The 72,089-nt window shown below is 41.0% G+C and overlaps 1 protein-coding gene and 1 pseudogene across 2 annotated transcripts; both read left to right on the top strand.

The window, feature by feature from the left end:
* Window positions 1–30,980: 30,980 nt before the first annotated feature.
* Window positions 30,981–52,169, top strand: LOC118851047 (annotated as a pseudogene).
* HILPDA (hypoxia inducible lipid droplet associated) lies at window positions 51,802–59,763 on the top strand. 2 transcript variants are annotated; one of them, XM_036761026.1, is made up of 3 exons: window positions 51,802–51,887; window positions 52,457–52,566; window positions 58,461–59,763. In XM_036761026.1, the coding sequence occupies exon 3, from the start codon at window positions 58,530–58,532 to the stop codon at window positions 58,740–58,742; it is 213 nt and encodes a 70-aa protein (XP_036616921.1). In that variant the 5' UTR covers window positions 51,802–51,887; window positions 52,457–52,566; window positions 58,461–58,529; the 3' UTR covers window positions 58,743–59,763. The 2 variants fall into 2 exon arrangements, with proteins under 2 accessions (XP_036616921.1, XP_036616922.1); XM_036761027.1 differs by having other exon boundaries at window positions 51,802–51,891; window positions 52,462–52,566.
* The last annotated feature ends 12,326 nt before the right edge of the window (window positions 59,764–72,089 follow it).

The raw sequence follows: 72,089 nt of genomic DNA, 5'->3' as shown, positions 1-72,089 counted from the left end.
AATTCTCACCGTTCAATACGACTGTCATTTCCTCAGAATACCTTAGACGCTGTGAGATATATCAGATGAGATATACAATGGGAAGGCATTCTGAAAAGTGAAAATCTATGCAAATGCAAGGTATTCTTGCAGCAGTCATCACTCAAGTTTTCCTGTGATGGGTACTCTGAAACGTTTACTAGCAATTATTTAGTGGGAAAGAGTAAGAAATTAATTTGGTTGCAAAAACTGGTTGTTTCTTACTTGTGTTCAGTTGTGTAGTAATCATTTAATAATGACTACCCTTTTTTAAAAAAAATGTAAGCCCCAATGCATAAATATAACGACTAAGTTTGGCCCTAGAGAAGATTTGAGAAAATACACTTCCTTCCTTTCTTGGGTCTTGGAACAGAGGTAGGAGATTGTGCAATATCTACAGTCATTTAACTTTTGTCAGCCTTAGTTTCCACTTCTATAAAATGGGGATAATTATAGTATTTAACTCCCTGGGCTGCTCTATGAATCAATTGAGATAATGTTTATGAAGCGTTTTGCAAACTTTAAAATATTATATAAATGCTAGCTATTATCATTACATTATTTTAATGTTGCATATACAATCATACAGTGGATGCATTGGTTGGTTTTGTTTCTTTTTTTTCTCTTTCTTTTTTATCATTTGTTACAAGAGATGATTGTTTTCATGTGAGAGAGAGAGGAGAAATAGATTCAGAAATGAAGGTAATGTAAAAATTAGAGATTTTTATTAAAAAGTGGACCCCGCCACACACATACATAATTTGGATAATACAACACTGAAGTCTAGTTAGAATGAGTCAGATATGGATGGACTGGGGAGAAAATAAAAGAAATAAAAAGGGTTGGTTTGTTTGTTTTAAAGTGTTGGTGTCACTACTTCCAGTGGTAGAGTCAGGATGGCAGAGTAGAGAAGGACTCATCCAAATTCTCCCAATATTTCCCTCCAAACCACCTTAAAATAATGCCTCAAATAGAATTCTGGAGTGGCAGAGCCAACAAAAGGACAGAGTGAGACATCCTTCCAGTCCAAGATAACAGGAAGCCAGAAAGAGAGGGATCTGTGACACTGGGGATGAGGCTGACCTGGAGCCCGTGTGGATGCAACATCAGTCAAGGGACTAGGTGGTGGTGACAATAGCAGCAGCAATTTTGGGACCTCTCAATCCAGAGACAGTAAAGGGAAGGGCAACTTGTCAGAAAGATATTACCATGTGCTCACGCTGGACACAGGACCAGACACTGTTTAGCAACTCCACTGTTTCTACCCACCTCTGGGTCGTAGTTCAGGGATAGAGGGGAGCACTTTTGGTTGAGGATGTGGAAACCCTGAGGAGCAGTAAGACATCTGGCTCCAAGGGATCAATGACTCGTAAGAACGGTATTGATTACCATCCCAAGGGATCCGGGACCCGTCCTGGGTAGGGACCAGAGTGCAGAACAAGAGAATTATGACCACACCTCTCCCCAGATCATACCACCTTGGAAACACCAAAAACTTCCAAACCTCCAGAACTAAATCTGAAAACAGCAGGGCAAAAAAAAGTTTGAAGCTTGAGACAAAGCCCAACATTAACAGAAAATTCTGAATCAAGAATTAAGGTGGGAAAATGAGCAAAGAACAAAAAAAAAGAACCTGACCATAAAAAGCTACTGTGGTGAAAGGAAAGATCAAGACACAGACTTAGAAGAAGACAATGAAGTCAAAACAGCTACAAGCAAAGCCTCCTAGGGAAAAAAAAATGGGAGTGAAGAATGGGGAGAGGGAGAGAATTTGGAACTCAAATTTTTTCTTAAAAGTATTGTTACAATTTTTACATGTAATTAGGAAACAATAAAATAAAAATAGTTTTTCTAAGAAAAGAAATTGTTGGCAAAGACCTTAAGATGAATCTAATTTATTTAAAATTTTGATTTTAATTTTAAATTTGCTGGGGTCTTAAATTCCCTATTTACTACATGACTTTGGAATAATCCCTCCCTCTGCTGGTGTACAGCAGTAATGCAAAGGCTCTGTGATAGTGATACTCAGCACTCTCATCCCATTTGATTGGAAAGGGAAACATTTCAGCAGTAGAATGTTTTCAGCCACAAGAATCAGAACATCTCAAAGCTAGAAGGGACCTTAGAGATCACCTAGCCCTCCCTCCCCCCATTTTATTTTGTTATTTCTTAAAATAAATGCTTATTGATATCTTTTGTTTTCTTATCACCTACATTTCCCAATATATCCCTCCCCTTCCCAAAGAGCAATCCCCTATGTAAGAATCAAGTAAATCAATCAATCAATTCCCCCACCTATTTAAAGTAAATGTTCAGGTGCCATAAGAGGAGGATGAGGACAAAGCTCCATTGACCAAACAATCAAAGGTTTTAAATTAAACATGCTTAGAAAATTTTGAGGGACTCAGTTTAGACTGACTGAAGAAACTTGGTCATGCCCTAGGGCTCATCTATAAAGTATCAAGCTAAACTATTGGAACCAGAATTATTCAGAAGATTGAAGAGATCTTGGTATTTGATTAAAACTCCTAAGAAAAGGAACTTTTTCCACGGAAGGAAAGGTCTAGGGCTTTGCAGAGCTTGGAAGGGTCTGGAGGATTTCCCATCTTATCCAATCAGCCTTCCACAACCAGCAGAGTTTGGCAGCAGTGTCTGAATCAAGAGCCAAGGACTAGATGAAGATTCACAGCCTTACCAAGAACCCAGCAAAGAAGGACTTCTTGGGCACCCACAAAGGCGAGAAAAGGCAATTCAGAGCTCTAAATTACCCTTTTGCCATGTATGCTCTCTAAACTTTAGCCCACTTTTTGCTGGACTCTGTATGGACTTGTGGGAGATGTGTTACAGAGTTTTGGAAAGATGTTTGTAGCCACCGTTCTTACTATATCACCTTAATAAATACATTCTAAAAGCTGTTTGTGGTTGACTGATTAAATGATATCAAGTGACAATGGCAGTAAGCACATTCCTAAGGACTCATGAGCTATATAGCCCTACACATGCCCTCAAGGGTACCCTTAGAGCCCTAAGGAGCCATAGTAACCCTGTACTGAGGACCCTACTCGTCAAGGGGAATGGGACTTGGAATAAGCACCTTGGAGCCCGTGCTACACTAACGACAAAAAATTTTTAAAAAGGAAAATAAATAGTTCAGCTAGATAACGAAAATATCTAAAAAGTCTGACATTATATGCAATGTTTCACACTGAGAGTATTCAACCTTTGCAAAAAAAAAAAACCCAAATATTTGACAAAATAAATAAAAATAATTTTTTAAAAAATTTCTTTCCTATATGTTTTACATGATTGCACATATATAACCTTTATCAAATTGCTTACCATTTTAAGAAAAGGGAGGGGAGGGAGGAAGAAAAATTCAGAACTCAAAATCTTGTAAAAATGAATGCTAAAAATTGTCTTTACATAAAATAATATAAAAAAGATTTATAGATATCATCCAAAAAATCCTTTCCTGTACCTTTAATGAAGGACAATCTGCTCTAGAAGGAGGAAAGTTACCTTCTCTATCTCTCATTTTATGTGTTTTTTTTTAATCTCTCATTTTATGGAGGGAGAAAGAAGCTAGATAGAATAGCATTAGGCTTGTAGTGGCAAAGATCTGAATTTGAATCCTGTCTTAGACATTTCCTAGCTGTGGGATTTTTTTTCATGACCCAGCTCTTTCCTGGTGCTCTTCCTACCAGTCTGACCATTCATTCTCAGTCTCTGTTGGATCTTCCTCAGGTCAGGCCCAGTAACCATGGGTAGTCCTCAGAGATCTGTCTAGGGTCCTCTTCTCTTTCCTTCTATGCGATCTTGGTGATCTCATCAGCTCTCACCAATTCAATGAACATCTTCTCCATTAAGATGATTCTCAAATATATTTATCTCAGCACAAATATCTCTCTTGACTTCCAATTTCACATCACCAACTGCCTATTAGACATCTCAAACTGGATGTTCATTAGATATCATCAACTTAACATGTCTATAACAAAATTCATCTTTCTCCAAAAACCTTCCCCTCTCTCCCAACTTCTTTTTTTTTCCCTTTTTTTTTTGGTGGGGGGAAGGTAGGGCAGTTGGAGTTAAGTGACTTGCCCAAGGTCACACAGCTAATACATGTATCAAGGGTCTGAGGCCACATTTGAACTCAGGTCCTCCTGACTCCAGGGCCGGTGCTATACTCACTGCGCCACCTAGCTGCCCCCAACTTCCTTTTTACTGTTGTTTACTGTTTACTGGTTCACCCAGGTTTACAACCTTGCTGTAATACTCTCTTCCTCATTTACATTTATCTCACATGTCCAGTCTATTGCCAATTCTTGTACTTTCTACCTTCACAAAATCCCTCATGTATGCCTCCTCTTCATTTACACAGTCAGTTCAGGGCCCCTTATCACCTTACACTGGGCTTTTGCAACATAGCCTTCAAGTTGCTTCAAATCTCTCCCTAGTCCAGTCCATTCTCCACTCAACTGCCAAAGTAATCTTTCTTAAAAAAAAAAAGTCATTTATTTTTAGCATTCATTTAAAAAAAATTTTTGAGTTCTGAATTATCTCCCTCCCACCCCTCTTCCACCCATTGTGAAGGCAAGAAATGTGTTATCAATTATACATGTGAAATCCACCAAAACATATTTCCATATTAGTCATATTAAAAAAAAAAGTAAAAAAAAATTATGCTTCAATCTGCATTCAGACTCCATCAGTTCTTTCTCTGGAGGTAAACAGAATTTCTCGTCATTCAGAATTGTTTCCTATTGCTGAGGATAGTTAAATCATTCACAGTTGATCATTGTACAGTATTTCTGTTACTGTGTACAGTGTTCTCTTGGTTCTGCTTATTTTTACTTTTTGTCAGTTGACATAAGTCTTCCCAGGTTTTTCTGAAACCATCCTGCTCATTATTTCTTATAACACAGTAGTATTCCATCATAATCAGATACAACTTACTCAGCCATTCCCCAATTGATGGGCATCCCTTCAATTTCCATTTCTTTGTCACCACAAAGAGAGCTCCTGTAAATGTTTTTGTACATATACGTCCTTTTCCTTGGATCTTTTTGGGATATAAAGTAATTTTCTTAAAACACAAGTCTGACCATATCATCCCTCTCCACCCCAACTCAGTAAACTTCAGTGGCTCCCTATGATCTCCACAATCAAGTATCAAAATATTGTTTGGCTTTTGAAGGCCTTCACAATCTGGCCCCTATTTTTGCCTTTTTCAGTCTTCTTATACTTCACTACCTACACATACACACACACACACACACACACATCACACACCCTCCATCTCTTGATTCTGGGCCTTTGTACTGTCCCCCATTTGTTATCCTTCTGGCTTCCTTGGCTTTCTTCAGGACTCAGTTCCAGCTCCACTTTCTGCCATAGGCCTTTCCCTGTTCTCTCAATGCTAATGGTCTGAGATTCCTTTAAATCTTGCATGTACATGCCTGTTGTCTCCGGAACCTTAGAGATCATTTAGCTTACCTCCTCATTTTTAATATGATGTAACTTAGGCCTGGAAAAATGTAATGATTTGCCCAGAGTCACACAGTAAATAGGAGAGCTATAATTTAGTGACTAATATAATAATCATAGATTCATGGAGTCTTGGAATTATAACAGCCCTTAGAGTTCAATTAGCCCAATCTTGCACATCATTTAGGAATTCCCTCTACAACATTCCTGACAAATTCAGCTAGACCTCCAGAAAGAGAGAACTAACAACCTCACAAATTAGACTATTCCATTTTTAGATAGTTCTAAATAATATGAATTTCCTATAATCAGTGAAAATTTGCCTCCCTGTGCAACTTATACTGGGAGTCATATAAAATAAATTTAACTCATCTTCCGTATCAGTTTTCTGTAGCTAAGAACCAAAGTTCAGGGTTTACATACCCCAGGTTTAAGAGTGGGGGCTTCTCATAAATTATACTCTTTTTGGCTCATGCTCCCACTCAGGGTTTCTTCTAAGAGCATCAGAATTTGCTTCCTGTCTATGTTTTCATAAAAAAGATTAAAGGTCCTCAGCTTCCATGCAAGCATGCGAGCTAACAATGACATCAAATTACAGGACATGCTTTATTTCACTTGACAAAAAAAAAGACACCCCCCCCGCCCAAAAAAAAAAGCACGCAAAGACTTGCATCTGAGCCCATAAAAAGTGAAAACAACTCTCCTTCCATCTCCAATGGGCCTCCACCTTTCTCAGTGATATGTTTAGTTCTCCAGATTTATTATTACAATAGGATTTACTCCCCTCCCCCATACCGCCACCACTACCACAGCCGCTATCACTAAGCAAGAGAAAAACTTAGAGTTAGGAAAGTGTTGATGCCTCTCCCTCTAGTGAGTTCCACCTTGATAGGCACCTGTACAGTCCCCTCTAGACCTACAGGACTACCTTGAGGTTGAGGTCTTTTATTTTGAAGGGGAATAACAGCTCACTAGATAATTCATTGTTACAATGGAATAAAGAAACCAAGTAGTTACACCCAAGCAACAATTTATTTGGCAATTCATGAAGTTGGAGAAATAAATCGAGTCCAAGGCTCTTGGTAGCCTTTGGTTTCTACATTGGTTTCTACACAGTTAATAAACAATTTGGAGGGAATTAAAAACAGGACTGTAGGGACTGAGACCTCTGGTTTCTTATTAGTGCAGAGGATCAGATGGCACAGAGGTGAGAAAGAGAGGGGTAGTTTTGTGACTCACTTTAAGCTGAGTAACAGTTGGTGGGGGGGAAGTAATCTTGCTCCAAAATCAGGGGACTTCCAAGAAGTTGAAACTTAACTTCACAAAATGGTGGACAAGGAAATGGAATTGCTAATGCTATTTTAATGTAATACCATCCCCATCTCTTGGATTTGCTTAGTCTACATCATTCACATTGCCAGTAAAGGACAAGCTATGATGTTCTTCATCTCATGGTTTCTGTCACATGTTGCTTCTCAGTTCTAGTTTCTGCTTGATCTGGTAGCTTAATGTTGTTACATAATAACTCCTCCATTGTACCCAAAAAGCTCTGGCATGGAACTCCTCCATCACTCCACCTCTACAATCCGAATTGAACTTGAAGTTCCTGATTTCCTCATCTCATCCTCACTGCCCCTTGCCTCCACCTTCTACCATTTCATGGCCTCCTTTATTGTGGAGAGGAGCCTCAGGGTTTTGCAAACTTCTGTCTCAGGAACTAGATCTCTGTGTGTCTGACCAGCTTCTCTCTGCTTCTCTCAGTTTAGTCTCTCGTCATATATTTAGCTCCCCTCCTCCAACAATATTTCTTTGATATTTTTTGTTTTTATATTTATTTCTAAGTATATCATTTTTCTCCCTGATCTAGGGAGCCATCCATTATAACAAAGATTTAAAAATTAAGGGACAAAAATCAAATCATTTTAGCAAAACAAACCAACACATCAACTGTGTCTGAAAGTATGATACTCTACATTTATTGTCTCCTACCTCTTCAAATAAATAGAAGGAAGAGCATTTTCTCAGCTCTTCTTCTGGGACAAGTATTATTCCAGAATTCAGTTTTCTTTTTTTTATTTACATTTTTGTAATCATTATATATATTGTTTTTCTAGTCTTACTTAACTTCATCCTGCATCACTTCTTATAAGCTTTGCCATTTTTCTCTGAATTCATATTCCTCATTCCTTAGGGGAGCAGTAATGTTTCATTACATTCACATAACGTATTCACATAACCATTCCCCAATTGATAGACTTCAACTTTCTTTCTACTTCTTTGCTACCACAAGTGCTACTGTGAATGTTTTGGTATACAAGGGATCTTTATGTCTTTGATCTCTGGGATATGTGCCCAACAGTGGGTTTTCTGGGTTAAAGACTATGGATGTTATCGTCACTTTTCTGGCATAATTCCATACTGTTTTCCAGAATGAATGGTTAGACCAATTCGCAGCTCTACCAACAATGTATTAGTGTTCCTGTCTTCCCTCAGCCCCTTAAACATTAACAATTGCCAACTTTTGTCATCTTTGCCAATTTGCTGAGTATGAAATGAAACTTCAGAATTCTTATTTGTATTTATTTATCTTGTTGGTGATCCTTTTAAAGGACAGGTCTAGTGGAATAATTCACCTGCATGATAAGTCATGCACATTCTCCAAACTCCACTCAAATTGACCACCTGACTGACCTATACCAGTCCCTAGAAAGTGGCTAACTACTTCTTCCTTCAAGATTTCAGGGGTAACTCTGGGAGATGTGTGAGTTTTCTAGTACTATTGCTCAAAAGCTCCCAATATCATGTAATCAAACATCATCTCTTTCATATTAATAAATCATTTAACATCAGTTAGCTTTTACAAAGGGATATTTACTGAGAAGATACAGCAAGGGCACAAGTTAAAACACATCTCCCCAAACCACAAGTCCTTTTCTTCCTTTGAAGAGTCTCCAGCAAGTTCCCTTCTGGGTGAGGCATAGCTGATGAACGGATAAATGGTGCCTTCATCGGAGAAGGTATTTCAGCCACTGAATTGAGCTGCTCCTCAGGTCTGGTTCCTTAAGGGACTTGGCTACTGCTACCACTAGCTCAAGTTGCTGAAGAGACCTTTGATAACTCTTCAGATCTTTAGAAGTCCACAGGGTTGTAACCTGGTCCTTTTGGTCTCCAATAATTACTCACCTAAGTTTGGGAAACAAAGCCAAAGATGTTCCATGTGTTCATGAGCATATTGAGGCTGGGTGGGAAAATAAGGAAACCACAGCAAGCTGCTGCCAGTGCCAACCCTTCTCCCTCCACCCAGAAACCCCTAGCCTAGCATTTCTTCTTTCTCAATCAGAAGTCGCCAGTTAAGACAATGAGTGATCATCCTCTCAAGCCTTTTGTATACACATTCAGGTTGTTGTTTTTTTAAATTACATAAGTTTTCCTTTATTACCATTCATTAATGAATTCTAATGCCTGTCATTTATGCAGTGTTTTAAAGTTGACAAATTACTTTATAATATAAACATTGTTTCATCTTTACAACAACCTAGTAATATAGGAACAACAGGTGTTATTCTCATTTTACTGATATGGAAATGAGCTTAGAGAGGTTATATGACTTGTCCATGGTCAAGGTGGAATTTAAAGCCAGATCTCTTAGTTCCAAGACTAGTGGTCTTTCCATTTTAGTACATTGCCTCTCAATTCTGGCCCAGCAGCCAATAAAATGCTTTTTGTCACCACACTGTAATACACCAGGGCCCCCCGACCCCACCCCTGAGCAAGCCAGAGCGCTTCAATTGTACATATTTCAAAGCGGGCTCACGAAGTCTCCACACAGTTTGACACCAGGCAGATCACACTGTGCAGACTAAGGACTGGGACCTCATTTCATACAAAATGAGTTGATTGGATTAGATGATTTCTAAGGTCCTTTTCAGTTCCAAATCCCGTGATCTTGTTGTTCAGTTGTTCATTTGTGTCCTACTCTTCATGACCTTATGAATCACTATCTCCTGAAGTCTGTCCAAGTTCATGCTTGTTGCTTCCGTGATGCTATCTCTCCATCTCATCCTCTGTTGTCCCCTCCTCCTTTTGTCTTCAATCTTTCCAAGCATCAGCCTTTTCCAATGAGTCCTGTCTTTTCATTATGTGGCCAAAGTATTTAAGCTTCAGTATTTGTCCTTCCAATGAAAAATCAGTTAATTCTTCAAGTATTGACTGATTTGATCTCCTTGCTGTCCCAATATGAGAAATGCGGTTTTGGGGATCACAGGACTTCCTGGGCAGGGACAAATTCCTGAGGAAGAACCATGTGATGGTCCCTTAAGCTATGGGGATCACAGGACCTCCCTAGGTAGGGTCAGACCCTGAGGAAGAACCATGTGATAACCCCTAAGGAAGGCTGTGCAGACCACAGGACTCCCAGAGGAAGACCAAGTGGTAGCCCCACTTCTAACTGTGGGGATCACAGGACCTCCCTAGGCAGGGTCAGACCCTGAGGAAGGCTCAAGCGATGGCCCCTTAAGAAGGCTGTGCAGATCACAGGGTTCCTGAGGAGGACCCAAGTGGTAGCCCCCTTAACACCACTGTGGGGATCACAGGACTCCCCAAGGCAGGAAGTAAGCCTGAGACATTCTTCCACAGCTCATTGCTTTCCTGGTAGTATAACCTTAGGAAGATCCATATGATTTGTCCATTCTCACCCAAGGAACCCAAAGGACCCAAGTGGGCAGAGGAGGACATTTATTACACTCCTCAAGAGAGCTGGTGCAGTACTCACTAGGAATACTCACACCCATACAGAAGCAGGAGTGAGGGTAACCGGCTCCTCCACCCCTGTTAGAGTTATGATTAGTTTATATTCTTTACTTCTTTACATATTTTTCTTAAGTTATACAGTTTACATAGGATAGTAAGGATACAGAAGCAAAAGTGAAGTTAATTCTATCTTCCTTGTCTGAGTTAGGATTAATCTACATTCTTTATTTCCCTACCTTTCCTCTTTAACATATGTAAATCGGTAGGCCTGGACCCTTGACCAAGACCAGACCCTTGAACTGACATGATAAGCTTGAATCGATTCAACCGGTTTGGCCTCTCTAGTTTCCCTGACACCAGGATGACCATTGTCTTGACAAGTAAGCGTTAACTGAGCTATATGGATAGCTTCTGTGGGAGCAAAACGAGATACTATACTATCTTTTCTTACACCAAGGAACTCTCAAAAGTCTTCTCCAGTACCACAATTTGAAACTGTTGATTCTGTGGCACTCAGCTTTCCTTATGGTCCACTACTCCCTATATCTAGAGATAGTCTTCCTTCTTTTTGGTCCATAGAATTCCTACTCAACCTTTGTCATGTAAGTCAAATGCCATCTCTTCTAGGAAGTCTTTCTTCATTCCCCCTGAATACCCTCCGCCACCCCAGTCAGTAAGCTTCTTGAGGGCAGGGTCCATATCTTATCTTAACCTTTCATCTCCCAGAATTTAGCTCCCACGGTGCCCTATAAACAATAGGCATTTACTCTTTATGCACCTCAGTTTCTGCATAAAAATGAGAACTCTGAATTTGATGACCGACACGATTTTCCCCAGCCCCAAATCCATGAACCCATGATTCAGTGTCCTAGACACTGCCTTTCTAACGCTTCCTATCCACCCCTGGACACATAAACAAGTCTTTTCTTTTCCACATTAAACATCCTGGACTTCTCCAGCCAATCCCCATATGGCATAATCTTTCATCCTCAAGCCGCCACATTTGCCCTCTTCTAGCCACACTTCAGCATGTCAATGCCCCTCCTAAGCTATGGCATTCATAACTCACTGAACTATGCACATCGTACATAGTCTGAAGAGCACAACATAGAGTAGGACCATCACCTCCCTTATTCTAGATTCCACTCCTATGAATAGAGCTTAAAATAGGTTTTTTTTTTTTGACAGCCACATCAAACTGTTGAGTCTTATTGAAATTGATGCCCACTGAGACTCCTTACAACCTACCTCTTCCACAAGAACTGCTGGGTCACTCTCTCCTCAGTCCTAGGCTTGATCTTGTAAGCCTAAGGGTAGGATTTTACATTTTTCCTTAATAGGTTTCCTCTTGTTAGTTTCAGCCCTTGGTTCCAGTTGTCAAAATCTTTTTGAATTCTAATTGTGTCATACAACACCTTAGCTTTCCCAGATTTATTCTATTTTCAAATTTGGCACCTATGCCTTTTATGTTTTCATTCAAGTCATGGGCAGAAATATTGATGAAAACAGTACCAAGTTCTGAAATGATGAAATGCCACTAAAAATTCACCTTTAGTTGGATGTTGATCTATTAATGAACATTCTTTTGGTCTCATATTTTAATCCATCCTGCTATATTATATCCAGCTCACATTTTTCCATTTCGTCTACAAGAAACTTTGTCAAATGCCTTTTTGAAATCTATATAAACTGTCTGTGGAATTCCCCTAACTTACCACTCCAAAAAAGGAAATGGGTTTAGTTTGGCATGACTTGTTCATGAACTCATCCAGGCTTCTACTAAATTGAGGGAGAACTATGAGAAGCCAGGCTATGATTTGTTGCTGGGGAAAAGGTTGGGACAAAGTTCAATAGTTTTTTAGCCTTTTCTAACCAGAAAAGTGGTGGCTTTTTTGCAAAGGTCTGAGGGGTCATGTTGAGAAGAAGTTAAAATAGCTTCTTTACCACAACAGAACCTAGTCCCTTAGGAAGTAACACCCTGGGCATATTTACCTCAATCAGGAGATATGAAAGGACCTACAGAGTTTTTTTTTTAAATCATCTTCTTCCATAAATTAGGTGATAGCTGAACTGAGAGAAGGCAATAATAATAACTATAGCTCATATTTACGTAACACTAGTTCATTTGAAATTTTAAAAAGAATGAAGAAAAAGGTTAGAGAGAGTTCAAAGAGCAAAACTGATCTCAGCTTAGGTCCCTGAACCTTCTGGCTCAGTTCAGCTGAAGAAAAGAGTCACTGTTCTAGGGCTGTATCCCAAAGAGATCATATAAATGGGAAAAGGACCCGCATGTACAAAAATATGTATAACAACTCTTTTGTAATGGTAAAGAACTGGAAATTAAAGTGATGCCCATCAATCGGGGAATGGCTGAACAAGTTGTGGTATATGAATGTAATAGAATACTATTGTACTAAAAGAAATGATGAGCAGGCAGACTTCAGAAAAACCTGGAAAGACTTATATGAACTGATACTGAGTGAGGGGAGCAGAACCATTAGAACATTGTATACAGTAACAGCCACATTGTGCGATGACTAACTTTGATAGACTTGACTCTTCTCAGCAATGCAAGGTTCTAAGACAACTCCAAAAGGCTCATGATGGAAAATGCTATCCACATCCAGAGAAAGAATTATGGAGTCTGAATGCAGATTGAAGCATACTATTTGCTCTATTTTGTTTTGTTTCTTCTTTCTTGTGGTTCGTTCCATTGGTTATAATTCTTCTTTGCAACATGACTATTTATTACGAACTGAGTGTCATCTGACTCATTAGTAAAAGTAACACATATATAGAGGCTAATGACATAATGTGAAAATATGTTTAATGTGAATGTATATGCAGAGCCCATATCAGACTGCATGCCATCTTGGGGAGGGGGGAAGGGAGGGAGAGGGATAAAACTTAAAACTCAAAAGCCGGTAGAACTGAATGTTTAAACTAAAAATAAATTAATTAATTAAAAAAGAAAAGAAATGAGTTATTGACTAAGAAGGCTGGCTAAGGAGAGCTGTAGCCAGGGGTGTGTTGGAGCCAGCCCAGGCTTAAGAGTTGATTGTTACATTCTCAGTGTGAGCATTTAAACCTCAGAAATTGACAAATGCTATAAATGTTTTTATTGATTATCTAGCCTTAAGAAAGTGGTGGAGAACATGTGAATAATGTATATTAAACTTAGAAATATATACTGCATTTTTGGATGGCTCCATGGTTTTGTTAAATATTTACCTCAGATTGTAGTCCCCATTATAGATGTGAAACTTACATAGCATAGCATCTACCATAGATGGAGGATAGAATGGAAGGTAGTTTTAAAGATAGTACCTCATCTAAGGACTATAAATGAGGCATAATAGCCTCATTTTGAATTGAAAGAGAAGGCTATGAAAATTGAAATGGTCTTTCATAGAGGAAAAGCTTATTAACCACAGAACTCCCCAGAAGCTGGTTGAGATGAAGGGCGAGGACATTGAAAGAAGACATTGGTATGCTTTTGGTGTTGGAGGTATGGGTTGCCCCTCCATATACATACCCTAGTCACATATGTTCCCTCTATGTACAACTCCTCAGTCAGTGCCTTGGCTATGTATAAAGGCAATGAGGTGGCACAGTGGATAGAGGACCAGGCCTGGAGTCAGAGAGATCTAAGTTCAAATCCAGCCTCAGATACTTACTAGCTGTGCGACCTTGGGCAAGTCATTTAACCCTAGTTAAACACCTCAGTTTCCTTATCTGTAAAATGAGCTGGGGAAGGAAATGGCAAACCACTCCAGTATCTTTGCCAAGGAAACCCCAGATGGAGTCATGAAGAGTCAGACGTGACTGAAACAACTGAACGATAGCATGTGTGTGTGTGTGTGTGTGTGTGTGTACCACATAGTCTGATTCAGGTCTATTCTTCTCATGGAGTATGTATGTGTGTCTGTGTGTGTCTGTGTGTGTACCACATAGTCTGATTCAGGTCTATTCTTCTTATGGAGTGTGTGTGTGTGTGTGTGTGTGTGTGTGTGTGTGTGTGTAAGAGTGAACTTAAGATTTGGGAGTGTAATATTTTGTTGTTACTGTCATTACAAACTATTTAAACAAATTAAACTAGTAGCTACAAGCTATTTATTACGAACTGAGTGTCATCTGACTCATTAGTAAAAGTAACACATATATAGAGGCTAATGACATATGGTTTCAGGAAGATTCTAGGCCATAAAGTTTGTGGAATCCAAAATAGCTAAGCGGGTATCTATGGGTGAAGGAGATCCTGGGTCCTCTGTAAGTACTATACCTCCTTTTTAAGTGCTCTCTATTTCCATTCTTGAATTTTGCCAGAGATGAACAGAAAGCTCATCATTCTGTAGTTTCCAGAATCTACACTGTCCCTGCCTTTTGAAAATTAGAAAATTTGTCTATATTCATCTGGCCCATCTTCCATTCTCCATGATTCTTCAAAGATTTTTAGTAGTTCTCTTATTATTTAAGTTTATTCAGTACCCTAGGATGTAATTCATCTAGAAATATGGACATCTTAAACAGTTTCTTTTCTTCATTCAGCTTTCTAAGAGATTGAATTGTTCACAAAACACATCAAGAATTTATCAGATGATGTATTACCAACAAAACCCAGCAGGAAGAGATAGAGAAATTCCATTTAAAATCATTTCAGACATTATAAAATATTCGGGAGTCCACCTGCCAAGACAAACCCAGGGACTCTAAGAACACAGTTATAAAACACTTTTCACATAAATAAAGACAGATCTAAACAATTGGAGCAAAATTCATTGCTCATGGGTAGGCCGAGCCAATATAATAAAATGATAATTCTATCTAAATTAATTTACTTATTCAGTGCCGCACCAATCAAACTACCAAAGAATTATTTTATAGAGCTAAAAAAATTTTCATCTGGAAGAACAAAAGGTCAACAATATCAAGGGAATAAATAAAAATGTAAAGGAAGGGGGCTTAGTATTACCAGATTTCAAACTATATTTCTTTTTGGGGGTTGTTCTTTTTTTTGGGGGGGTAGAGGCAATTAGGGTTAAATGACTTGTCCAGGGTAACACTTGAACTATATTTCGAAGTGGTAATCATAAAAACAAGCTGGTACTTGCTAAGAAATAAAATGGTGGATCTTTGGAATAAATTAGGGACATAATACACAGTTGTAAATAACTGTAGTAATCCAGTAAAATTCAAAGATCCAAGCTTTGGAGGTAAGAACTCACTATTTGACAAAAAATTGCTGGGAAAATAAGAGCAGTTTGAAAGAAATAGACCAACATGTCACATTGTATACCAAGATAATGTCAAAATAGGCACATGATTTAGACATAAAGGGTGACATCATAAGCAAAGTCAGGGAGCATGGACAATTTGACTTGTCAGATCTATGGATAAGGGAAGAGTTGACCAAACAAGAGATAAAGAGGATCATGGGAAGTAAAGTGGATAATTTTGATTATGTGAAATTAAAAGGTTTTGCACTACAAAGCCACTGCAGTCAAAATAAGAAGGAAAGGAGGAGACTGGGGAAAACAAATTTTTTACAGCAAGCTTTTCTGATAAAGGCTTCATTTCTCATATAGGAAACTGAGCCAAATTTTTAAAAGAGCCATTCCCCAATTGAAAAATGGTCAGAGGGAGCAGCTAGGTGGCGCAGTGAGTAGAGCACCAGCCCTGGAGTCAAGAGGACCTGAGTTCAAATTCGACCTCAGACAAACTTGACATGGTTACTAGCTGTGTGACTTTGGGTAAGTCACTTAACCCCAATTGCCCTGCCTTCCCACCAAAAAAAAATTGGTCAAAAGACATGAACAGGAAGTTTTCAGAAGAAGAAACCAAAACTATCTATAGTCATATGAAAAAAATGTTCTAAATCACTATTGATTAGAGAAATGAACATTAAAACAACTCTGAGGTACTACCTCATACCTATCAGATTGGCAAATATGATGGAAATATCAAATGTTGGAGGAGATGTGGAAAAATTGGGACACTAATGTGCTATCGGTGTAATTATGAACCAGTCTAATCATTCTGGAGAGCAATTTGGAACTATGCCCAAAGGGCTATAAAATTGTTTCTACTCTTTGATCCAGCAATACTAGGTTAATACGAGGTCTGTACCCTAAAGAGATCAAAGAAAAAGGACCTAGATGAACAAAAAATATTTATAGCAGCTCTTTTTGTGGTGGCAAAGAATTGGAAATTGAGGGAATATTGATTGTGATGGAGTACCGTTGTGCTATAAGAAATGACGAGCAGAATGCTTTCAGAAGAACCTGGAAAGATTTACATGAACTGATACAGAATGAAGAGAGAACATTATACATTGTAAGAGCAATCTTGTTCAATGAACAACTGTGAATGACGTAGCTGTTCTCAGCAATACAATGATCCAAGGTAATTCCAAAGGACTTATGATGAAAAATGCTATCCACCTCCAGAGAAAGACATCATATTGCTTACCTTCTTAGTGCAGGAAAGGGCGGGGGGGGGGGCGGTGCTGAGGGAAGGAGAGAATTTAGAACACAAAATTTTTTAAAATGAATGTCAATAGGAAATTTTAGAAAAAATTATTTGTCAGATGCCCATCAACTGGGGAATGATTTAGCAAATGTATGTAAATAGAGGAGTATGAATTTTTACATGACTTAATAATAGCTAACATTTATACAGCACTTAACTATGTATCAGGCTATGCTGAGCACTTTACAATCATTATCTCAATTGATCCTCACAACAGCCCTGAGAGTAAGGACTATTATTATCCCCATTTTACATAAGAGGAAACTAAGGCAAATGGGGCTAAATGACTTGCCCAGTGTCTCATGGCTAGTAAATGTCTGAGGCAGGCTTTGAACTCAGGTCTTCCTGACTCCAGGTACTGTGCTCTTTCCACTTCACCACCTAGCTGCAGGGGATACCAATTCAACTCCAGTTTAGTATAGTACCTGGCATGTAGTAGATACTTAATAAATGCTTGTTTACTTCCTTCCTCAACTAAAGTCCAACTCCAGTACCTCATCAGAAGTGATGAGTTTGTGTTCCATTGGGTTGCAAGTGAACATGAGCTCTGATAGGTTCTACCAAGATGAGTATGGACCTGCTGGTGGCTTGTGTGGCTGTTGGCGGAGAACCGCCCTCACCAAAGATTGACTGGCACATCAGCAAGTGATGATGTGGCCATAGCAACTCATGAACACTTTCTTCTAAGGCGTAGTAGGAGGAATATCCTAACTCCTTTCACCCTTTCCCCAAACAGGTTGGGCTGGTTTTTACCTAAAAGGTATTGAAACCACCCTTGAGATCTGATTGACTTAAGGGACCAATGTTGTGGTTGTTGAGTCATGCCTTACTCTTTTTTTTTTTTTTTACCATATTTGGAGTTTTCTTAGCCAAGATACTGGAGTGGTTTGTCATTTCTTTCTCCAACTCATTTTATAGATGAGGCAACTGAGGCTAATGGGGTTATGTGACTTGCCCAGGGTCACACAGCTAATAAGTGTCTAAAGCCAGATTTGAACTCAAGAAGATGAGCCTTCTTCCAGGCCCAGTACTCTATCCCCTGTACCACCTAGCTGCCCAAAGGGACCAAAGGCTCATACTTTTGATATCACTCCCTGGTCATGGTGGTATAAAACATCCACAAGGAGCTCCAGGTGAAATTGATATTTGACTGATAGGTCACAGTGGACAACTCTTCTACTCTGCTGAATCAACTGGAGGTGTCCTCAATGCCTCAATGTCCTTACTGAATATCCTTCTGCTATGGCTAAGTAAATCTCATTTGGCCAACTGTCTAATGACTTATGAGCATCTCATTTTGTGCCACTATTTAACAAAAACTACCAAGAGTTTGGCTGGAGGCAGGCTCACCCCTAAAATAAAGTTTCATGGGACTGAGATCCTCATCAGTGGGGAAGGAATACTCATGCCAATGAAATGAAAAAACCCTGAATTATCAAAGTAAGTTTCTTTCTTACTTAGGCCTCATTTGTCTTGAATTTTAATTTCCTCATTAACTGCATTTCTTCTAAGGTTTCAAGTTTGGAAAATATTCTCCAGATAGAGAAGAAACAAAACACAAGTTTGTTAGTTTATTTGTTTTCTTATTATCTGTTAACATTACACCATCTCCCTCAATGTGTAGTCTTATCCTATTGATGGAGTACAGGAGCCCCGATGAATTCTCCTTGAAATGAAGCATTGGCCTGAGGCCATGAGCCTTTCATTTTCATCAGGCCCAAATCTCTAGGTTACTCTTAACCTAGCCTAGCCCTCCAATTGTCCAGCTACTTCTCACCCATGATCCTATCAAAATACCTATACCAAAGTCTGTTACCCTAGCCCTCTATTGTCTGTCATCTCCAGGTTGCCTTTAGTTACTTCCCACCCTTAGTCCCATTCTCTAGGTTCCTAGAGTCTGATCTCAATCCAGTCCCATCAAGCTCCTCCTTATATTCGTCCTCAAGACCCTTCCTAAACCCCTCCTCCCATCACCCCAGGACCACCCTAGATCCCTCCCACAATATTTCTGTATATAAGTTTCATCTTGCCTCCATGAAGGGGCTCAGATTCAATCTACCTCAGACTGAATCTGGCCCGCTTCGAATCTGTAATAAACTTTGTTTTTCTTTGGCTGTGAGAAGTCTTGAGTCGAATTCATTGGAGCAGGACCTGGCACGTTGGTATTTTGGGGTCTCGAGCACCCCTAAAAACATATGGTTCCCTAACCTCAACACTATCCTGTTATTCTTCTATTTTTTTTCCTGAAAATGACTTTTTCAAAGCCCCTTTTCATTGTTCTTAGCATTTTTGTAAGCCATAACCAATAGGGTACTGATGTGTGCATGTGCATATTATATGTGTGTATGTATGATATATAAATATGTGTGTATGGTGTATATGTGTATTTATGTTTGTTATATGCTACCGTAAACTCTCCAGAAAAAACAGCATACACTGAACACATTTTGAAGTTTAACATTTTCTCCATCACTTTCTTGAGTCTAGATAATCAACAAAACAACAAAATCTGACCCTGTTTTGTAGCATTTGCCAATTTTTGAGGTGTAAATGCCCACACTGAAAAGGTAACAATCAGTCCTCTGAAGCCAGTAAGAGCTGGCTCAGCACATCCCTGGCCTCAGCTCAGCCTGGGCTTCGGGCTTCCTGACTGTCTTACAGTTTTGTGCTGCTTGTTTAAGAGTTCCCCCTTTCATCTTTTGTGCATCTTTTTAAAGCTAGAGTTTTTCAGGGAAGTCCCTTTGCAGCTACATTTAATTCTTTAGACATCCCCCATAAAGATATTGCTTCCCCCTCCACTCTGCATCTGTTGCCCTGCCTGGTTTCAACTCCACGGAACAGATGCCTCTGTGCTGGGTACCCCTGCCAACTGCTCCTCCACTTTTTCTGCTTCCTTTTGTGCGTTGTCTTCCCCCTCCATTAGATTGTAAGCTCCTTGAGGGTAAGGACTGTCTTTCTTTTTATTAAATATTTCCCCAGCGTTTAGCACAGTGCCTAATACATAGTAGGCACTTAATAAATATTTATTGGATTGGATTAGATTAGATTTCTTGGTAGCTGTCACTGGAGATAGTAGGAAAGGGATTGGGCCTCATAATAATAATAATAAAGAACTAACATTTATATCAGCACCTACTTTGTTCTAGGCACTGTGCCAAGCACTTTATAAATATTAGCTCATTTTATCCTTACAGGAACTCTGGGAGGTAGGTGCTATTATTATCCCCATTTTACAGATTAGGAAACTGAGGCAAACAGAGGTTATGCCCAGGGTCACACAGATAGTGTTAAAGGTCAGATTTAAACTCAGGTCTTCCTGACTCCCACCCCAGAGCTCTATCTACTAAGCCACCTAGCTTCCCCTAGTATGAGAATGCCAAAATCATTCTCTTGGACCCAATACAGACAGACTACTCTAGAGCTTGTGTTCACTGACAGACATTGTGTCCAGGAACCTGGCCAACTTATACCAGCTTCCCCTAACTCCATCCTGCTACCTATAGAGACATGCATAGATCAATGCAGTCCCCTACAAGGTATTCCCACTCTCTTAAGAACAAGAAAAAAAAACTATCTCCTTCGTACCATGGCTGAAATCGAAAAGAGATATGCACAAGGACAGGGTGACCATGGGGTGTTTGCAAAAGCTGAATGCCTCACGTGTGCTTCACTATAACAACACCCAGTAACTACCAGTCTGCCATGCGTCCCCACTGAAGCAAGGAAGAATCAGATCAGAATCATCAGCACTGGGTCATCCAGAGAGCTAGGCCAGTAACCAATCTACAGACCTGGCTGTAGCTGGACCAAGTGGGAGGAGGCCTCTTGTCTGCCAAGCCTGTGTCCCAGCGTCCCTAGGGCAGTTCTGCTGTGAAGCTATAAACAGTTAGCTGCAAGGCCTCCAAGCTGCTGACACACCACCCTTTCTCCCTCAAGGGGATTGTTTTTCCATGATATTGTCAGAATTTTTTTTTTTGGCAAGGCTTCCTTAACTTGCTGAGCTGTCTTCCCTGGTAGAGGCTCTGGGACATGAAATCATACCTATTATTTCTCTAGTAGAATGTAAGCTTATGGATGGCAAGGCCTATTTTTCCTTTTGTCTCTGTATCCCCAGTACTTAATACAGTGACTAGCACACACAGTTTGTCTGTACTTAATAAATGGTTATTGGTACAGTTTGTTCTTTTCTTTTCCAATGGGGAAATGGAAAAAGAAGAGGGAGAGAAAAGATGTATTTGTTAATTTAAAATAAAATAAAACTTTCAAAAATAATAATAAATGTTTACTGGTACATTTTTGTTCTCTTTAAATTTTTCCAATGAGGAGGTAGAGAGAGAGTAAAGATGTGTTTCTTAATTTAAAATAAAATAAACTTTAAAATAATAAACACATTGGATTGTTCTTAAATGTTTCTGAACTTTATTGAAATTTGATTTCCTAAAGTCAGGAGTATAAATATGCCTGTAAATAGCATTACTTGCTTTAAGTCTAAGTGAATTCTGAAATGGCATGGTCATTTCCCTGAAAAAGTTCTGGATCCCTTCCTCTTAACCAACCTTCTTTTGATCACTCAGTGTTAAATCCCAAGTAGCAACCCCCCTTATTGCTTCTTCTAATACTAAATTTATTTATTTATGTATTTATTTATTTATTGAGATTAATAAAAACATAGATTTTATCAGGTGCCCATCAACTGGGGAATGACTTAGCAAATGAATGTCCATAGAGAAGCATGTGAAGACTTATATGAATTGATATAAGGTGAAGTAAGTAGACCCAGGAAAACAATCTACACAATGACCACAACAATGTAAATAGAGAGAGCAACAACGCAACAACTGAAATTAAATGCTGATTTGGAACTATGTCCCAAGAGTTATTAAACTACATATCCCCTTTGACCCAGAGATCATACTGCATCTATACCACAAAGACAACAAAGAGGGAAAAGAAGCTATAAATATTTAGGACCTAAAATAAAATAAAAGGACCTAAAATATTTATAGCAGTTCTTGCTGTGGTAGCAAAGAACTAGAAATTGAGGGGGTACCCATTAATTGGGGAATGGCTGGTATATAAATGGAATACTATTGTGGAATAGTGGAATCATGAAATATTATTGTGCCATCAGAAATGAAGAGAGTTTAAGAAATACTTGGAAAACTCGTATGAACTGATGCAGAATAAATTAGACAGAATCAGAACCATTGTAATAACAGCAATATTGTAAAGACAACTTTGAAAAATTCAAAATTCACCATCAACACGATGACTAACCATGATTCCAGGGGATTCATGATGAAACATTCTGCCTATTTCCTGACAGAGAGGAAAGATACTAAGAGTCAGGTATAGAGAGCTAGAGAGATATCGATATGTGTGTATATACACATATATACATACATTTACATATATACATACAATTTTGTTATTGCTTAGTCGTTTCAGTTGTATCCAACTCTTCATGACCCCATTTGGGGTTTTCTTGGCAGAGATACTGGAGTGGTTTGTCATTTCCTTCTCCAGCTCATTTTACAGATGAGGAAACTGAAATGAATAAGGTTAAATGACTTGCCCAAGTTCACATGGCTTAGTTTCTGAGGTCAGATATGAACTCAGGAAGATGATCCTTCCCGATTCCAGGCTTGGTGCTCTATCCACGGCGCCACCTAGCTGCCCCCTTTTTACATACATATATTTCCTTTTTTTCCAGAGGTAGGGAGAAGAAAGGGGCAGGAAGAGAAAATTAATGTTTATTCATTGAAAAAAATAAAATCATATCTTAAAAAGAAATTGAGTGATGAATTAAAACAACTCTGAGTTTCCACTTCATACAAATCAAATAGGTAAAAACAAATGTTGAAGGGCTACAGAAAAACAAGACACATTGGTATCCCATTGACAGACCTAGGAATTAGTACAGATAATCTGGAAAGCAACTTAGAACTATGTCCTTAAACTATGCATATCCTTTGACCCTATACACCAGTAGATGTATGCTCAAAGGAATCAAACAAGAAGAAAAGATTCATTTGTACGAAAAGGCTTATAGCAGCTCTTTTTATAGTGACAAAGAACTGGAAACTAAAGTGATGCCAGTCACTTGAGGAGTGACTGAACACATTGTAGTATCTGAATATAACAGAATACTCTTTTGCTACAAGAAATAAAGAAGATAGTTTCAGGAGAAGCCTGGGAAGACTGGTAAGAACAGATACAAAGTAAAGTGAGCAGAACCAGGAGAACAATTTATACTATAAAACCATTGAGTAATGGGTATCTGGTGCATGTGCAGACCCCATAAACTTGTTAATGCAACATCGCTTCACCCCACCCAGGTTTACCCCCTACGACCCTGAAGGAAAGTTTGCTTCTGGGAGAGAGAACCAGTGTGTAATGTTACAATTGTAAAGACAAAAACTTAGAAAGACCTGGGAACTCTGATCATTGTTATTACCAACCACCATTCCGAAGGCCTGAGGATAAAGTATACTGCTTGCCTCCTGACAGAAATATGATGGACTCAGTGTGCACAATGATACACATATCTTTAGAGGTTATCGAGGTGGGAAACTGTTTGTTTGTTTATTTATTAAAAATATATATAGTTCTTTCCAGGTTATTATGAAGTCCGTATCTTCCCCATTTCTTACAGCACAATAGTATTCCATTACATTCATATACCACAACTTGTTCAGCCATTCCCCAGCTGATGGGCATGCCCTTGATTTCCAATTCTTTGCCACCACAAAAAGAGCAGCTATAAATATTTTTGTACATACAGGTCCCTTTCCCACTTGTGTGATCTCTTTGGGATATAGCCCTAGAAGTGGTATTGCTGGGTCAAAGGGTATGCATATTTTTATAGCCCTTTGGGCATAGTTCCAAATTGCTCTGCAAAATGGCTGGATCTGTTTACAACTCCACCAACAATATGTTAATATTCTAATTTTCTCACATCCTCTCCAGCACTTATCATTTTCCTGTTTTGTCATGTTAGCTAATCTGACAGGAGATATGTGGTATCTAAGAGTTGTTTTGATTTGCATTTCTCTAATCGGTAGTGATTTAGAGCACTTTTTCATATGCCTATAGATACCTTTAATTTCTTCCTCTGAAAACTGCCTGTTCATAGCCTTTGACCATTTCTCAATTGGGGAATGACTTTTATTCCTATAAATTTGGCTCAGTTCCTTGTATATTTTAGATATGAGGCCTTTATCAGAGACATTGGCTGTAAAGATTTTCTCCCAGTTTTCTGCTTCCCTCCTAATCTTTGTTGCATTAGCTCTGTTTATACAAAAACTTTTCAGTTTAGCATAGATAATTGCAATTATTAAAGTCCTCCACTTGCTTTTATGTTGTTATCATCTCCCTTATGTTGGACATTATGTCCTTATTTTAAAAAAAAAAAATTTGGTCTAGATCTGAGAGTTCATTGGCATAGGGAATTTTTGATAAGGAGACTTCCTCTTCCCTTGTAGATTGGTAACTACTCTGTAATAGTCTTCTAGAGTTGTCTGGGGTACTAAGAGGTTAAGTGACTGGTCTCCAGTAACACAACTGACCGTAAGTCCAGCCCTCTATCCACTATGCCAAGTTGCCTCTTCCACCCAGCTCTGGCTCCAAGGACAGCTTTCTGTTCACTAAATCAGGCTAATTCTCCCTGACTATGCCTTTAGTAATTCAGCTCATGATCACATTAGGAATTTTTGGCTGCCATGTCATGTAGTCTACCCATCCGGGATTGCCCCAAATGAATTATTGAATTATTCTCTCTTCATTCTCTCTCCGTCCTCTCTGTCTCTCTCTCTGTCTCTCTCTCTGTCTCTCTCTCTGTCTCTCTCTGTCTCTGTCTCTCTCTGTCTCTGTCTCTCTCTCTCTCTCTCTCTCTCTCTCTCTCTCTCTCTCTCTCTCTCTCTCTCTCTCTCTCCTTCCCTCTCTCTCACACACACACACACACACACACACACACACGAGAGAAAAACTTCTATCCTTCCTTCCAGTCTCCTGTATGGCAAGTAGTTCTTCCTTAATAAATTTCCCATGAGACAATGAGGGGCAGCCCAAGAGGTAGGGCTTGGCTAGGTGAGCTTGAACCTGGAATCTTGGCTCGTTGCCTCAAACCCCAAACCCAGATTTTATTTTCTCATGTTTTATAGCTCTTGGCCACTAGATGTCTAACCAGACAAGCAAATGAAAACAAGCAAGAATAATGAGCCTGTCCCTCTGGGTAGGTAAAGGGAGGAGGAGAAGGAGGAAACCACCTTCTATTTTTATAATGTTAAATAAAAGATCATGTACAATAGATCAGTGTTAAATGAGGCAAACATACAGAGCCCAAACCAAAAACAAGACAGTAAATTATCTAACCAACCTCCTTCATTTATGTGCTCAGATTTCTATGTTTTAACCTTAGTCTCCCTTTCAGCGTGGGGCACCGACAGGAGAGATCAGATATCTCCTGGTCAACTAGCCACTTGGGATGCAGCTCTCCTTTATTTCTAGTGCCTTGAGGGTTCTTTGCTGTATGCATCCCTTAAAAAAAAATTTCTTTGTCATGGTATCTCTGTTTTCCCACCTAATGGAGGTAGCTAGGTAGGGCAGGGAATAGAGCCCAGCTGAACCCAGTTGAGAAGACCAGAGTTCAAATGTGGCCTCAGACACTTAAGAGCTGTGTGACCCTAGGCAAGTCATTTAATCCCTGTCTGCCTCAGTTTCTTCATCTATAAAATGGGGATAATAATAGCACCTACTTCCAGGGGTTATTGTGAGGATAAAATGAAATAATATGTGTAAAGTGCAAACCTTTAAAGTGTTCTATGAATGCTAGCTATTGTCATCAGTCCTCTTCTCTTTCAGTTATAGTTAAAGGGCTGCAGCCCTTGCCTGCAGTGTCACACACACACACACACACACACACACACACACATTCTTCTCTCCCCTCTCTCTGCCCACTACCCCCCACACTCTTGGGAGAAAGCTGGTTTTAACCTCTCCCCTTCCTTGACCTTTAACAAATAGAACCAACGCCATTGGCCCATTTTTACAGTTATACATCCAAATACAAATAAATTATTTACCACCACACCTGAGACATCTTTGACAGTTTCCCTTCCACTTTTCATACACAGGCCTTCCAACCAACCTCCCTAATCTCTACCAGAACCAACTGTAGAAGTAAGTTGTGGCCCTTCTGGGATTTGAGACAAGCAGATAAGGCCTCCTACCCCCAAAATTCCCTGAACCGTTTCTCAGTGCCCTAAAGTCAGTCATTTTAGACGCATTCCTTTGTTTTGGAAGGTCTTACAGTCTTCCAAGCAAAGCCCTGACTAGGAAATCTTTTTGTTTTTCTCCTTTCCTCCCCAGTCCTACCCCTGAGAAGGGATTCATTGTCAGCTGGCAAAGGGTAAGAGCTCTTACTAATAAAGTGAGGGTGGAATTCAACCCCAGGTAGCATGGCTGGGGCCTGTATGTGTGTCTCATAAATGAAGGAAATGATCAGATAGGCAAAATGGAAAAGAAAAGTGAATGGGGGAGTGGCAAGAGGTGGGGGGGGGTGGGGAAGAGAAGCAGAAGGGGATAGAGGTAAGCTTCCTCCAGTCCCACCATTTGGTATATTCCTATTTTAATTAATTATTCTTGCTAAACAAGCTCTAAGCTCCATTGTTTCTATGCTGCTAAAGGATAATAAGCAACCTATAAAAGTGCTGGACTGGGTTAAAATGAAAGAATGAAAAGTTTTTTAAGAGCTTACCAAGTGCAAAGCACTATGCTAAACTCTGAGGATACAAACAGAAAAATAATACCATCCCTGCCCTCAAGAAGCTCACAGTCTAAAGAAGGAGACAACATATGAATGGTTTCAGCTGCAAGCCAAATGGGGAGACACTTAGAGTGCAGCAGATGATGATGCCTCTTCGGTCATGTATTTCCATTGATAAAATCACATCAGTAGAAACTGATCAATGCCAAAGACTTCGGTGGCAAGAACTTTCTTTTCTGAGTTTTCAGTAGCTCTGACTGTTGCATCTACAGGACCAGTTAGTTGCCAGGCTACATCTCCTCAGGGTGGCTTCCCTGGATGACAGTAAAAGTTGTTAGGGCTCTGCTTTCAAGGTCCCTTACTAAAATACAAATATCCCTGGGAAGCGATTAGTTGTCAGCTGGCTGAGGGTAAGAGCTCTTACTAATTTAATGAGAGAGAGGAGGGTGTTTGAACCCCAGGTAGCATGCCTGGGGCCTGCATGTGTGGCTCATAAATGAAGGAAATGATCAGATCGGCAAAATGGAAAAGAAAGGACAATGACAAATGTCAGAGAGACTTCAGGAATATAGGCACATCGATGCACCGATGCTGGAGATGGAAATTGGTCCAGCCATTCTGAAAGCAGAACTGGGATAACCAGGTATACTGTGATGTCAACATTGTAAAAATAAGCAATTTTGGAAGACCTAACTCTGATGAATGCAACAATCAACCATAATTTGAAAGGACAGATGATGAAGAACGTTATGCACCTCCTAATAGAGCTGATGAATTACTATACAGATTGAGACACAAATTTTTGGACATGACCAATGCGGGAATTTGTTTGCTTGTTTGTTTTTCTTTTTTTTTAAGTGGAGAAGGGGAGGCAGGAGGAAGAAAAAATGCTTGATAATTGCAAAAAATAAAATCTGATTAAAAGAAAATGGGAGGGCAGAGCTTGGTATTATGATGTTATGTAGCAAACTCTAGGCAGTCTCTTGGTATTACCCTAACCTCTGAGAATAGAAGGTGGGGAGAGAGAGAGAGAGAGAGAGAGAGAGAGAGAGAGAGAGAGAGAGAGAGAGAGAGAGAGAGAGGAGGAGGAGGAGGAGGAGGAGAAGAAGAAGAAGAAGAAGAAGAAGAAGAAGAAGAAGAAGAAGAAGAAGAAAGAAGAAGAAGAAGAAGAAGAAGAAGGAAGAAGAAGGAGAAAGTAAGAGGAGGAAGGAGGAGGAGGAGGAGGAGGAGGAGGAGGAGGAGGAGGAGAAGGAGAAGGAGAAGGAGAAGGAGAAGGAGACGGAGAAGGAGAAGAAGAAGGAGAAGAAGAAGAAGAAGATGAAGGAGAAGATGAAGAAGAAGAAGAAGAAGAAGAAGAAGAAGAAGAAGAAGAAGAAGAAGAAGAAGAAGAAGAAGAAGAAGAAGAAGAAGAAGAAGAAGAAGAAGAAGAGAGAGACAGAGAGAGAGCTGGGGAACGATATGGTTCAGGCTTCATCTTAGTATAATTATTTTGGGGTGAAAGAAATATACGATGAAAAGGGAGATGGAGATCTAACAGGGGGTTGGTGGGACTAGAGACTGTATCATGTATCCAGAGTCAGATGTATCCAGATATGTATCCAGATAACAGATAGACAACCTGGAATGTTTTCTGGTTCCCTCAGCTGCTAGTTCCACCTCCTCCAAGGTTACATTGTTAGCTATTGTGAAAGTATCTCCTATATCCAACAGCAGTGATGCTTGATTTGTTGATTGCTGAGAAGACTAGGGGAACTGTCAGTCACTTTTACTCATCTTGTTTGAAGTCTGGGCTGCTCTTCCGTTTGGGCATGCCTTTCTCTCCAGCCATGCCCTTGGCACCTCTTTTAAATCAAGCCCAGAAGATGGTAATATTCTGCCTTGATGCCAGCCCATTTGAGCATAGCAGTCTCAGGCACTGCTGAAGCAATTGTCTGGAAGAATCAGTGAAAGTATCCCCTTTGCGTTAGGAAGTTCAATAGCACTGAAATTAAACTCTGGCAAAAATATTGTAATTTGAAATCTTTCTCTCCCTCTTCCTCGAGTTCTCCCTAATCGCCTCCTCTCCAGTGCATCTGAACTTGGGGCAGCTAGGTGGCACAATGAATAGAACACTGGGTCTGGAGTCAGGAAGACTCATCTTCATGAGTTCAAATCCAGCCTCAGACACTTGCTAGCTGTGTGACCCTGGGCAAGTCACTTATCCTTGGTGGCCTCAGTTTCCTCCTACTGAGCTGGAAAGGGAAATGGCAAACCACTCCAGTATCTTTACCAAGAACACCCCAAATGAGGTAACAAGGAGTCAGACACACAAGATGGTAAGCAAAATTAAAAAAAACCAACAAGGATAAACCTCCTGTCCCAGGAGAAAGCTTCAGGTTCATTCCTTTTGGAAGAGAAGAATGAAAAGAGAGAAAGGAAACACAGAGTAATAGGTTCTAGTCTGTGGTCCTCATGCAGCTGCCCCATGTCTAGTGCTTCATATGATCAAACTAAATGGTCTGGGACTCTGGCGTCCTAGCTTCCAGTCCTCACGTAATCTGTCCTCCACACCTTCCGCTCTCTGGCTCCTCCACATCCCTCATTCCCAAGCTCTCTTTTCTTGCTTCCTTCTCAACTTTTCCTCCCCACAATCATTCAGCATGGGAGGGCTAGTTTGTCAGTCAGGGTCCCTGGAGTTGAAACTTGAAACAGGGAATTATGGAAGACTTCCATCTCAAATTAGCAGATGTCCATCTCCATTGTCCTGTTATACCTTCATATGTACATCTTGTCTCCCCCCTGAACTGTAAGCTCCTTGAGGGCAGGACTGTTTTTCTTTTGTCTTTGTATCTCCAGCTCTTAGCATGATGCATGGTACATGATGGATGGTTCAAATTCCTTTTTGATTGACTAATGGATAGTACCCACAAAATGTGAAAAGACTTAGAGGAAAGACTCCAATTGCCACTATAGAGCATTTCTGGGAGAAATTCGACAAAGAATTCGACATGGTGCAAAAATCCCTTCACTCAGTCCAGAAGCTTTTCAGTTACTCCATCACTGTTTTTCCACTGCCATGCTCAGGTTTGTCCAGTTCCCAGCATAACTGAGAACTTCTCAATAATCTCTGCTGCCTATGGGTGTTCAGGCCACCTTCCAAAAAAATAGTCAATAATTTCTCTGCCTATAAACTGTTCAGGCCACCCTCCAAAAGATGTAGTCAATAATATCTCTGCAAATAAACTTGCTTCTCTCTACATTCTTATAATTCTCTCCAGTCTTTTTTTGCCTTCTTTTCTCAGAGTAAGCCCCCCTTTTCAAGGCCTTTATCCATAATAATTAATGTGGTATCAATGAGGCAATAAGCACTCAGGACACTGCCAGAGCACAGGTGTTTCTTTAGCAAACTCCCCAGCATCCTAGATCTCTTTGAAACACTTTGGATTAACCTTACTAGGGAGTGTAGTTTGGAGCAGGGTGCTATATATGTGCTGGCCACAAGGTGGTGAGCAAAGCTCAAGCTGTGTTAGCTCACTCCAGTGGGTATGCACAAATCACACTTTGTTGTTCTAGCCTTGAGGGGGCCACTAGATGCTACCTGAGGGTGTACTAGTTTCCAGGCTTTCCCTAGAGCCCTGAATTCTATGTTAAAGTCTAGGGGGATTGATTAATTCTTTAAAAGTCATTTATAACTCTTTTGGCTCATATGCCTCCAGCCACTTTCAGTTCCAATCTTGCTTCTTTTCTCAATGTAGTCCCAAAGAACTCACTTAGCATGTGGGCTAAATGCATTTTGGAAAGTGAACTAGGAAGCAAATTATAAAAAAAATTTCTTTTTCACCTCAAAGAAAAAGAAAGTAAACCCTAATTTTTTTTAACAACCAAGCATTTGAGCACAGCCCCTTCTGTTTAATTTTGAATTTCCAATTCTCCTACCCTCTGTCCTACTCTCTGCTTCCTCACTTTCTCCCCCTCATTTTCACCATGGGGACAGACATTTATAACTGAAAATTATCAAACATTCTCAGTATCAGAGTTCAAGGGCGGAGGGGTTGGTGAGGAGAAACTACTTCAGCGCCATGCTCCAGTCCTTTCTTCTTTCATCATCACCAGCAATTCCTGAATCTGGCTTGTGTGGAGTCTGCATTCAACTCTTGATTCGATATCATGTCTTCTTTCTTCTCTAGGCTTCTTCCTCACTCTCCCAGAATTTCCCTACGATGTTTCCAGAAACCTCTTCACCTTGGAAGCTCACTTCACCCTTGGACTTTACACAGTGGAAGTACCCTCTCCTCCTCCCTCTGATTGGTTGTTCTTCCTAGAATCATTATTTTAAAGGGAACACTCAGGCCAACCAGTTTTCAAACTGAATGCAGAATTCCAGAGAATAGCAAAGAGAGATAAGAAAGTTTTCTTAAATGAGCAATGCAAAAGAGCAGAAGAAAAAAATAGAATGGGAAGACAAGACATTTTCTTCAATAAAATTAGAGATATCAAGGGAACATTTCATATAAAAAAATGAGCATGATAAAATATAAAAAATAGCAGGGACTTAAAAGAAGCAGAAGAGATTAAAAAAAGGTGACAAGAAAACACAAAAGAACTATACCAGAAAGATCTTAACATCACCAACAACTATAATGGTGTGGTTACTGATCTAGAGCCAGACATTCTGGAGAATGAAGTCAAGTGGGCCAGGAAACATTGCTAACAATAAAGTTAGTGAAGGTGACAGAATTCCAGTTGAGCTATTTAAAATCCTAAAAGATGATACAGTTAAAGTGCTGAAGTCAATATGCCAGAAAGTTTGGAAAACACAGCAGTGACCACTGGTTTGAAAAAGATCAATTTATGTCTCAATCCTAAAAAAAAGGCAGTGCCAAAGATTGTTCAAATTACCAAACACCTGCACTCAGTTTACATACCAGCAAAGTTATGCTTAAAATTCTGTAAGCTAAGCTTCAGTGATATGTGAACTGAGAATTACCAGAAGAGCAAGCTGGTTTTCAAAGAGGCAGAAGAACTAGAGACCAAATTGCCAACATTTGCTGTATAATGGAGAAAGCAAGAGAGTTCCAGAAAAATATCTTCTGCTTTATTAACTATACTAAAACCTGTGACTCTGTGTGGATCACAACAAAATGTGGCAAGTCTTCAAAGAGATGGGAGTACCAGATCATCTTACTTGTCTCCTGAGGAACCTGTATGCAAGTTAAGAAGCAACAGTTAGAACCAAACATGGAACAACTGATTGGTTCAAGATTGGGAAAGAAATACAACAAGGTTGTTTATTGTCACCTTATTTATTTAAATTATATGCAGAGTACATCATACAAAATCTCAGGCATATGCATCAGATATGCAGACGATACCACATGGATAGCAGAAAACAAAAAAGGAATTAAGAAGCCTCTTGATGAGGGCAAAAGAAGCAAGTGTAAAAACTGGTTTGAAGCTTCACATCAAAAAAACTAAGATCTAAAAAACTGGTCTCATCACTTCCTGTCAAATAGATGAGAAGAAATGGAAGCAGAATCAGATTTTATATTCTTGGGCTCAAAGATCACTGCAGATGGTGACTGCACCCATAAAATTAAAAGATACTCACTCCTTAGAAGGAAAGCTATGGCAATTTGGACAGCATACTAAAAAGTTGAGGCACCTTACCAACAAAGGTCCATGTAGTCAAAGCTATGTTTTTTTCATTAGTAATATGTGGCTGAAAGAGTTGGACTATAAGAAAAGTTGTGCTTCACAGAACTGACATTTTTGAATTGTGGTGGGGGTCCCTTTTGAGAGTCCCTTAGATAGCAAAGAGATCAAATCAGTCAATACTTAAAAAAATTAACTCTTACTATTCATTGGAAGGAGAAATACAGAAGCTTAAATGCTTCAACCACATAAGGAGAAGACGGGACTCAATGGAAAAGACCCTGATATTGGGAAAGGTTGAAAGCAAAAGGAAAAGGAGACAGCAGAAGATAAGATGGATAGATAGTGTCACAGAAACAATGAGCATGAACTTGGATAGACTTTGAGAGATAGTGGAGGATAGAAGGGCCTGATGTGCTGTGGTCCATGGGGTGACAAAAAGTCAGACTTGACTGAGTAACTGAACAACAACAACAACAACAACCAGGCTTCAGTGCCCTCCCCTTTATCATGCCTCCCCTTTTAGCTTCCTTTTATATGCTGTTTTCTTCCATTAGAATGTAAGTTTCTTGAGGTCAGGGATTTTTTGTCTTTCTGCTTGTATTTGTATTCCCAGTACTGAGCACAGTGCCTGGCACATAAGGTTAATAAATGCTTACTATATGTTTGTTGAAGCTAGGCAAATCCACTACTCCCTACTTCCATGCTCTGTAAATTAATTCCCACTGAGCCATTATAATATGGTCAAATGCTTTCTATTAGGAGATGCTTCTATTAGAAGACACACTGCTTTCCAGCAAGCAAGCTGTGCCCTGAACTTGGCATAACAACAATCCTTTGCACTTACCTTCTGGAACTGATGGTCCCTGAGTTCGGGCAAGCACCAATAGGCCCAGACATGAAGCCCTGCTATGAATGGACTTTTTGTCACTAGACATCCTTGCCTCACTGTTGCTGTTGTGCCTCACTATTATTGCTACACTACACTCACTATTTGACTCTTTGTCTAGCCACAAGTATATAAATTAAGCTTCTGCCACACTAAAGCAGGTCCCCCCACTAGGGGCAGGGCCCTGGCACATGTGCCTAATCTGCCTTCTTGCTTTCAAGCTGTTTCTCTCACTTTGAAATTATACCTCTGTTTGATTTCTGACTCTCCCATCTCTAGCCTGCTCTGTTTGGCTCCAGCTATCCACAGGTTGGAGGCCAATTCAGTCCAGTTGACACCCCACATTTCCTCCTCATGTGTTATAGACATTCCTAGAAGCATGAAAGAAAGAAAGCCCCAAAGCACTTTGCATAAAGGCAAAGATAAAGAGAAGAGAGAGGGAAAGAAATGGAAGAAAAGAAAAGAAATTATGTAATATCAAGCATGAGGATTTTAGAAACGTGAAAGCTAGATTTGAACTTCTGTCACTTGGCTAACAGACCAATGCCAGACTATATACAGACTTTGAATGGCCACCAGACCTCCAGAAACCATGCTTTGAGGGACAACCCATTCAACTTTCAAATTCCTTCTCAAGGGACTGGGTTAGTGAGTACAGCAAGTACACTGCTTAGTGAGTGCAGAAGTACAGATTCACATGGTTCATCATATTTGGCCTCAGACATGCTTCACATTCCAACATGACTGTATTCTTGCCATCAGTCCCTCCACATTGTGCATACTACCACCACCATCTCTTCCTCTGGGAACCTGATCAAATCAACATGGCCATTGCCACTGGAAAGGGTATGCAAATCAACTTTCCTAATGCTCTACTCATCATCCCTATGACTTCCCAAAACAAAATATCCCTCTCTGGCCATCACTCCTTTATGTTTTTTGTTTTGTTTCCAATTAACAAAAATTTATTTTCTCTCTCTTCTATTTCTCTCTCCCACACCCCATGTACTGAAGAAAAAGAAAAAACAAGACTATTTTTAAAAGTATGCATAGTTGAGCAAAACAAATTCCCACATTGGCCGTGTCCAAAAATGTGTCTCATTCTGTGTGTTGAGTTCATGACCTCTCTGTCAGGAAGTAGGTAGCATTCTTCATCATCAGTCCTCTGAAATCATGGTTAATTATTGTGTTGATCAAACTTACTAAGTCTTTCGAAATTGTTTGTCTTTAAAATATTGTTGTTCTCGTATAAATTGTTATCCTGTCTCTACTCATTTCACTCTGCATCTGTTCATACAAGTCTTCCCAGGTTTCTCTGAAACCATACCCTTTCATAGTTTCTTATAGCACAATAATATTCCATTGATTTACCTATCATAATCTGTTCAGTCATTCCTCAATTGACAGGCACACCCTTAGTTTCCAGTTCTTTGCCACTACCAAAAGAATGGTTATAAATATTTTTGTATATATATGGACCATTTTTCCCTTCTTTGATCTCCTTGAGGTACAGGTCTAATAGTGTTATCACTGAGGACTTTCCTATATTGTAAGCACCTTGAGGGCAAGGACTCTCTGGATTTTGTATTTGTATTCCCCAGGATTTAGTTAGTATAGTACTTGACACATATGTGTCAGTTAACAAATACTCTTTTATCCATTCATTCATTCATTCATTCATTCACTCACTCATTCATTCATTCATTATATGGCCCTTTAAAAGTCCCTCCAGAGAGCATATTAGTACCATATCTTTCCTAGGGCTATTCCTACTCTACACTTCCCTCTCTCTTTGGTGCCTAAGATCCAGAAAAGTGTGAGAGGAAAACCCAGTACAAGCTGAAGTAGACAACTCCTTCGGACAGAAGATATAGCTTCTTTGGACATTCTTTCCATCTTCTGGTACTTAGGTAAGTCTGACTTAGAAACCTGGAAATGCTTTATCCTTTGCTGCCTTTTCCAGTTTTATCTGCTTCTTCTCTTGGCTGCCAAAAGGAGGAGATGTCAGTATATCCCTTGTATCCTACAACCACTTCCAGACCCCACCCCCAAAAATCACTCAGGTGCAGTCCTTTGGCCATAATTTTCCTGCAAAGCTCATCTGCATCACCCATGCAGATACTCCTTGCTATTATCTAGTGGCCACCTGATCACTTTCCCTCCTTTCTCAAAGAATATACAAACTAGAAAATAGTCTTTTCTAACCTGTCTATTCCTTTCATCCTTGGTGACTTCACTATTTATATCAATGTTTCTTCAAATACCATCTTCTCCCAGTTCATCAGCTTCCTCAGCTCCTATCATTTGCATCTACATTGCCTCAGCCAGCTACAGTGATGATCAGACTTTAGACCTCAGTCACCTGAAGCTCTTCCACCTCCACGTTCTTGAACTTTGAAATTCCCCTCTCTGACCACAGTTTCCCTCTTTTCATCTGCCCCTCTACCTCATCCCTCTGAAATCTGCTCTTTCATCTCACTGTGACTTCCAGTTCCTTCATCTTTTCTATTTTCCCAATTATCATCCTGGCCTAACTCTCCTCTCTTCACAATCTTGACCCTATATTTAACCAACTGAACAATGTACTGGATCCTGTGTTTCCTTGTCCTCCTTGTAGTCACACTCTGTTAAATTTCATCCCTGGATCATCTCTATCATCTGCCTTCTCCATTACTATTCTCCAGATTGCTGAACACTGCAGGAGGAAGTCACAAAATTCTGCCACTAAGGGTCCACTAAAATTCATGTTATTCTATGATCAACTAAGCCCTGAGTGTTGCGTAGCAGTTCTTTTGTTATTCTCTGACTGTCTCTCCATCATGCTATTTCAGAGCTTCTCCTCTCTTCTACAAATACAGATAACTATGAATTTGAGTATGAAAAGTAATACATTCAACGATTACTAAGTGATTGCCCCATGCAAAGCACTGTCCTAGGTGTTGAGGGTACAAAGATGAAAACAGCAATCTCTAAACTCAAAGAACTTACAATCAGGGAACTGAGGAGGGGAGCAGAACCGACATATACACAGACAAGTATATTACAAGATAGAATACGGCAAAGGAAAGATTCTAACAAAGTGTTCTAGAAATAGGCAAGGAAAGGAGACATCACTTCCAACTGAAGACACAAGAAGAGATTTTCAAAAGAAGGTAGAATGGAGCAAAGGCTTTGAGGTGAGAAAGCATATTTTTGGAGGGATTGGAATAATCCAATTTCGCTGTAACATAGAGTCTTTTTTTCCCTTTCATTACTTATTTTTTATAAAAATGGGCATTTTGTTGATAGACTATCAGAAAAATAATATGACACCATAGTTCATTCTTTTCTTTTTTAAGGTTTAATTTTATTTTTTATTTAAGCAATATCTTTTATCTACTTCCCTCCTTCCCCTACACATATTTTTTTAAAAAAATCATAAAACTTTTGCAACAAATATGCATAGGCAAGAAAAACTAATTCCTACATTGGCCATGTGCAAAAAACATATGTCTCATGATGCCCCCTACTGAGTCAATCACTCCTCTGTCAGGAGGTGGGTAGCATGCTGTTATCAGTATCCCGAAATTATAGTAGGTCATTGCAACGATCAGCGTTCTTACATCTTTGAATGTTGTTTGTCTTTACAACATTGTTGTTATTTTATAAATTGTTCTCCTGTTCCTGCTCAATTCACTCTGCATCTGTTCACATAATCTTCACAGGTTTCTCTGAAACCATCCCTTTCATCATTTCTTATGACACAATAATATTCCATTGCATTCATATACCATAATCTGCTCAGCAGTCCCCCCAATTGATGGGCATACCCTTAGTTTCCAGCTCTTTGCCACCACAAACAGGGCTGCTACAAATTTCAGAGGGGATTCTGGAATAGATGTCAGGAATGCACCTACCCCTGCCCTGAGTCTCACTGGAAAAAGCTTGCAATTTCTTTTGAACAGGGCTAAATCAGTACCGAGTCAGAAGTCAGCCCTAAAAGGGAATGTGTTTTGAAAGAGCCATTGTGGTAGTATTTTCTGGGTTCTTAATAGTTTCATAAATCATGCCATAGAGATGGGGACTGGACCTCTGATTTCAGATCACAGAAGTCCTAAGTGAGTAAACTTTCTCTACAAATCCAAGTTGAAACCCTCTTTGCACCTTCTGGTCTTAGAGCACTACAATTAAGTGACTTAGAGTCACACAGCCACCGTGTGTCAAAATTCATCTGAGGTCAACTGTCCCCTGAACCATTCATTGCCCTAGCAGATTCCGTCCAGGATGCAACATCTCTGCACCCAGAGGCAGAGTGGAAAACTGAGAGCCTGGAAATGTCTAGCATTCCCCTTCCCTTCCCCTAGGGTTAATTCAATTCTCTGGTGGGGTGGGGCTGGGCAGGGTGAGAATTGAATTTGGTAACCTGGACCTTTCACCTACTTCCTCTTATTCTAAGGCTGAGACTCCAGAATACATATACATTAGGTGGGCTTATTAAGACATGCAAATACTTTAACATAATTAGACTAATGTACAATTTGACAGAAGCACATAGTGAGACACAGACACATAAATATACATAGGTATATCATCTCTGGTCCCAAGGAGGTCAGATTGGTTCTGAGCCTCCAGTTTCCAGGGGTCTGGAGGACTAAAGGGTCCAGAGGTCTAGTTTAGTCCACAGCCTCTGCTACCTTCCTAGTCTTTTTCCCAAGGTAGCCCCAACCCAGAACAATTTCAACCAGAACAGAAAAGGTGTGGCTGAAACCAGACTACCCTCTGAAAGGCAGGGAGGCCAAAAGCTCTCCCCAGTTCCACAGATTGGACTTTATGATCCAGGCACTCTTACTACAAAAAGAAAGACAGATGGACACCCAATTACTTGCTAATGTATGACCAGGCAAGAGAGCAGCTTCTTTCCAGAGTGAACTGGGGTTTGTCACCCAGACAATCAATAAACCATTCCATTATCTTTGCCAACGAAACCCCAAATGGGTTGGACTCGACTAAAAAAAATGATTCAACAATGTCGATAAACATTTCTTAAGTGCCTACTATGTGTCAGGCACTATTCTAACTGCTGTGGACACAAAGAGAGGCAGTACCCTCTCTCTCAGGGAACTCAGAATCTAATAAGGGAGACAACACACAAATGACCATGGGCAAACAAGTTATCTATAAGATAAATGGGGAACAATCAACAAAGGAAAACACTTGAATTAGGGGGTTTGAGAAAGGCTTCCAGAAGAAGGGGGGATTTTAGCTGAGACTTGAAGCAAGTCAGGAAGGACAGGAGGCAGAGACGATGAGGAAAGAAATCCTGGTATGGAGGGAGAGCCAGTGAAAATGCCTCAAGTCTGGAGATGGAGTGTTTTATTAAAGGACTAGCAAGGAGAATAGTGTTAATCAAATAACAAGTATAATGGGATGTAAGGTGCTGGAAAACCAGCTGTGGAACTCAGCATTCCACAGGTTCCCCCATTGGATTCATACAGAAGAAAGGAGGCCAAAGGTGAAAACTTGGACACAACCCCAGGAACCCTCAGGCTGCACGATCTGCACGTTCCTCCAAGGTTTCCGGGACTACAGACTGACTCTGAGTCAGCAGCAACCCACGTCAGTCAGAACACACATGTACCAATCCTGGGCTTTACTCTGTCCAGCCCCTGGAACACTGAGAGTGAGAATAAAATGTACAAAAACTAAAGTCAGTCCCGGACCCAATTAGGTGGGAAGGGTGCCAGAGTATAGCCACACCTTCAAGGGAAAAGAGAAGGGGAAGAAGGGTTTGGGTTGGGTGTATTTGGAGAATCTTCCCCTCAGACAATGAAATCAACTTAATACTGACTACCCTGGGAGCTGGGGGAGAGGAAAAAACACCAGATGTGCAAGTCTGAATTGATTTCAAATCATCCAACTTCCTCTGGGCCCCACACTGGAATCTCTGCCTGTGTGTTGGGGGAGTGGGAAGGGAAAGGGAGGATGTGTCTGAGAGTCAGGGAGAGCTCTGATTGCTTTGCAGGATTGTGCCAGATCACCCATCCCCCAGACCAAGTCAAAGCCCATTTTGGGAAGTAGATGAAGCTGGTCCCCAGCAAGCCCCCAGCCCCTTAGCAGGCTTCCAGCTAGGAAGATTGCCACTTTTGAAATCAGAAGAGCTGGGTTCAACCAATCAACCAATAAATCAATTAACAAGCATTTATTAAGTGTGTGTGTGTGTGTGTGTGTGTGTGTGAACAACAGCAAAAACTTCAATGGTCTCTGCCTTACTGGAGATTAATTATGTGCACAGGAGTGAGATAACATGCACATATATAATAATACTAGCTAGCATTTATATGGCACTTTAGGGTTTGCAAAGCACTTTACATATATTATTAGACTTGATCTTTGAAATACCTTTGTGGGGTGGGTGCTATGATTAGCCCCATTTTACAGGTAAGGAAACTGAGGCTGAGATGGGGTAAGTGACTTGCCCAGGGTAGGATCCAAAGCCAGGTCTTTCTTACTCCAAATCTGGAGCTCTATCCACCATACAATATGTTTACATATATATGCATATTTATGTGTGTGTGCACTTATGTATAAACATATATGCAGTTCTGTGCTACTGCATTAAGTGCTGGGATGCAAAGTTGCTGGCTGCCCTCAAGGGCAGCAAACACAAACACACAAAACAAATACCACATGGTGGAGGGAGGCACCAACAACTAGTGGAAGGACCAAGAAAGACCTGGCAGAAAGGGGCACTTGAGCCACCTCAAGTTTGTTTGCTTGACTTGAAGGAACCAGAGATTCCAAGAGATAGAGGTGAGGAGGAAGGACTTTCCAACATGGGGATAGCTGAGGAAAAAACATGGTGGTGGGAGAAGGAATGTGGTGGCCATCTGAGAAATAACAAAGTCTGTTTGGATGGACTATAGAGTATGTGGAAAGCAGCAATGTGTAAGCAGGCTGAGAAGGTAGGTTGGAACCAGGTGTTAAAAACTTTATATGTCAGAGAGAGAAGTTTATATTCTATCCTGGAAGTGATGAAAAGCCATTGGAGTTGAGTAGAGGGGTCCTCAGACTTACATATTAGGAAAACCATTTGGAGGTTGGCCATGTGAAGGATGGATGGGAATCCTGGTTCTTCCACTTCCTGCCTAGGTGACCTTGGGCCACTCACTCACTTTATGTCTCAGGGTCTCAATTCTCTTAACTATAAAAGAAGGCGGTTGAACTAGATCACCTCTCAAGTCTGTTCTAGCTGTAAAGTTTTGATCCTGCTTCCCTCCTCTGAAGCACCTTCCTGGACATACCAGGTATGTTTGTGTGTATGTGTGTGGGAAGAGGGAGGATTTCATGATGCTCTCTTCCTGTCCCATGTCCACCTGGGACATCCTCAAACAGCAACCTACATGTTCCAGATATTCCTACACCCAACAACCCCTTTAAAAACTGTGCCCTTTCTCAGACCCTCTATTTTTGAAAATGACAACTCTCGATGTGACAAATTAATGATGTACTAATGGGGAAAACAGACTAGCCCTTCTTTACTTTCTGATTCACCTGTACGTAATTTGTTGTTGTTGTTCAGTTGGGTCCAACTCTGTGATCCCATGAACCATACTCATATTGCCCATGCGGTTTTCTTGGCAAAGATACTGCAGTGGTTTGCCATTTCCTTCTTCGGTGGATTAAGGCAAACAGAGGTTAAGTAACTTGCCCAGGTCCCACAGGTACTAAGTGTCTGAGGCCAGTTTTGAAGTCAGGTCTTCCTGACTCCAGGCCCAGGGCTCTGGGCACTGAGCCACTTAACTGCCTTTTATTAGTGAGTGACTCGCTGAGGGGCACACAGCTAGCTGCCTCCTTGTGTGTAATAGGAGCTTTCTGGAGACAAGGCCATAATCCAGTGGTTTGTCTCTAATGATAGGAATTTCAGACAGCAAAGAAGATATAATGGAAGTAGTAATAACTCAAATTGACACAGCACTTTGAGGTTTATGATGGCTTTTCTCACACAACTCTGTGAGGAAGGTAGTACAAAATCACCATTCTTATTTTACAAGTGAGACAACAGGGGTCCAGAGCTGTGGGGGAAGGCAGCTTCCTAGAATTGTACAGCCACAGAATGTTAGAGCTGAAAAAGACTTTAAAGGGTTAACAGCCTCCTCTTTTTGTAAACGAGGAAACTAAGACCCTGAGATGTTAAATGATTTGCCCAAGGTCTCCAGAGCAACTATTCACACTGCGTGCTATACAGCCTAGGCCTCGGTTTCCCACGGAGGCAAAATATTACCTAATTAAGTATAGATTGGACAGCCAGATAGCACAGTGGAAAGAGCACTAGGCCTGGAGTCAGCAAGACCTGCGTTCAAATCCAGCCTCAGACATGTACTAGCTGTGTGGCCCCAGGCAAGTCACTTCATCACCCTGTTGACCTCAGTTTCCTGGTCTGTAAAATGAACCAAAGAAGGAAATGGTGAACCACCCAAGCGTGTTGGCCAATAAAATCCCAAAAGGGGTCACAAAGAGTGGGACACAACTGAAACAACCGAACAACAAATACAAGCTGGAATTTATGGAATAGAAAATGCTAAACTTGACCTGTGATGCCACCTAAATCCTCCTCTTCCTCACTGACAGCAGAGTCACCATCCTTCCTTTTCTCTAGGTCTGCGATCCTGGGTGACAGGAACCTCTTTGTCTACTCCCCGTGGTCAAATCCCATTCCTGCTTCCTTTGTAACATCTCTCAGATCGATCTTTTCTTCATCTAGCCCTTATCCAGGCTATAGGCAGCTATTCACTGAACATTCGGGGGGTATTTACTGAGGGATGAATCCTAACCTAGACATCAGGAAATACTTTGGGCACTTGGAATGGCTAATCTGTCATGTGCCCAACATTCAGAGTTCTTCCACCAGAAGACAGAAGCAGGAGCATTCAGGAGACCCCTGCTCTAGTCCCTGCTCTGGAGACCTTGGGCAAATCATTTAACATCTCAGGGTCTTAGTTTCCTCATTTACAAAAAGAGGAGGCTATTAACCCTCTAAAGTCTTTTTCAATTCTAACATTCTGTGGCTGCACAATTCTAGGAAGCTGCCTTCCCCCACAACTAAAATATTAGAGGCCACAGCTTTTGGAGGCCTCCAACAGGGATTCTTGTTGTTGTGGTCCAAGTGTTTTGGTCCTCTCTGACTCTTTGTGACACCATGTGGGGTTTTCTTGACAGAGATACTGGAGTAGTTTGCCATTTTCTTCTCCAGCTCATTTGATAGATGGGGAAACTGAGGCAAACAGGTTAAGTAACTTGCCAGGGTCACACAGCCAGCAAGTGTCTGAGGTCAGATTTGAACTGAGGAAGATGAGTCTTCCTGACTCTATATGCAGCGCTCTATCATTCTCTAACTGAAAAGTGTAATTTGAACAAGACATGGGGAAGGGAATTTTGTTTTTCTCACCTCAAGTTTATAGACTGACTAGAGCTTTGTGGTACATACAGAGAGCCAGAATGGAATAATTGTGCTTGACATATATTTATTTTTTACATTTGTAATTGTAAACTATGACCTATTTTGTTCAATGATTTATGTGCCATGTTAAATCTGTGTTGGAAATCTATAAAATGACAAGGCAGAAGTAAATGATGTAAGGTGTCTTCCAGCTCTAAGGTTTTTTGCTTTTTTTCTTGTCTTTTTGTTTATTTGGACTAAATCTCGAACTTGAGAATAGGGACAGGCCTGGTCTTTCTCCCAAATCATGCAATCTCTCTATCATTTTACAACAACACTCACTGCCTATTTGTTGCTGATAGTTGAGTGACAGCTACAGAAGGTTGACTTCATTCAATCCCGGAACAAAGGTGGGAGGTTGTCTTTGGAAGTTGAGAAGTTCTAGGTCAGAAGTGGGGAACCTGTGGCCTTGAGCCTATATGTGGCCTCAAGGCCTCAGGTTCCCCTCCCCTGATCTACATTCTCTGTTTATTTTTACAAGAACAGTCACTTCTGACTTTTCTTTTTCCATCCCCAGCCCCAACTCTGCCTCTAAGCTGGAAAAGCCCTCCACCTTAAATAGCTAAGGCCCAAACACTTCAACTGCCTAGAGTCTGGTGGCCACTCTGTGGCTCAGGCTCAAAGACAAGACAAGAAGATCTAAGAGTTAGGGGTGACCTGCTTGCCTTCTCCCCCTAGACAAGAAAGGAGGAAGCTACTGCATGGAGGGAAGACTCTGAGGGAGAATGGGCATCCAGTCTTCCAGAAAGAACCTTACCCCAGTAACCTCTCGGTCTTTGTCATTGCAAGAGAAGCAGAGGTAAAAGTTGGTAGACCTGATTTCCAGGGTAAAAGTATTGTTTGTTTTCCCTTTGGGCCTCTTTGTCCAGGTATGTACGAGTGTAAGAGGCAGACCGAAGGTGGCTTAGAGGAGGGAATGAGGATCATCACTTTACAGCTAGAAGAGATTTTAAAGATCATTTAATTCAACCCCTTCTTTTATGTGCATTATTGGAATGCTATAGCTGCCAATTCTTGGGCATCTGTAGAGTTACTGAAAGGGGAATCTATCTCATGAAATGACAGTATAATAAATAAGCAAATGTTCCTTATGTAGACTAGCCAAATAATATGTCTCAAGCACATTTCCATAACCATTTTTAAATGTATATAGATGCTGTTATGGTTAATAAAATACAAAGGCTTGCCATTTACTAGCTGTGTGACCTTGGGCAAGTCACTTAACCCCAATTGCCCTGCCTCCCTCCCCCCAAAAAAAGAAACAATAAAATACAAGGCTTCCTTTAAATAAATGTAATAGTTAATATAATAAATCAATGTAACTTAATAGTTAATTAATAGAATACACAGGTCCTGTTTACTTTAGAAGCATTGCTAAATTCATAGTAGCATTTTATCATTGTGTATTTTCCCAATAAAAGTGCAAATGCTGTCATGTGAAAGTTCACCTCTCCCTCTTTCTTTTTTTTTTTTTAAACTGTTGAAAAGGTCCTCACACTAAAAAAAAAAAAAAAAAAAAAGACGGAAAACAATTACTTCCTGCATGTGGGTCATAGGTCTAACATTAACCAGTTGTGTGGCAATGAGCAAATTTCTTCACCTCCAGGTCCCTGGTTTCTTCATCTATGATGGGGATAATAACACGTAAGATCCCTGCTCTACAGAGTTGTGAGAAAAGTGTCTTATAAACCATCAAATACTATATTAATGTGGTTGTCTTTGTAGTTATTGTTACGAACATCTCTGTGCCCGTGTAGGACTGTGGCTTTGTATTCAGGACTCTTAACATCTATGTGGTTCTGGTTATTCCACATATCTGCCTGAGGTTCCTCTGCTTCTAGGTCTGAGGCTCTTTCTGCCTTGTTGTATTTGTTTTTTAAGTTCAAGTTAATGGGACTCGAGGCATTCCGAAGTGTAAGAGACTGTGTCAGGGCCCGTGACTCCTCAAGAAGTCTAGGTAGGTTTGGTGTTCTCTAGTTTAATCAGTGAATCATCCAGGAAACAAAGGGTGCCCTTGTGAACTCCCCCACCCATCTCCCACCAGGGTGCAGCCCCTGTTTCCTCATTCTCCCCCCTGTTTTCTACATGGCTGGTACATCCAAGAAGATCCTTCCCCTCAAAGGTCACAGGATCTAAGGATTTAGAGCTGGAAGAGACCATATTCATTGATGACTTAGGCCAACCTCCTCATTTTGTAGATGAAGAAACCAAGGCCCAGAAGAACAAAGGGTCTTGAGAGTTAAGAGGATCCTTAAAGGTTATCTACTTCAATCCCCTTTACAGGTGAGGAAAGTGAGATCGAGAGAGGTGAAGCGGGCTTGCCCAGTGTCACACAGGGAGTGAGTGGCAAAGCCAAGATTTGAACCCAGACTCTTTTATTTCAAATGTGCTTTCTGATGTACTTTAAAAAAAAAGGCAAAACAAAACAACAAAAAATAAAAACATTTGGTTATATTCAAGGGCGAGGGATCATCTCAAAGCCACGCTATGAGTCAGGGACAGAGCAAGAAAGGAAATTTGTGAGTTCCTCATACCGTCTCCAAGTCTATAGAATAGTCACATAACCTAGTTGACTCAGAGAGGGCACGATTTACCCATGCACAATGCTGGTAAGTTAGTGTTATCAGTGCCCATGACTCTGATTCACACTCACTCAGTTGACCCTGGAGCAGACCAGGTAGAAAAGCTGACTGAGGAATTCCCCTACTAGTTCCCCACCTGTCATTTATCCTCAACCAGGGAGAGAGACAATCTCACAGAGCACACTAGGCCAGTAGGACCTATTAGAAAGATCTCTGCAGTCTTCAGAGAGGCCCTCCAATGACCAAATCTGGGATCTCTTACCATTTATTGAAGGCAGTTAAAGTGCAGTCAAGAGTATGAGAATGGAGGAACATCTGGGTTGGGGGAGGGGGCGGGGAGAGGCTAATTTTAGAGTCCAAAGAAACACAAACTAAAAGGACTTGAGGTGATGATGGGGAAGAAGGAATAAACTATCCTCTCGAATGAGCACAAGATAAAGTGTAATACAGATTGGTTGGCCAGATTAACTAGCTAGTATCCTATAAAGCAGAACCAGAGCGCCAGAGCTGGAAAGGAGATTAGGGATTGTCTACTACTCCAACGCCTTCAGGTTTTAAAAAAATTATCTTACTTTTAATAATGCTTTTTGTTTTTACATCTGCCCTTTTGTTTTTATATATATTCTAGTATATGAAAGTGAACAATTTCATGCATGTGTGTGCGTATATGTGTATATGTGTGTGTATGTGTATATATGTCCTATAACCAGTGAGCATCTGTAAAAACAAAGATTTAGAAAAAGAATGATAGGGGGCAGCTAGGTGGCGCAGTGAGTAGAGCACTGGCCCTAGCGTCAGGAGGCCCTGAGTTCAAATCCAACCTCAGACACTTGACACACTTACTAGCTGTATAAACTTGTGCAAGTCACTTAACCCCAATTGCCCTGCCTTCCCCCCTCAAATAAAAAAAGCTTCAAAAAATGATAGAAATTCAGCAAAACTTACGTATCAACATATCAACAGTGTCTGATAGCATAAGGCTGTATTCCACACCCCGAGTCCCATACCTCTGCAATAAAGTGAGGGAATTTGGGGCCCACTTTGCCAACCCCTTTGTGCTTTTTGTTGCTGTTCATTTCTGTCCGACTCTTTGTGACCCCATTTGGGGTTTTCTTGGCAAAGATAATAGAGTGATTTGCCATTTCCTTCTCCAACTCATTTTACAGATGAGGAAACTGAGGCTAACAGGGTTAAGTGACTTGTCCAAGGTCGAACAGCTCGTAAGTGTCTGAATCCAGATTTGAACTCGAGAAGCTTATTCTTCCTGACTCCAGGCCCAGCGTTCTATCCACATTACCATCTCACTGCCCAACCCTTCATTCTCCTGATCGGGAAATGGAGGCCTAAAGGGAAGTGACTTACCAAAGATCACACAGGTCAATAGCTGATGCAGGCAGGATGCCTTGGTTTTGAATCCCTATTTACTAATCATGTGACTCTGCGTGAGTCACTTTAACCTCTCTCCACCTGACTTTACTCACCCATAACATGGGGAATCATTGAATTCAAGAGCCAGAAGAGATCAGAGCATTCCCACCCTCTCATTTTATAGATAAGGAAACTGAGGCCCAGAGAGGTGTATTAACTTGATTAAAGTCACCGGGGTGGTTAGTCACAGAGCTGGGGCTTAAACCTACGTTCACCAAACGCATGCCACCGCACTACCCGAACGTCTACCTTAACCGGTGTCTATGAGCTTCAAGAGAGACGCAGTAGCTTCACCTGCTCTTAAAGCTGTATAACAGATAATGGGTATTATACTCAGCAAGGCCCTGAAGGAATGGGACTGCCCGGGGCAAGTTAGGGTATCTTGAGGTTAGCACAATCTAGGGAGAACTGTGAGTCTGCCAAGATTAACTGAGATTACTTTACACTTTTGCCGGAGGCTAGCCCCATTTCTGCAACACGGAGCACAGGGAGGTGTGTCTGGAGATAACAGACGTACATCTTCCATTGGACAATTATCTGCTGCTTTGGTTATCAGGCTCATTAAATAATCTTTAGAAGTCATCCAGTTGCTTCGATCCCTCTCATTTTTACTGATTAGGAAAGTGGAGCCCAGGAAAGTGATCTGATTTATCCAGGTGTTGAAAGTCACCAAGAGAATCGGTGACAAGCAGCGTTCCAACTGGGGTCCTCCCCAGATCCAGGAGTCTTTTCACTGTGCCAAGATGACATCTGGGTCCTGTTTTTCTTTAGGGAATTAGTTGCCGGGGGTGGAGAGTTTATGTCCACATCCTGAAATAAAATGCGACAGTTTATGGCCACATGCCTAAGTAAAATTTGATTGAATGTCCCCTGTGTCATTTGCTCTTACCCTGTAATCTGCCCTGGAGCACACAAATGTACCGCCGCCCCCCCCCCCCCAATTCCCTTGTCCTATAGGGACTTCTTGGCTATATCTAGCCCAGTTCAAACGGCACCTATTGCATGAAGCCCTTCCCTGACTTCCTTATCCCACAGTATTCTCTCCTTCTAAACTAGTAAAGCAATTGACTTAATTTCTATACAAACCATTTTGGAATTTACATCCTGCCTTAGAATCTTGGCATGATGTAGAGTCAGGATTTGACTCAGGTCATCTGACTCCAGTCTGGAAGACTCATCTTTTTGAATTCAAATCTGGCCTCAGATACTTCCTAGTTGTGTGACCCTGGACAGGTCATTTAACCCTGTTTGCCTCAGTTTTCTCATCTGTGAAATGAGTTGGAGAAGGAAATGGCAAACCATTCCAGGATCTTTGCCAAGAAAACTCTCTATGGGGACATGAACAGTCAGACACGACTGAACCGACTCAACTACAACATCTGACTTCAGAGCAGTGCTTTTCCCACTGTACCTGGGCAGTTAGGTGGTCCAGTAGTTAAGACTTGTGAAATAGACAAGACTGGGAGTCAAGAAGATCTGGGAGAGAAACTGGCCTCAGATATTTATTTAACTGTGTCAATAAATGAAAAGCTCCTCCTAGGTGCTAGGCACTGTGCTAAATGCTGAGAGTACAAAAAGAGGCAAAAGACTGTCCAGGCCCTCAAAGAGCTTAACAATCTAGTTGCGGTGGATGACTAACACGAGAGAAGAGAGGTGACAAGAAGCTTCCCCCCTCTCGCCTTTTTGCAGAGGTGGGAAGTCCAGGGATATGGAACATTTTATATTTCCATTGAAAGTATTTTCAAGTTTTCAGCAAAGTTGATTCTTTTTCTCTTTCTTTTGTTCTTTAAAAAAAATTCTTTGTTATATGGGATGGTTCTCTAGGAGACTAGGGAGAGGGATGAGGAGCAGAGGAAATTTAAAGAATGTAAAAAGAATTTGTTGTTCAGTCATTCTAGTCCTGTCTCAACTCTTCATGACCCCGTTTTGGGGTTTTCTTGGCAGAGATACTGGAGTGGTTTGCCATTTCCTTCTCCAGATCATTTTACAGATGAGGAAACTGAGGCAAATCAAGTTAAGTGACTTGCCCAGGGTCACACAGCTAGGAAATATCTGAGGCCAGATTTTGAACGGAGGAAGATGTCTTCCTGTAAAAAGAATATGTGTATTTATAAATGTCATCTAAATTAAAAAAAAAGTTTCCATATACATAAGAGGACATCAAAATTTTGAAAGGAGGGCTTGGAATATTGAGCAAAAAAATTACTTTAGAACTCCTTGTATTCTACTTTTTTTTATTTCCCTTGAGATTCTTGACCTTTGTTCTTCCAGATGGATTCAATTATTATTATTTTTGTAGGTCTATAAAGTAATAAAATAGTTTGATTAGCATGGCATTCAACAAGTAAATTAACTTAGGTACTATTGTCATTCTTAAATTATACTGTCTAGGCCTAACTATGAGCAAAGAAGGGACTTGGAGGGCTAGGAGGAGAGTGGGAAAATCAGGAGGAGAGTGGGAAAATCAGGAGAAAGTGGGAAAATGAAAGCTCTGAAACTTCAACCTCCACTCTGGCACTCCTAGGCTCTATTCTTCTCCCTATTCCATCTCCCAACCCCCTCTCTCTGCCTCCTCTCCTGCCTAACAATACAGAGTACGGAGAAGTAGGGGAAAGGTCGAGTTGCAATTAATTGGGCTTCTCCCTACCCCCAGGCCCGTTCCAGCCCTGACCAGCCTCAGACAAAGTTATGGATACTCCCTTCCCAGGACTGGCGGGAACAGAACTGTCAACCAGACAAACAGCATGGCAAGCTTTATTTCTGGCTGAATTCTCTAGATTAGGATTTATTCTACTCTTCCTCTGTTTCCAAGCAGTTCATAAGATCTCAAGCTGGAAAGGTCCTTAAGGATCCAGCAGTTCTTAAACTTTTTGATCTCTGGATCCCCTCCCACGCTTAAAAATGGAGGACACCCCTCCCAAGAATTTGTTTATGTAGGTTCTGTCAAGTTTCAGTATCTCTGAAAAGTATTATTATCAGTATTATCTGAAAAGGGATAAGAATCCCATGCCCTTGAGATATATGAAAGACCCACTGGTAATTCTCTGGATGGGTCCTCAGATTATAGACACACAACCTGTGCTAAGAGAACTTGATGCTTTCCTAGCTTCATGGGCTAGACCAGAGCTTCCATTTCAGTGGCATAGTTTTAGAGAGCCCTAGGCCTTATCCATACTAAGACAATGATGCTTCAGAGGAAGGCAACCCGGGAGTGCACAGTTAAAAGAATGCTGGTTTTGGAGTCAGAAAACCTGGGTCTGAATCTGCACTCTTCTACTTATTAATTCTTTAATCTGAGCAGGTCACTTGAACCACTCTCTGTCTTAGTTTCTTCATCTGTAAAATGGTGATGGTAGTGAATTCATCATCATTGGAAGTCTTTAGACAGAGGTTAGATGAAAACCTGTCGGGAGTCATAGATTTATAGAACTGGAAGGGACCTAGGAGGCCCTTCCTTGAGTCTAACCTCTGCATTTCACAGATGAAAGGCAGCACTGTAGAGTGCCTAGAAGTGAGAGACCAGAAGTCAGAAAGCCCTAGTTCAAACTAGGCCTCCTACACTGACAAGCAGTGTGAGCCTGGTCAAATCATTTAGTCTTTCTGTGCTTCTGTTTCCTTATCTTTAAAATGAGTGGATTAGACTCAATAATCTTTAAGGTCCTTTCCAGATCTAAATCTAGGATGCTGTGAAACGGAGGTGTGGAGAGGCCCTTCATTGTGACTCCCCTGCCTCAGCCAGCCTTGTTTCCTTCAAAACTCATCTCAAGGGCTATCTTCTACATGAGGCTTTTTGGCTTCCTCCTGAGCAGTCAAAGTTATCCCTATCCCTAATTACCAATAATAAAGTTTGTTTATGTTGTGGTGGGGCAGCTGGGTGGTGAAATGGATAGAGTGCCAGGCCTGGAGTCAGGAAGACTCATCTTCTTGAGTTCGAATCCAGCCTCAGACATTTACTGGCTATGTGATTCTGGGCAAGTCACTTAATACTATTTGCCTCCATTTCCTCATCCATAAAAGGAGCTGGAGAAGGAAACGGCAAACCACTCCAATATCTTTGTCAAGAAGAGTCAGACAAGACTGAGCAACAACATTGTCTCCCCCTATAGAAGTAAGTCCCCTATGGCCATTTGTCTCGATATCTCAAAGGCCTAGTACTGAGCCTGAGAAGTGGTAGTAGTCTCTGAAATACTTGGCTGGCTGGCTTGCTTGGTTAGGTCAGAAAGACAGTAGGTGTCAGAGCAATTCAAAGGGCATTAGGGTCAACAGATCCCGGGTATATAAAGGTAAAGACAAAAGAAAGCCAGCAACCCAGAAACTTAAGTCCTAGGAGTCTAATGAAAAGTGGTGGCAAGTAATGGGGGGGAGGAGGGGGAGGGGAGGAGAAAGCGCCAGAGGAATAAAGGCCAGAGAGTGAGCACTTCCCCAAAAGGTAAGGCTGGGACCTGAGCTGAGCCTTGGAAGAAGGATGAGACAAGAATGTGTAACTTGATCTGCAAACACGACATAAAATGTTAGCTAAGTAAGTAGGCCTGGAGCAGAATCAGGTTCTTTAAGAACCTGCTCGGAAGAGACTCTCCTATCCTTCAATTGTGCTAGATGCTGAGCCACCCAGCCCCCTGAGTTCGTCCTACAGAGATCTCAGGGAAATTTGCCTTACTGAGCCTCAATTTCCCTACACTGGAAGAGAGCGAAACTATAAAAATGTGTCTCTCAGTCTCTGTCTCTTCTGTCTCTCCTGTGTCTCTGTCTCCTCTCTCTTCCATCACTGTTTTTTTTGTCTTTCTCTGACTTCCTCTATCCTGGTCTCGTCTGTCTCTCTATCTCTGACTCTTTTTATTCTCTGACACTGTTCATCCATCTCCCTCTGTCATTATCTCTTCCATCTCTCTGTCTCTGACTCTGTTTCTCTGCATTTGTCTCTCTTACTGTCTCTCCATTTCTCTCACAGCGTGTAACTCTTTTCCTCTCTCTCCTCCTTCTCTTTTCGGAGCTGGAGGGGTAGTCTCCTTATCTCAGTGTCCCGGGAAAAATGACAGCGGGGTAGAGGCTTCCTCCAACATCGTCCCCTCCCCCCACTCCCCTTCCTTCTGGCGGCTCTGGCAAACTCGTCCACCTCCAGAACTGTATGCGAACTGCAAGTGGGCTTTACATCTGCCCTATCTCTTTAAGGGGCGGGACTAGGGCTGGGAAGCTATAAAGCCTAAGGTTTCTGGGGCTAGAAGGCCGGGAAAGTGTTTGCGGCGGCTGGCGCTCGCTGCTGCAGCTGCTGGATTCGGGGCTTGCGGGCCCACGACCCTCGATCGTCCCCCACCTCTCGCTGCGTGCCGTGTTGCAGTAAGTACCTCCCAGCTGCCAAAAGCAACTGGCCAAGGCCGAGACCCAACGGCCAAGAACCCTTGCCCCCATCTCAGTAAGCTACGTTTTCCCGGACTGGGTCCCGGGTTTGCCCCGACTCTGCTCAGGGATGGGGTTCGGGCTGGTGAAGCAGCCCTTCCCTTCCTTTGTGCCGCCTGCCTCGGGAAAGGCCCCTTTGCCCCCCACCGGGTGACTCCCCAGAGGGATGAGGACCTGGAGATGAGGTCCGTGGGGTCTCAGGCTCCGGTCTGTGGGATCTGAGGAGCTATCCAGCTGGTAGACACCCTAGCCATCACTTAGTCCAATTTCTTCACTTCCGGCTGAGCAAACTGAGGCTCAAGATTTTTTAGGGACACTTAAGTAGAAGAGTCAGAAAGAACTCGGGACCTCCGAGTCCAAATCCATGCTCTTCCGCTCCCACCTGTCTGGGGAGGGGGAGGGGAGGGGGAGGGGGGGGGGTCTCTGTTCCTAAAAACTTTCTTCTTAAACCATTATGGACTGCTGCCTTTTTTTTTTTTTAAAGACACATTGTGGATTTTTTTTTTTAGGAAAGGGCAAGAAAGGAACAAGCATTTATTCAGCGCGCCTGATACGTACCGGACACTGTGCTAACAATTTTACGAAAATCATCGTTTGATCTTTACAAAAACCCTGTGAGGTAGGTGGTAGGTGTTTATTTTTATTATTTCCATTTTACAGTTGGGGAACCCAAGGTAGATAGGTAAAGTGACTTGGCCAGGGTCACACAGCATAAATGTCAGAGGCTAGATTTGAACTCAGTTTTTCTTGACTCCAGGTCCACTGTGCCACCTGGCTGCCTCTAGCCAGGAGCAAGCCCTGTAGTGCCTGGATGTAATGTCGGTTAAGGGCTAGGATTTCCATCTTAACTGATGGTGGTTACCTCGAGAATTAGGAGAGGTATGCTGGCTCTTACATGTCTCTATTCTGGAGACTTTGGTGGGATTGAGCTGTTGGGTCTCTAGGTTTAAGAAAGGGGATTAGGGATGGATTTTTTAAAATAAACTCTTATATGTCCTAACCTCAAGGAGTGAGAAATAATTCACATTTTTATGGCACTTAATGGAACTTTTTCTTCACAACAACCCATATTTCACACCTGATAAAATTTGAGGCTTAGTGTCAAGTCTGGTATTCTTTCTTAGAATCAGGTCTCTGTCCATAAATTTGATTCTCTTTTTTGGTTGTTTTTCATTGCTACAGTGAAAAGACTTTTGGTCTTGGAGAACCAGCTCTGCCACAATGGGCAAGTCACTGAAAGTTTCTAGGCCACAGTTTTTTCAGCTGTAGAATGGGGATGATACTTGAGAGGTCCCCAACTGGTTAAGCCATTAGGATCAAGTGAGATAATGTATGTAAAGTGTTTTCTAAGGATCAAGTGAGTGATAGATGGCTTCTGACTTTGTAGTTACAATGTGCCATATTTATGTTTTGTTTATATAGAGTACTTTTTAGACTTCATCCTTAATGGCAACCCTGTAAGCCAGGTAGAAGAGACAATACTCCCATTTTTACAGGGGAAGCTGAAGTGATTTGTCTCTCAGAGAGTACTAGATGCTGCCTCCTCACTCTGAGGCTGTGGTCCTTTATTTGTTGAAAAACCAGCTATATGCTAGGTTCTCCCGAGGGGTAAAAGGATTAAAAGGTGGTTTGTATCTTCCCAGAGCTTATACTATAGTAGAGGAGATAGAGAATATTAGAGCTTTAGAAATGAAAAGCTAGTCCAACACTCGTGCACGCAAATAACTACTGTTAGGTTGCTTTGAAAGTCTCCCACCAATACTAGCTTTAACTGAAGCCTATGATCAGTATTATCTTTGTATTATCAGTATTATCCTATTATCAGTATTATCTTCCTTCATTCCTTTTTTTCTTTCCTTTTCCTTCCTTTCTTCCTCCCTCCTTCCCTCCCTCCCTCCTTTTTTTTCCTCTCTCTTTCTCCTTTCTTTCTTAGGGCACTGGATATAGAGTCCAAAGACTTGGGTTCAAATTCCAGCTGTCAAAAACTCTGTGAGCTCAAACAAGTTATTTTCCTTCTTTGGGCCTCAGCTTCTCCTCAGAAATAAGGGAGTGGCCTTTCCTGGTATTCTCCCCCCCCCCCTCCAACTGTTACAGCCTTTTCCTCTCATGTTACTTTGTATTTACTCTGTATATGAGGTGTATCTTCTGCCATTAGAATTTAAGCTCTTTGAAGGCAGGGATTTGTCACTTTGGGAGGGGGGGAGGGGGAGGCTGTGAGTGAGTATGTGGTGGTTGTGCTTGGATGTGGGTCCAGTACTTGGCTCTGTTCCTGGAACATAGTAAGCACTCAGTAAGTTCCTGATGATTTGACTGACTAGATGGCCCTCTAAAGTCCAGTCCCAACTTCACATCCTCTGATCTCATTGTAAAGTAGATAGAGCCCTAGACCTGGAGTGAGGAAGAGCTGAATTCAAATACAGCCTCAGACATTTAACTAAGTGTGGGACCCTTGTCAAGTCACTTAACTTCTGCCTCAATTTCTTCATCCATAAAATGGTGTATAGTATTTACCTCCTAGGGTTTTTGTAAGGATCGGATGAGATGATGTTAGGAACGTGCTACATAAATATTTTTTGTTCAGTTGTGTCCTACTCTTTGTGACACCATTTTGGGTTTTCTTGGAAAAAATAATTGGAATGATTTGCCATTTCCTTTCACCAGCTCATTTACAGATGAGGAAACTGAGGCCAACTGAGTTAAGTGACTTGCCCAGAGTCAAAGAGCTATTAAGTGTCTTGAGGCCAGATTTGAACTCAGGAACATGAGTTTTCCTGATTGGACATGACTGAAAATTACATAAATGTGAGCTGTTATTATTAAGGGAAGGGAAAAAGCATTTATGAAGTGCCTACCATGAGCCAGGCACTGCGCTATGTTCTTGTCACAAATATTATCTCATTTCATCCTCACAACGATTTTACTAGGTGATCACTATTATTACCCCCATCTTAAAGTTGAGAAAACAGGTAAACAGTTTAAGTGACTTGTTTGTGGCCATACAGCTAGTTAAGTGTCTGAGGCTGGATTTTTTGAACTCAGTTTTCCCTCTCTTCAGATCCACTGCTCTATCCACTGAACAACTGAGCTGCTCCTGTTATTACTGTGAGAGGTATAGAATCTTTTACTGACTCTGGTCAGGGAAGACTTAATGGCAAAAAATGACTTTGAGTGGGGAACACTATCAGAATAAGCAAAAGGGTCGTAGATATAAAGCCGGAAGGACCTTAAGAGTTCATCTGATTCAACCCCCTGACTTTACAGATGAAGACACTGAAGCCTAGAGGAAGAAAATGCTTGTTTAGGGTTCCAGAACTAGTAAACTACAGAGCTGAGACATGGATGTGGGTCCTCGGACGGACTTCGAATCCGCTTCCCCTGTCACTGCCCCAGAAATCCTTTAAGGCTTGCAAAATGCTTTTCACATAGGCTGTATCATTTGATCTTCAAAACAAGCACCCTGTGAGGGAGACGCATTATTCCCATCTGACAGACGAGGAAACTGAAAATCTCAATAATTCCTCCAGGGTCATATGGCTCATGGGAAAAGAATGGAGGCAATTTGTACTTTGTACAGGGACAGTCTCTTCTGTTTCTGTTTTCTCAAGTTCCAGACCACGCTGACAGAGTTGTTATTCAATTCAATCTTTTTTTTTTATTCAGTCATGTCCAACACTTCGTTGACCTCATTTGGGGTTTTCTGGGCAAAGATACTAGAGTGGTCTGCCATTTCCTTCTCTAGCTCATTTTATAAATGAGGAAGCTGAGGCCAATAGGGTTAAGTGACTTGCCTAGGATCACACAGCCAGTAAGTGTCTGAGACCAGATGTGAACTCAGCAGGACTCATCTTCCTGACTAGAGTCAGAAAACCCGAAATGGTATCACAAAGAGTATGACACAACTGAACAAAAAATATTTGTGTAGCATGTTCCTAACATTAGCTCATCTGATCCTTACAAAAACCCTAGGAGGTAAATACTATATGCCATTTTATGGATGAAGAAATTGAGGCAGAAGTTAAGTGACTTGACAAGGGTCACACACTTAGTTAAGTGTTCTGGTCCTTCTATCCACTGCACCTAACTGCCCCCACATTGATGGAGTAGTCCCGTACATGACATTCAACTTTTAGGGACACAGACATGTTGCATAGCTCCTTAGGGCCTTGTCCAAAAATTGTGAGGTGGCTTGCAGGTGCCTACTGTAATCTGTATATCTGTTGCATTTTTTAAAAAGTGTAATATCTCACATGTTACTTTCAAAGCTGCCCTGCTTATCTGTGCTTCCTTCTGATCTTCCTTCAGTTTTCATTGGTGCATTTAAAAAAAACTATTTCCACTGCCCTCCCCCTGCTTTTTTTTTTTCCGGGAGGGGTGATGCACCTTGAAATAAAGCCCAGGCTTTTATCTTCTTTTAATCTTGGTTTTCACAGAGCACAGTGATTCTTAAATTTTCTCCTTGACCTGTTTTATTTTTCTGCTCAGTTTTTTTGTATCAGCAATCTCATATTTACTTCTCTTTTTTCCCAGTCTTTTGATTTTGTCCTATTTCTTGCTATCTCCGGGAATCATTAATTTCCATTTGGCCTATACTGAGGTCTGGTCCAGCTGGGAAGCTTCAGGCTCATTAGTTTATGCTGGTGATAACACTTTCCTGTTGCATGACTTTTTTCGTAGTTCTGAGATGGAAGAAATAATTTACTATGGTTTCTCAGTGGCTTTTTTTTAATTTAATAAACTTTTATTTATGTATTTTGTTTTTTACATCATCAACTTTTTCCTACCAGAGAGTCTTCCTCTATCTCATTGGATTTCTTGATCATTATTTGGTCTAGTGTTGATGTATAGGTTTTTGCTTGGGCAGCCTGCCTTGGCTCCACTTTGGAAGATCGGCTTCTTTCTCCTTTCTCCCTCCTTCTTGGCCCCAGCGGCACATTGCTACCAGCCTGAGGCCTTTGCAGCTCTCCTGTGCAGGTGGTAATGAGAGCCTTTCTAGGACAGGAGCCAAAATAAAGCTTTAATTAGTGGAATGGGGGTAGGGAGCTTTGAGAAGCTTACCTACTATTAAGCCCATCTTCCTAGTACATCACTGCCCTGGTAACAGTGCTCATCAGCTTGTTAAGCTCTCTCCCTCTCCCCAGAAATGGGTGATTAGGACAATTAGGGCTCCTTAGTCTCAAGTTCAAATTTCATCTTTATTTTAGATAGTTGGATTTGGAGTCCAGATGTGAAGCTCCGTTTTCTGACTCTTAACACTTATTAACTATGTGACCATGAACATAATATCTCTGGGCTATTGTTTCCTTATCTATCAACTGGATATACAGATACAGTCCCAACTTCAGGGTTGCTGTTAAAAAATGCTTTCTAAACCTTCAGTGCTATAGAAATGGGAAGAAAGAGTATGGGGCTAGGGACATGGTCTGTGGTTTCCCTAGTATTGATAGGAGCTCTTAGGTAAGGAAACACCCTCTGTCAATGCAGGTGAGGACATTGTCTGCAACTTGGAGTCTTGGAGAGCTTCCTAGAGCACCAAGCAGTACAATGATTTGTCCAGGGTTACACACTAGTATGTGTCCCAGGCAAGACTTGAACCCACATGTTCCTGGTTTCAAGGCAGGTCCTCTATCATTTGCCATGCCATGTTGTGATGGTGGTAGTAGTAGGAATACTATTTAAATCTTTGCTTCCCCTTAGAAAAATTTGGGAAATAAAGAATTACCTATACTACCTACCTCACAATGTTATTGTAAGAAACAAATGAGATAACATATATAAAGCATTTTTGCAAACACAAAGCACTCTATAAATGTTAACTATTAACTAGTCCAGTCTATAAACAGGTCCTTTCCAGATTGGCCAGTCAGTCAACAAGCCTTTATTAAGCACCTGCTATGCGCTAGGCATAGTGGTGCCAAGTGTTGCTACAAAGAATGGCAAATCCTGCTCTCAAAAGTTCCCAGTACCTTTCTAGAACCCAGGGTCTCCTCCCCTCCAGATGAGCCACTGTAAAATAAGACTTTAATGGAGGATTAAGGGATTATTAGTACATTAAACTCCCAAGCCCTCTTTTCACTTTAAGATCTAAATAGCCCTTGAATTTAGGCTCCCTAAAACCAGAAAATATAAATGTAAATGGTCTTTGTGCCCCTGGGGCAGAGGGTAACTACGCACATTGATTAAGCTCTTTCTTAGTGCTTTCTCTGCAACCTCTCAGTAATATCAGTGGATATTACTCTGGGACCTAAAATGGGCCCTAATAGATTTGGGAAGGGGGAGTAGGGGGGAAGGTCCATGAATTTGGATGGGAAAAACAATTACATCTTTATTTTAGTATGATTGGTTTCCTTCATAATCCTCTGCATTTTATGTTAATCAGAAATATGATCCTGAGAAAGGGGTCTTTATCATATGACCAAAGGGACAAGAATAAAATTAGGAAGCCCTCATTTTGAGAGGCAGGAGTCTCCATCTCTTCAGAGTGGCTCTAAATTCTCACTGCCCTTTCTTCTCCAGGGTCTGAAGGATCGAGTGGCCCAAGACAGAATCGAGCTGTTGGCTGTCTTACAGAAGAGCCTTCCTACCATGAAGCACGTGCTGAACCTCTACCTGCTGGGCATGCTGTTGTCATTCCTCTCCATCTTCGTTAGGCTGATGGAGTCTTTGGGGGGGTTACTTGAAGGTTATCCCTTCCATAGCCACTGGCTCAGCAGGAGCCAAAGAGCTAGTATTAATCCACCCAAGGGGCTACCTGACAAACGCCTACTTCCAACTAAAGCTGTGAGACCATACTTATGATGGTTTTCATCTAAAGGTGACATTGTTCCAAGAATCTAATTTAAACCCATCTCAAGCATCATCAGATTGTGTTCCAGGAATCTAGGCCTGGCATCCAGCCTGTGCAGCATAAAGGAATGGTCCAGTATCTCAGGGAGTTAAAAAGCCTCCCTGACCTTGAATGCATTGACTTTTGGCTGTTCCTTCTTGCTCTGGACAGATGGAGGAGAGATTAGTCCTCTATGGCAGGGTTTCCTGACCCAGGGTCTGTGGACAGATTTCATTCAAGTTGGTGAACTTGGATGGGGAAATTTTTTTTTGTTTTTATTTAATTTCATTTTTACTAACTTTTAACTGGCAGTTCGAATTTTCTTCAATTATTTAAAAATGTTATCCTGAGAAGGGGCCCGTAGGTTTCATTAGAAAAACGGGGCAATGTCACAAAAGAGATTAAGAACTCCTCCACTGCCTTCATTGAATTGTGGGACTGGTTTGGAGGAAGAGGTTCCATAAACATGTCCCTTGAAACTCATGGCCTTCGCTCCCTCCAGTCCCCACCTCCATTCTTATCTGTGATGTGATTGGAGGGTATCACTAGTTCAGGGGACTAGACGAGAATGCTTTGTGGGAGGAACAGTTGTAGACTGATATTGTGAGCAGGGGTAGCTGGGCCTTCACTTGGGAAGGAAGCCAGGGACCTCACTTGGGAGAGAGCCTTGCCCATCTTAGGAGAGATCAGGAAGAGTTCTCCGGGCATTGCCCCTCGTGGGAAGGGAGAGGAATAGGGATAATGATTGCTCCCTAAAATGTCTCTGGAGCTCACTGTTCTGATTGGCCTTCAGAAGGATCTTTCTTCCCAGGTCTGGTTAGCAGGTTAGGAGGAGGAGGGGCAGCTGTTTGATTTCCTGTTCCTAGTATAGACCATGTTTTCTATCCTGGTTGCTTTTTTTCCTGCTCCCACCCTGCAGGGGAATACCAGATGGAAGCCACCATGTGGCTTCAACTTTTTTTTTAATTAATGCAATAAAGATGATATACCTTTCCAGTGGCTTCAGTGCTGGTTTATTTAAGTTTTATTGATGACTTTTGTTTTTATAATCCAGTCATTTCTGCGTTGCTGAGTCATATCCCCCTCTTTCCCTACCTTCCCCTACCACACACACACACACACACACACACACACACACACCCCACCATCCCACCAAAAAAATTAACCTTTGTTTGTAACGAAAAAAAAAAGCAAAATTGACACCGAGGAGCTCTTTCCGTATCTAGCAATAAGCATTTAGTAAGCCTTGTGTTGGGCAATCAGGATATGATAACTAGAGAAAAACCCCTGCTTTCTCAACCAAAGAGTGTGTATTTTCAGGTGGGAAAGGGAGAATGTAAGTTTTTATAGAGAAATAAGTACAGGAGATATACAAAATACATGTAGGGAAGCAGGAAGATAGTGAAGGATCAGATAATAATAGTTGGCATTTATATATCTTTATTTTCTTTTTTTTTGGAAGGGAGAAGGCAGGGCAGTTGGAGTTAAGTGATTTGCCCAAGATCGAGCAGCTAGTAAGTGTGTCAAGTGTCCGAGGGTGGATTTGAACTAGGTCCTCCTGACTCCAGAGCCGGTGCTCTGCTCACTGCACCACCTAGCTGCCCCTTATATATCTCTTTAAGTTTTGTGAAGGGCTTTACATATGGTATCTCACTTGGTCCTCACAACCGCCCTTTGAGGTAGGTACTCATTCTCATTTTACAGATGAGGAAACTGAGGCCGAGAGAGGTTAAGTGATTCTCCCAGGGTCACACAGCTGGTAAGTGTCTGAGGCAGAATTGGAACTCAGATCTTCCTTGCTCTAAGTCCAACTATCCACTGCGCCATCTAGCTGTCACACGTAGAGCTTACAGGGACCTCAGAGGTCACCTAATCTAACCCGGTCATGACACACCTGAAGAAACAATCCTAAGGAGGTTAAATAATTTGTCCACAGTCGAATAGATAATATCAGAGACAAGATTTGAATCTAGATCCTTTGAATTCATAGATTGAGTATTTTTTCCACAGTAGAGGGAGGAAGGTGGCATGTGAGCTAGGTCCTCATGGGCTGAAGCTGAGAGATTTGACTTAACCTCATGTTCCCCAATCTACAGCCAGGGCAGCTAAGACTCAAATCAAACCAGATGAGCTTATTTGAAACATACCACATCCATACTCTTTTATTTCAATGAAAAGATAAAGGCACACTTGCTCATCTCAGAGTACTTGATAGGTTTTTTTTGTTGTTTGTGTTATTTTGTATATTCTTTTCCCGGTTCATTTTAATTCACTAGCAGTCCACTTCCAGCACAATAATATTCTAGTTAATGCACCACAGTGTGTTCACCTATTCCCTATAACCTGGATGGTATGCCAGTGCCATGCCAGGAAACTGAATCTCTTCCATTTGGATTGTCTTAGGAAGATTCTAAAGATCACCTGGCAGGATGAGAGACCAGTCTTTCCTCGAACTAAATTGCCAAGCATTCAAACTACGGCAGAGAGCAAAACTCCAATGAACAGGCCATGTTGTTCGACTGTCAATGTACGCTTGTCTAAAAAGCAAGGCAGGCAATCACATGGTGTTCAGAAGTAATACAAGGATACTTTGAAGTTCTCTCTGAAGAACTTTGGAATTGATTGTGTGACATGGGAGACACTGGCACAGGACCTCTCAGCATGATGTGCCCACGTCAGAGAAGGTACCTTGCTCTATGAGCTAAGCAGAACTGAAGTAGCTCAAAAGAAATCAAGATGCACAAATTCAGAGAATCCACCCCAAATGTTCACATGGACTATTTGTGCCCAACCTATAGTAGAGCATTCCAAGCCTGTATTGGTCAGAGCAGCCACAGTTGGACACACTATAGCAGCTCTAATATATCATTTTGGTCCTCTAGGAGAATAAAAGACAACAACCAGCTATTCCCCAGGCAATGGGCACTCAGTTTTCAATTTTTTGCTACCTCCAAAAGTGCTGCTATGAATATTTAGGTATACACAGAAGCTCCTGGAGGTTAGTATATGACCAGCAGTGGAATACTACCTGAGTCAGAAGGTATGAACTGTTTGGTAACTTTTCTTAAAGAGCTTGTCTCTTTGTTTGGTGCTATATCTATCTGTCTGCCCCTATTAATCTCAGATTTTTTCCCCTTATTTCCTAATCCTGATTATTCCTCAAAAGCTACCTGGTTCACTGCTTTTGTGTTTGGATGACATTCTGTACCTTGGCTAGGTTGTCCTTTCATCCTGTCTTCCCTCAAAAATCAGAGGGGGCAGCTAGGTGGCACAGTGAGTAGAGCACCAGCTCTGGAGTCAGGAGGACTTGAGTTCAAATCCAGCCTCAGACACTTGACACACTTCCTAGCTGTATGACCTTGGGCAAGTCACTTAACCCCAGTCGCCCAGCCTTCCCCCCTCCAAAAAAAAACAAAGGAAACAAAACAAAATTACCACCACCTACTCTTGTCTGGCCTTAAGACACTTAGAGCTGTGTAACTCTGAGCAAGTAATTTTAACTCTGTTGGTCTCAGTTTCCTCATGTAAAATGAGCTGGAGAGATGGCAAACTAGTATCTCTGCCAAGAAAACCCCAAATGGGGTCACAAAGAGTCATACCTGATTGGAAAATAATTCAACAAAACTCTTGCCAGTCTTCTAACTCCCTCCGCCTCTCCCCTTCTCTCTTACTCACTCCTCTTCCTTTTCCTTCCCTTTTCCCTCTTCCCCTCCTTCCTGTTCTCTCCCACTCTTGCTTCCTCTCCCTCCCCCATCTCTGGTTTCACCTCTTTCTTCATACCTGTCTCTGTAAGGAGGAAGCCTCATATTTTACTTTAGGGGGCAGTCTGATAACAATGGAAAGTGCTCCATTTGGGGATGACTCTCAAATTCAGATTCTGCTAATTACTATGTGACAAGTCCCTTAATCTTTCTAGGTCTTGGTCTTCATCTGTAAAAGGAGGAGCTGACAAAGAAGTTCTCTGAGCTCCCCAAGACTTAAATCTATGATCCTACCCAAGGCACATAGGCTTTACAATGGATAGATCAGTGGACCTGAATATAAATGTGGCCTCAAATGATAGCTGTTACCTTGGGGTAGTCACTTAACCGATGTTTGCCTTAGTTCTCTTGTCTTTAAAATGGGGTAATAGCACCTACCTCCCAGGGTTGTTCTGAACAGGACAAAATGAGATATTTATAAAGTTCCTCACCTATAAAATGAACAGAAGAAGGGAATGGCAAACCACTTCAGTATCTCTACTGAGAAAAACCCAAATAGGGTCATGGAGAGTCGCACATGACTGAAAAATGACTTAACAACAAAACATAAATGTTAGTGATTATTTAAAAAAAAACAACTAAAAAACCCAAGCAATCAATGAGTTTAAAGCCTGAACTCCATTGCCATCTACTGGCCAAAAAAAAGTGGAGAAAGTAATGTTACTTGCAAATCTGTCTCCCTCTCCATGTTCTTCCTTTGTCTCTTCCTCTTTTCCTGTAGGTTCTCTCTCTCCATGTTCTTCCTTTGTCTCTTCCTCTTTTCCTGTAGGTTCTCTCTCTCTCTCTCTCTCTCTCTCTCTCTCTCTCTCTCTCTCTCTTTCTCTCTCTCTCCCTCCTTCCCTCCCCCCTCTCTCCTCTCTCTTTTTTTGTCTGTCTTCCTCCTCTCCCCCCATTTCTTTTTTCCCTCTCCCTTTTGTCTCTCCTTCCACACAGATACATGTATAATTTATACATATACATTTACATGTATAGCTATAATATGATACAAAAATGTGTGTGTGTAAAGATCTATCTGTAATATGGTTACATCACTGGCTATGTATGTGCTTTTAAGGCCAACATTTACCAAGCAGAAACTTCTTATTTTCCTTTCACACACACACACACAAACACACACACGTGTGTGTTTGTGTGTGTGTGCGCATGTGTGTATGTATGTAAATATAAAATCTATCCTCTCCAACAGTGTACTTTCCTAAAATACTGGGTTTGCCAGTCAGTTAGTAAATATTTATTGTTCGGTCATTTTTCAGTTGTATCTAACTCTCTGTGACCCCATTTGGGGTTTTGACAAATACTAGAATGGTTTGCTGTTTCCTTCTCCAACTCATTTTACAAATGAGAAAACAGAGGCCACCAGGATTATGTGATTCGTTCAGGGTCACACAGATAGTAAGTGTGCAGTGCACAATGTCAGGCAAAACAAATGTATGTGGACAAGCACCTGTTCTCATGGAGCCCAGCATCTACTAGAGGACAGGTGGTTATTCCATTTTAAAGATGAATGATATGCAATAGTGACATAATGAGTTGAACAAACGCCTACAGACCTCATGTGATGCATTATGGAAGAAGACAACTGGGAACCAGTGCCTGGGTTCAGATGCCAGCTCTGTTTACAATCTATGTGGTCTTGAGTAAGAAATTTAACCTCTCTAGACCTCTGTTTCTTCATCTGTAAAAAGAGGGGGTTGGATGAGATCATTCCAATGATCTCTTTCAACTCTATCCTATAATCCTGAGTACAGCAAACATATTCTCTGCCCTATAGTTTCCAGTACAGATGGAGAGATAGCATATGCACATGAAAAGATAATTTACAAGGCAGAGTTGATGAATGCCCGATGATACATATAAGTGCTTTGGAAGCTTAAGGAGAGGAAGGTTTCTGGGCTTTAAGTTTGGCCTTAGAAGTCTTATTCTGGCATCAATTCACACCCAGCTGGACTCTTGACCGTCATTGGAATCTCATCATCCTGAAAGATCACATCAACCTTGATACTTCCTCAATACCCCCTACCCTGGGGTCCTTCCCCACTTCTGGTTGGAGAGCTGGACAGTGGAGAGCTCCTCTTAGATCCTCTATTTAAGGAGGGCACTCAGGGCAGACATTTCTTCCTATCCCACCCAGGTGCACTCCTCTGAACTTAATCATGGTTCCCTTTTCCCTTCTCTGTATTTTTAGCTTTTTATGTTTTATTCATACAATTAGATTGTGAACTGTTAAAAGGAACTGTCTTTTGCCCCCTTTTTTTGTATCCCCAGTGGCCAATACAGTGCTTGGCACAAAGCAGACTTTTAATAAATGGGGCAGCTAGGTGGCTTAGTGGACAGAGTACTGGGCCTGGAGTCAGGAAGACTCATCTTCCTGAGTTCAAATCTGACATCAGACACTTACTAGCTGTGTGACCCTGGGCAAGTCACTGTTTGCCTCAGTTTCTTCATCTTAAAAAGAACTGGAGTAAGAAATGGCAAACCACTCCAGTATCTTTGCCAAGAAAACCCCAAATGGGGTCACAAAGAGTCAGACAGGACTGAAAACAACTGAACAATAAATATTTACTGACTGACTGGCAAGTCTAGTGTTTTAAGAAGGTAAGCTGCTAGCAGTGGATAGAATAATTTTACATACATGTATACATATAGGCATATAAGTGTATATATGCATATACATATATATATATACACATACATACAGGAGGGAAAGATAGTAGAATATTATTGACAGTATCCACAGATGGAGTGATAAGGGCCTAGGGTAGATCAACAAAAGACTTGATAACATTTTAAATACTTTAAAATTTTTAATATTCATTTTTACAAAGTTGGAGTTCCAAATCTCTCCCTCTCTCTCTCACTTCCCCTACCCACTAAGAAAATAAACAATATAGTAGTCATTATACATATGAAGTCATGCAAAACATTTCTATATTAGCTATGTTGCAAAAAAAGCCAAAAAAGTGACCAGTGTTTTAGTCTACATTCAGAGTTCATTAGATCTGAAGGTGGATAGCATTTTTTCATCATGAGTCCTTCGGACTTATCATTGTATTGATCAGAGTAGCTAAGACTTTTGTAGTTGGTCATCATTATAATATTGCTGTTATTACGTACAATGTTCTTTTGGTTCAGCTCACTTCACTTTGCAATAGTTGTAAGCTTTAAAGGGGACATTTTGGGCTTTATACAATTAGACTCCAGAGCTGGAAAGAAGCTCTGGGATCCAACATGTTACTGAGTGATGATTCTCTCTACAATATCCCTGGCTTCTGCCTGAAAACTTTGAGTGATGGAGAGCTTACTACCTCTAGGGGCAATCCATTTTTACTGTTTGACAGTTTTTTCTTGTGTTGATTTGAAACCTGCCTCCCTGAAGCTTCAATCTGATTCAATTAAGGAAAAAATTAAGGCTCTACCATGGTACAAAGCTCTGTGCTAGACATTGGAGAAACAAGGAAATCCGAGACGGGAAAGCACTACTGGCCAGGGGTGTAATGGAGTCAGCTAGAACCAGCTAACAGAAGCCAATTGTTGAATTTTCAGTGTGAGTATTTACCTAGCAGGAATCCACAGAAACTACAAGCCAGGGCTGGATTTTTTTGTTTGTTTATTTTATCGATTGTCTAGACTTTGTTGTCGTTCAGGTCATTTTGGTAGCTGTATTTAGGGTTAGGGTTAGGGTCGAGTAGTAGACTCTTGTAATAGTCTAGGAAATGAAATCCTAAATCAGAGTGGTGACCACATGATTTGGAGGGTAGAGGCCAGATGTAAGAAATGAATTGACAAAATTTGGCAATGGATTGGATATGGTGATAAAGGAGAATGAAGAGTAGACGACGACTCCAAAGTTGTGAATCTGGTTGCAAACCAGTCCCTAATATGGCCTGGCCTATGAGTTATTGTTCTTGGTGTTCAGTTATGTTCAATTCTTTGTGATCCCATTTGGGGTTTTCTTGGCAAAGACACTGGAGCAGTTTGCCATTTCCTTCTCTAGTTCATTTTACAGATGAGGAAACTGAGGCAAAAGGCATTTAAGTGACTTGCCCAAGGTCACACAGCTAATAAGCTGCATTTGAACTTAGGTCTTCCTGACTTCGAGCCCAGTGCTCTATCCACTGTGCCACCTAGCTGCACCTTATGATTAATACTCGCCCTTTTATCCTGATATGTACTTCATTGCTATTTCCCCAGGAGTGAGTTTTTAATTATGAACTTAAATAAGCCTGAGCATTTCATCATACAAAGAACAGAAAAAGAGGATTGTGTGTAAAACAGTGAACTATTATATAGTTTAACAAATGTTATATAAACATAGTCAGGCCTCAACTTTCACAGGGTAATGTTCTGAGAAAACAGCATGAAAATCAAAAATGTGAATGCTGATACATTGAACCTATGGGAAACAGGGGGTAAGGTTCCTACAACCACCACCAACTAATCTTTTGCTACAGATTGCTGAAAATGCACGTTTCTGCCTATAGTTCTTTATAACAAAACATTAATTCTAATAATATGCATTTTTTCTAACACAGTAACCATGAAATAACCCATAAAATGCAGTGCACAAAATAAAATTGGTAACATGTGAAACATTTTTTCTCCCTAGAATCCAGTGACCTTTTGTGCCAACATCTCAATTTAAAGAAAAAATCGATTTCAGACACATTCACTTTGCATAACATGTGAAATCTGCAGTACCATAAATACTTTCCTCCTTTTTGAGGACATAAGGAATCATCAATTTGTTAGCACCAAACTTGGCCAACAGCTACTGCTGACATTCTGGCAAGAAGTTTATCTAACACCTTTTTTTCTTTTACTAAGCTGCATCACTGACTTTGCACAGTTGGGCTTAAAGTCCAAAGGATTTGTGCTATGCTTGGGGACATAATTGCACCACAAAACTTGAGTTCTAGAGGCAAAAAATAAAAATATGCAGCACATGCACTGGGAGCTCTATACTCTACAACTGGTGAACAAACCAGTGAGGTGACTAGTAGGACATCAGGAATTCCAAACACTTATGCATATTGTGTCTCTCATTTTTTTTTTCTGTTGCATGTAGCTGCAAATGGTTGCCAATGCAAAAATGAAAATGAGGCTACTAAGTGAATGCTTGAAGTCAGGAAAGTTAAATGAATGTTTAGGATTGACCATATATAAATATTATTAAATATATAACATATCATAACATATGACTATATAACGATACATACACACATATATATGTGTATATATATATATATATATACACATACATATAATATGCTTATTTAACATGATAGTACCAAAACTACGGGGACAGCTAGGTGGCGCAGTGGATAGAATGATGGGCCTGGAGTCAAGAAGACTCATCTTCCTGAGTCCAAATCTGGCCTCACACACTTACTAGCTGTGTGACCCTAGACAAGTCACACCCTTTTTGCCTCAGTTTCCTTATCTGTAAAATGACTGGAGAAGGAAACAATAAACTGTTCCAATATTTTTACCAAGAAAACCTCAAAAAGAATCATGGAGTCAGACATGACTGAGAAATAGCTGAACAACAGCACCAAAACTATTCTTGCTTATTTAACAAATTTGACAAATTATTTATTAAATTATCATTAAATTATTAATTCTATATAATACAATATTATATTTTATATTATAATACATTATATATGTTACATATGATTATATATAATTAATTATTAAAATTATTATTAAGTTAAATAAAATTAAATATTTTGATAAATAACTTGACAAATGAGCATAGTCCGACAAAGCAGACTCACAAACCAACCATGTCTGAAAATGGATGTCTCATTCCATGCTTCCTGTCCATATCCCCTTTCAGCCAACGGTGGAAAGCCTGCTTCATCATCAGTCTTTTGAAGTCATAATTAGAGTTTTCAAGTCTTTCAAAGCCATATTCCTTTAAATTATTGGATTCCATGTATACATTGTTCTAGCATGAGGGACTATTTCCTTAAACCAGGGGTGGGAATCTAAACTCTGCAGGACAAATCCCCTTAAGAATAGTTCCATAAAACTTGGACTCAGTCAAAAGGCCGCACCCAAGGACCTAGAAGGCCACATGTGGCCTCAAGGCCATAGGTTCCCCACTCTGGCCTTAATTGTAGGCACATATGGGCTTTACCACTTCAAGAGATAAGACTGTATCTTATCATCTGACACTATTTCAATGATCTGAGGCAGGTAGATGGCACAGTGGATAAGCCTGGACTTAGTGTCAGGAAGACCTGCCTTAGATGCTCACTAGCTAGTTAGCTGTGTGACTGATGGAAAATCACTGAACATCCTTCAGACTCAGTTTTCTCATCTGTAAAATGAAGATAATAATAGCACCTTATTTTGTAGCATTGTTGTGATAATCAAATGAGATAGCATATATTTGCAAACTGTAAAGTGCTGAAAAATGCTATTATTGTTACTACTACTACTACTACTACTACTACCACCACCAGCAACTCATTTTACAGATGAGGAAACTGAGTCTTGCTGATTCCAAGCCCAGCGTACCTAGAGATAGCAGGCTGATTAGTGCATGGACTAGACTACTGCCTGCATGGAAGTTGGTGCTAGAGCTGGACAGGACCCCCCCCCTCCCAAGCGACAGTGCATTCCCTCCTCCCCCTACCATTGTGTAACAGGTCTCTGATGAAAATGGTGGGAAATATTTGAGGGTCCAGAAATGGGAATAATAAATGAGCACAGACAAAGTGGTAGCCAAATCCGTCTTGTCTAATTCATTGCAATTAGAGGTGATTGATCTCTCCCCCAAAAAATGATTCACCAAGGCAAATGTATTAGATGCTAAGCTTTGATGTAGAGTCCAAAAGGAGCTTTTGGGGGGAGGTGGAGGCAGAGCCAAGATGGCGGCTGGAAAGCAGGGACTTGCTTAAGTTCTCCCCCAGGACCCTCCAAACACCTGTAAAAAATGCATCTGAACAAATTATAGAGCTGTAGAAGCCACAAAATAGCAAAGGGAAGCAGGGCTCCAGCCCAGGCCTGGATGGTCACTGGGAAGGGTCTATAGCATGGTGCTGGGAGCGGAGTGGAGCACAGTCCAGCATGGGCTGTGCCAGGACCAACCAGACCGGGAGTCGGCCCAGAGCAGGCCTGAGGGCCATGAATCAAACTGTGGCGGTTATCAGACTTCTCAACCCATAAATGCCAAAGACCACAGAGCAGATTAGTGGGTAAACTGCTAGATCAGGTTACAGAGCAATCTGGCCACCAGCCCTGGGGATGGCGGAGGTGGCGTGGCAGTGGAGCTCCAGTGTCAGCTGCTTCTGGAGTCCCTGGCTCACATGGTAGGAGGAATCAAGCAGCAGACCAGAGCGGGAGTGCAGGGCTTGCTTTGCCCTGCTTGGATCTGGGTTGCAATCCTGGTTGGCAGTTCTTGGGGAAGGAGGAGTACTGGTGTGGCAGAGCTTGCGGTGACAGCGTAGTAGAAGTAGTTCGGAAAACAGAAGCACAGCCCTTAATGCTTGGGACAAAGTACTCTCTACTCTACAAGCAGTCATATCCTGACAAAAAGCTCAAGGGTCAAGTAGTTGGCTGGGAACATGACCAGGCAGCGAAAAAGGATGCAGACTCAGACTCAGACTCTAGAATCTTTTTTTGGTGACAAAGAAGATCAAAACATACAGCCAGAAGAAGTCAACAAAGTCAAAGAGCCTACATCAAAATCCTCCAAGAAAAATATGAATTGGTCTCAGGCCATGGAAGAGCTCAAAAAGGATTTGGAAAAGCAAGTAAGAGAAGTGGAGGAAAAATTGGGAAGAGAAATGAGAGTGATGCAAGAAAACCATGAAAAACAAAAACCGCTTGCCCATTCTACCATGGACAGCCAGGTGGCGCAGTGCAATAGAGACCAGGCCTGAAGTCAAGAAGAAAGGAGTTCAAATGTGACCTCAGACACTTGCTAGCTGTGTGACCTCGGCAGATCACTTATCCTCTGTTTGCCTCAGTTTCCACATCTGTATAGAGATAATAATATCACCTACCTCCCAGGGTTGTTTTTTCAAATGAGATAATAATTCTAAAGTGCTTATCACAGTGTCTGGCACATGGTAAGCACTAAATAAATGTTAGCTATTATTATTATGTGGTCTGACCATAATCATATCAAAACTCCATAGGTCTTTTGCAGACAAACTACTGTCTAACCATGTCAAAACCACTTATGCTTAGGAAGTTGATTTTGTGAACCCAAGCGAACTTTCATTTGTCCCTATTGAGTTTCATCTTATTAGATTCAGCCCAATGCTCTAGCCTGTCAAGATCTTTTTGGATAACAGTCATCCAGTGTGCTAATTCTCTCTCCTAATTTTGTGTCGCCTGCAAATCTGATGAGTGTGACAGACACCTACGCCTTTATCCAAATTGTTGATTAAAATGTTAAAAGGCACCAGGACTAATCACAGATTCTTTGGACCCACTGCAGGAGACCTCTTGCCGTGTTGACACTGAACCTTTCAAACTAATTTGAATCTAGACATTCAACCAGCTCTCAGTTCATCTAACTGTATATCTGATTCACACAACTCCAATCTGTAAAAAAAAATAGCGTGAGATCCCTTAATAGAAATTTTGCTAAAAGTGAGATAAATGATAACTACATCTCCTTGTATAACTACATCAGTTTAATAACACTCAAATAAAGGAAATAAAGAATATAGCTTTAAAGCAAGATACCTCAGAGACTATATAACCCATCCCCATCATTTTAAATATAAAGAGCTGAGTCTTACTACAGTTAAGTTACTCGCCCAGGGTCATACAGCTAAATAGTAGAAATGTCTGAGGTAGGATTTGAATACAAGTCTTCTTGAGTCCAGGTCAGTTTCTCTATTTGCTATTCCATGCTGCCTCCAACTGCCGATTCTTGAAGAAATCATGATGCCTCATTTCTTTTTTATCACTTCCTTTTTCTTTTTTTTTTTGGTTTGTTTTTGTTTTTGCTTTTTTTGGGGGGGGCAGGGCAATTGGGGTTAAGTGACTTGCCCAAGGTCACACAGCTAGTAAGTGTGTCAAGTGTCTGAGGCCGGATTTGAACTCAGGTCCTCCTGACTCCAGGGCCGGTGCTCTACTGACTGTGCCACCTAGCTGCCCCTCACTTCCTTTTTCTAAGTATTTGCTGATCATCCCTTTTTTGTTGTTACTGTTATTGAATTCTCTCACTTATGTCTGACTCTTCATGACCTCTCTATCAAATCTTAATAGTGCATATAATTTAGAGTTGGAGGTTCAGAGAGGTTAGCACTACAAGGACCAGATGGATCAAGTGATGTAAATTTTAAAATAAATTTACTATAATTTATCTTAATTTGTCCTATCTCTGCAAATTCACTTTAAATGCAAATAATTAAAAGCAGATATTGTAATTCTATTTTGAAACAAAAATTTCTATTCTGTTATCTCTGTTTTCTTTCCCTTAGGGATAAAAAAAATGCATTGTATCAATTAATGCAGCTTGACCCTTCAAGGCGTTCTTAAATTCTGGTCCTTCTATTAATGACTCACCTGTAGTTGTACATATAGTAAGGG

Source organism: Trichosurus vulpecula, chromosome 5 (assembly GCF_011100635.1).
Source record: "Trichosurus vulpecula isolate mTriVul1 chromosome 5, mTriVul1.pri, whole genome shotgun sequence".
Classification (NCBI taxonomy): domain Eukaryota; kingdom Metazoa; phylum Chordata; class Mammalia; order Diprotodontia; family Phalangeridae; genus Trichosurus; species Trichosurus vulpecula.
This window is presented reverse-complemented; position numbering and strand designations above follow the sequence as displayed.

Bases quoted from the DNA above. Each gene is read 5' to 3' on its own strand.
- HILPDA (XM_036761026.1), top strand. From the start codon at position 58,530: ATGAAGCACGTGCTGAACCTCTACCTGCTGGGCATGCTGTTGTCATTC.